The sequence below is a fragment of the Melospiza georgiana genome, chromosome Z, assembly GCF_028018845.1.
Source record: "Melospiza georgiana isolate bMelGeo1 chromosome Z, bMelGeo1.pri, whole genome shotgun sequence".
NCBI classification, from domain to species: domain Eukaryota; kingdom Metazoa; phylum Chordata; class Aves; order Passeriformes; family Passerellidae; genus Melospiza; species Melospiza georgiana.
Genome location: NC_080465.1, coordinates 68,540,310 through 68,612,398, shown reverse-complemented (window position 1 = coordinate 68,612,398; position 72,089 = coordinate 68,540,310). Strand labels below are relative to the sequence as shown.

Sequence of the window (72,089 nt, the reverse complement as noted above, 5' to 3'; positions counted from 1 at the left end):
AGGCCTCAGACTGAAGTTTTGTTAGCATTGCAGATACAGCAGAAAAGTTTCCCAAGCAGTAGAGCATACGTGACAAATAACAATAGGCCTCTGTAGAATTGGCTTTAGGATGGCAACAAGGTTATTTGATGTATATCTTTAGAAGGTTAGCATGAATAGAGCTCTGTTCTTTGTCTCTTATGAACCAGTCATTGTTTTAACTACCATTACGTGTGTTTTATACGATTGGATAGAATGCTTGTCAATATGTGTTGTTCTATGTATGATTGGCTGAAATCTAGACTGAGATGGTTTTATGTCATTCTGTATCACCCCACCTTCTCTGGCATTCCCTGTGGATCAGCGAGCTGTTAACATCCTGTCTCCATTGTAAAACCATGTTCTGAGACTGATGTGCAAATAATAAAAAAAGGCTCTTCACTGGTCTGTCCAGTGTTGTCCATATCTGGGTGTTTTGCCATGGCAAGTGGGTTCCTTTCTTAAGACGTGGGTTCCTGACACAATTGGACCTATATCTACCCTTTGTCCCCATAATTGGTGCTTGCCCGTGTGAGGATACCACGTTCGAGGACGCAGATTAGAAGAAAAAAGAAAAATCGTGGATTTACCTGGTGCTGGAGACTCAGGTGTTAATCAGGAGGACGGTATCATCTCTCCCGCCGAAGCCAAGGAATTTGTAAGTAACTTATCTTGGGAGAGCGCTTGAGTAACATTGGGAGCAAAGATAGAAAAAAAAAAATTATTAAAAGAAAACAAAAATGGGAACGAACTTATCAAAAGTTGAATGGGATGTTTTTCATCAATTAGAGACAATGTTACAAGAAAAAGGTCGTTCTGAAGTCTCAAAAACTGAGCTTAAAAACTTACTTATCTGGGTTAAAGTGAATACTCAAGATTTAAACTTAAAGTTTGCTTTTACTTTTCATTTTTGGGATCAGATAAACTGGAGAATATATAATTTAGTCTCTCTCAAAAAAGATGAAAGCTTAAGTGCACTTATGCTGACTTCTAGAGCTCTGATGGAGTGTTTTAAACAAACTTATAATAATAAGGTCAACTCAGACTCAGAAAACAAAATTTCTGTTTCTGTCTCTTTAAGTTCCAGTAAAACGGAGACTGTGTGTGTATCGGAGAATGTAACAAATGTTGTTTCAGATGCTGAAAGAAATGCTTTGAACTCTGTTGAAAAAAATCTTTCTTCTCTCCCTCTGGGAAAAAATGAAACTCTTTCGGACTTTTCGCGTTGTTCTGTAAATGTAAAAATATGTGAATCTTGTAAGGGGGAAGGGACGAAATGTGTAGAAAAGGGAAATGAAAAAAGGCTTTGTGATAAAGAGATTGTACTACCTAAAATTGTTTATGCAGGGACACTGAAAACTGAATTAGATTCTACTATGCCTGAGTTGGAAGCTGAAGAGGTCGCTTCCACTCGGGAAATTGTGGTTCGGGGTTCAATTCAAATGTGTCAAATGCAGGGGGATTCTGGGAATTCCTTTTCAGTAAAAACATGATTTTTCTGGTGTTTGTCAATCCATGGATTCAGAGAAAGAAAAATTTGCTTTAATCCAAAGGGTGGAGTCCTTTGAAAGGATGGATAACTCTCAAAAATTCCCTGAAAAAACGCAGGTTGAATTTTTAAAATGTCATGACTCTATTCCTTGTATTTTAAAACAAAACCATGTAAACTATGGCAGCTCTCCAGCTGAGTTTTTCTTGGCAGGGAGACAATGTGAAACTTGTGGTAATTTTTCTAAAGTAACAAATTCAAGGTTAAAAGGCCAACGTTGGCATTTTTCCTGGACCAGAGGAACACGCCTCTGTCCCAGCCCCTTTGGGCAGGGCTTCGGAGGAGGCGTGTTGTTTGTTGGAGCCCACCCCTGCCTTTCATGGCAGGGCTCCAAGGGGGCATGTGGTTTGGAGGTCTCTGTCAAAAAACTGGACATTGGAAAAGTTCCCGGACTTGGCCAAAGTCCCGGACCTGGCCAAAGTCCCAGGCCTGGCAGAATTCCCGGACAAGAGTACAATGTCCTTGCCAAGAATTCGGACACTGGCAGAACGCCTGGTAGCTAGTGGCAGCCTCTGACAAAAGGCCTCACTGTAAACCTGGTCATGTCACAAAAGGATTGTCATATGTAAAGATTCCAATCAAAGTGACTTTCTACCTGTCATAAGATGTGATTGTCATGATGTATATGATCTGCTAATGTCTTGTTGTATAAGTTTTGTCCTTAGTTCACAGAATTTTCCAGGATTCAAGATTCTACTACTGCATGGATGATTTGCTCATCACAGCTTCAACTCAGACAGAGATGGAGCAAACCTGTGCTGGTGTTGGGACTGAAATCCAAAAGGCTGGACTTGATATTTCTACAACTAAACTTCAAGGATGCAACAAAGATCCAAGGCTGAGACATCAACTCTTCAAAGAAGACAACCTCATCACTGGACTTTGACTGTCATTCGAGCTTTTCAGCTTTTCCCTCAACCTTTTAATTTAATCACAGATTCAGATTATTAACATGGGGAAAGGGTATGCTTCTGTCTCCACAGGTGCTGGAATTAAGTGGGTTCCTGCCAAAAACGTCAAACCATATCACACCTCAGATCCTGTTGACGAGCCCAGAATCGAGGAAGCAATTACGCAGACGTGAGCTGAATCGAAAGATCCTGGGTCTCTCCTGACGCCTCTTGTGCCTGACGTTCTTTGTGCATCGGTGGAACCCATGAACTCTGGTTTTGTGCCAATGTTATTTATGAGTATGCCAATTGAATGCTGAATGTTTGTTTAACAGAGCTAATTTTTGGCAAAAGCTTAGGTTATTGTTTTTGTGTAAAAAGAATTCTGCCAAAACTTAGTTCATGAAAGAGATGGGGCAAATTCAAATGGTATACTTGTTTTGCTTGATCTTAATTGTTTTTTGTCGTGCAGATTTGCCTGTGGAACAACCAAAAACAAATGTTTGGGTGACCTTAGCGAAGGCTGCCGGATCGGATACTATATGTCTGTCTAATTCGGAACCAGAAAAGCCTTTTTCAACCTGTCTGGTTGGTGTGCCAGTGAAAGAGTTGCCTTTGGTCAAAAAACAATCCAATGGTAGGCCAGGTGGAATTGACAATGGAAACAATCCCTCCTTCAATTGGAATGTTTGATCCAAAAAACTTCTCAGGGCAGCATCTGAACCTCAAGAATTGGAAATCCTTGGTTCTTTGACCATGGATCTTTGTTTTACTTTCATGACCCGTGCCTGGCGAAAAGGTGATCCCCCAAAGTACAGTGTTACCCCTCATTATTTTGCATATAAAAATTTGAGGTTTTGGTGTAATGTTTCAAACAATTGGGATGTGCTTCCTGAGACAGATCAATATCCACGGAAACTGCCGAAAGGGTATTGGTTCATTTGTAGAGAAAGAGCTTAGCAAGGCATTCCAGCACACCTTGAAGGTGGCCCTTGTAGCATTGGTATGCTCACCATAATTGCCCCCACTGCCAAAGCAGTGATGAAAAAGAAATAAAGGAGAACAAGAGCTGTCCCTCATTATGAGGAGAACTGTCAGAGTAATTTTATGCCTTGGAATGCTGCCAGAAGGGTTTCAGCAGGTATATTTTTACCCCAATTGGCTTCAGCAGTGGCATTGAGACAATTAGATCAAGTTGGATGCTGGCTGAGCAAACAAGCTATTGCCACATCCTCTGCAATCAGTGATATGTTGACCGATGTTGATAGTATTAGACATGCTACTCTTCAAAACAGAGCAGCCATTGATTTTCTTTTACTGGCACAAGGGCACGGTTGTGAGGAATTTGAAGGATTGTGTTGTCTGATCATTCTGAATCCATTCGCAAAAGCATTCAAAAATTGAAGGATCTGACAGCCCAGATTAAAGAAGATGGAGGTTCCTGGCTGGATGATTTGTTTCAAAAATGGAGCTTTGCACCTTGGCTAAGGCAACTTTGCAAGATAGGTCTTTACGTATTAGGTGTTTTAATACTGATACTGATAGTGGTACCTTGTATACTTTGTTGTGTATGACGAATGATGAACAAAACAGTCCGAGAAGTTTTTGTCATACAAGCAGGAGAGTTAGGAAGTAGAAGCACAGAGAGTGTTCAAAATCTCATGAAAGCAGTAGATGAAGGTATAGACATGAACAAAGGTTTTGAATTAAGACCTTGGAATTGACCAGAGGTTTTTGAACAATGACTTGTGACTATTACCAAATGTGATTCATATCTCTGTCGCAGACATTTTTTCACAGAAATCCTTTCTTTCAGATTTCTGCGTCTTCTGGAAGGCAGAGGCCTCAGAAGGAAATGTAAACAATTGTTATCAGCTGCTGTGGAATGTAATGGGATGCACCTTGATTGGCTCATGCTTCTTGTTTATAATTAAGGGCCAGTCACAAAGTGCAAGCTAGGGGACTGAGTCCTTGGACACAACTTTGTTAGAGATTCTTTCTTTCTATTCTTAGCTAGCTAGCAGCTCTGCAAACCTCTCTCTTTAATTCAATTTAGTATAGTCATAATGTACTATATATCAATAAATCCAGCCTTCTGATCTAGAAACAAGATTCGCCGTCTCTCTCTCACCAGCAGCAACCCACTCAGGATGCTGTAATATCTGGTGACCCCTCGTGTCAGAGCAGAAATTAATTTGATATGACCAGAGGAGCAAATTGCTGCACTGGGTAAAAATCCTGTATGTGTAGCATTTGATGGTTGCTTTGAAGTGACCACAGAAATGGATTCAAGCCAGGAGCTGAAGAACTGAAGATCCTGATTTGGACAGAGTTCACAGCCAAGGCTGACCACAAAGAGAACCTTCTTCTGGAAAACCTTCAGGAAACATGGTAGACAAGAGCAGCATACCTGCAGAGCTGGCCAGAGCAAGCTGGACATTTGAAAAAGGTACTGTTCACTTTTCTATCCCTGAGGGTTCAGCCGCGAGAAAATTATGGCTGTTTATATGGGGGATATACCCTTTGAAGTACGTGGTTCGTTTTACTCCTTCAGAGAAGAAGCTTATTGCCCTCTGGCAACACTGGTGTAGAGAAGACGGATTTTTTCTGGAAAAAACAGATCTCTATGAGTTCTTTCGATGGGCAAAACTTTTTGGGTTCTTTACTGATGTCCTGTTCGCTTTGGATGTTTTTGTCTGGGAGTGCATGGACTCGATTATCCAGTGCGTCTACAGTCAGGGATGTCTTTTGCCTTCTATCTACCCAGCATTTATAAAGCTCTTCCCAGTTTTGAGACGCAGAGTAGCCATCTTTCAATGGATTTCTAACTGCTATGGGCAGGCCCTGTTTCCACCACCCCTGGCAGAAGACCCGGTGGGTGATGACTTTGGGCTTCCCGGCCCCCCCTGCTTCGCGGTGGTGGGGGCTGAAACTGCGCTGCGTGAAGAAGTTTTTTTACTCTTTCTCCGGAGCATGCTCAGATGGAGTTTTCTCCTCCCCCCCCTTCTCTCTCTCCGGGGGGATGGGAGGAGGCGGTGCTGCCACAGCCGGCCTCGCAGACTCCGCCTTCAGACATGGGGGCGGCACTGGTCTCTGAGGTTTCTCCGCCTCTGCCACCTCTGTCTCTCCAGGAGATCCCGTCTCCGCCTCTCCAGGCGGTCCCGCCCACGGCTCCACCGGCCTCCCCGCCCCTGCCAGCGCCTGCGTCGGAGAAGACAGAAGAGGCACTTCCTGTGCTTGAGCTGTTGCTAGGCAACAAGGATGTGTCTCCAGCTTCCGGCTCAGCGGAGGAGGAGATCTCATCGGCCCCTTCGGCCCCTCCGCCGCTTCCATCGGCCTTCCCATCGCCTCAAGCCGAGACAGTCCCTGTTCAGGACGGTGTGGGAGACGGTCCCGAACCCGTGGGAACCTCGGGGCAGCCCATGGCTGCTCCTTTATCCAGCATGATTCCCTCCTCGGCTGGCTCCTCCGCGGCCAGAGCCACTGCCGCGCTCCAGGCCAGCCCTAGCGTCACCCACAGCCCCGCGGGCCCCCACCCCGGCCCGGCGCCCCCCATGGCCGGCCCGCCAGCCCTGGGCCCACCCCAGGAAGCGGCCCCGGAGGCAGGTCTCTCCTTCCATGGAGCAGGGGCTTCCCGCCAGCTAACTCTGGGGACAATCCGGCTGCCTGTTTTTAAGATCAACATTCTCGGCGGGCTGGGTGGTTTTTCGGGGATGGTCCCATCGTGGCTCCCATATCTGCCGCCTCTCTTGCGTCCTAGTGGCATGGGGGGGCAGATGCATCCCGAGAGCCCTGCCTCTGGTCCCCAGCCCGGAGGGGATGATGCCATGGGGCAGATGGGAGACACACCTGATGCATTTGCATTGCAGAGGCAGGTGGCACAGCGGGAAGCGACCATAGCTGGTTTGCTGTGGGGAACAAACATCTCCAGACCCCAGATGGCATTTCTGGAGAAGGCTTCTACTTCCCTGCTGCTGGCATGCCTCAGTGGTATTGGGGAAAGGAAGCATCTCACTACCTGGTTTGGCCTGGGCCATTGGGCTCAGGAAGTTCCTGGGCTGGGCCCACTGCGTGGCCTCCTTATGTATTTGGGGATTCTGGTTTGTCCTACTGGACCTGTGTTGTAGTGTGTTTTTAAGTTTCTCTTGTGTTCCCCCATTTTATGTATCATTCCCCTTTTGTCCTTGTAAAATGGTTCTTCCCTCCCCAGTTTTCCCGCCACAGCTCTCCTTACAGTTATGTTACTATGGTTACCCCTGCCCCCTTTAGTTGTCAATCGCTCAAGTTATGTAACTTCCCCTCCCTTATTTTACCATGTAAGTAAGCTTTTCCTCCTCCCTGGGCTCAGTCAATCACCCCCCACTCCTCCCAGCTTTCAAGAACCTTCTTCTCTTTGGGGGATGTAATTGGCTGGGGTCCCGGGGCTCCTCTCTAACCTTGTGTTTATTGGATATGTTTGCTTGTCAGTTATGTTGTGCATCTCCCTATATGTTTTCCTATTTGCTAGCAGGGTTTCCCTCCTTTCTCCACCCCTTTAAAACCTCACCTCTCCCCTTGCTCGAGGCCATTTTGCTGGTCGGTGCCCTCCCTCCGTTGGTACCTGCCATCCTTCAATAAACAGACGTTAACCCCCAGCAAGTGGTCTCTCCCTTTCCTTGTCTCGTCCAGCGCATATAATCCAGTCCGCGATTCGGCCCAGCCCGAGGCCACGACGCCAAGGGGGGCTGATCTCAGATGCAGCGGAGGTGTCGGCCGTTTCCCCTCTAGCTAGCCGGACTTTGAACTGCATATGCTTTCGCGCAGACCTGGTCTCCCTGTTGTGGGCCAGTTTTGGGGTTCCTGGTCCATCATGGGCCAGGGTCCCCAGGGCTTTTCCTTCTCTGGCACTGCTCTGTTGGTTTTTTGATAACTATTGATGGGATTCTTTTTGCAGCAAGTTTGTTTTCAGGACCAAAAAGGACTCTCAGATATTCCAAGGGAACAACTTCGGTTCTTGGACTGTTCCTGAAACTCAGCTGCATGGACTTGAATACTCTTTGCATTGGTTTTGCATTGTTTTTAGATTGTAGGATTGTTTAAGTGATTTGTTAGTATTGTATATTTTACAGGTGAAGAAATTTCCTGTTCATTCCACATCAGCATTTTTCTTTTAATTTATACAATTTAGAAAGGTGAGATGTCACAGACATTTTTTCACAGAAATCCTTTCTTTCAGATTTCTGCGTCTTCTGGAAGGCAGAGGCCTCAGAAGGAAATGTAAACAATTGTTATCAGCTGCTGTGGAATGTAATGGGATGCACCTTGATTGGCTCATGCTTCTTGTTTATAATTAAGGGCCAGTCACAAAGTGCAAGCTAGGGGACTGAGTCCTTGGACACAACTTTGTTAGAGATTCTTTCTTTCTATTCTTAGCTAGCTAGCAGCTCTGCAAACCTCTCTCTTTAATTCAATTTAATATAGTCATAATGTACTATATATTATATATCAATAAATCCAGCCTTCTGACCTAGAAACAAGATTCACCATCTCTCTCTCAACAGCAGCGACCCACTCAGGACGCTGTAATATGTCTCTTTCAAGAATTGGGCCTTCACAGCATTAAGTTGCTGTGCCGTAATTTAGCAATGCCTCAGTTTAGTGCAAATAGGTCTCCAACAGATAATAAGCAGAAATTTTGCAATAGAGCTATGAAACACAAGTAGTAAGCGACAAGAAAATGAAAGCTTCTGGGTCAAACAGAGAGGGGGAATTGTTGGAATCCATAAAGTTAGAGGGTTTTTAGGAAATGATTAAAAAAGTATAGGCCTCAGACTGAAGTTTTGTTAGCATTGCAGATACAGCAGAAAAGTTTCCCAAGCAGTAGAGCATACGTGACAAATAACAATAGGCCTCTGTAGAATTGGCTTTAGGATGGCAACAAGGTTATTTAATGTATATCTTTAGAAGGTTAGCATGAATAGAGCTCTGTTCTTTGTCTCTTATGAACCAGTCATTGTTTTAACTACCATTACGTGTGTTTTATACGATTGGATAGAATGCTTGTCAATATGTGTTGTTCTATGTATGATTGGCTGAAATCTAGACTGAGATGGTTTTATGTCATTCTGTATCACCCCACCTTCTCTGGCATTCCCTGTGGATCAGCGAGCTGTTAACATCCTGTCTCCATTGTAAAACCATGTTCTGAGACTGATGTGCAAATAATAAAAAAAGGCTCTTCACTGGTCTGGTTTGTCCAGTGTTGTCCGTATCTGGATGTTTTGCCATGGCAAGTGGGTTCCTTTCTTAAGACGTGGGTTCCTGACACAATTGGACCTATATCTACCCTTTGTCCCCATACTTTTTTAGTCCTTTTGTTGTATTTTTGTTAAGGTTTAATAAACTTTTTAGAATTTTTAAAGTAAGCAGATGTCTCCCACAAACTTTTTCCACAAGAGAGTATTCCTCACAAGCATCAAGAGAAAAAGTTGTGATCTGGACTGACGTGCAAAGGGCTCAGGATGATGTGGACAGGAGAAACCCTGCCAGTAAAACAGGGTAGAAGGGGGCCCAGCTCACAGGAACAAGGATGTGCAAAGAGCACTTTGTGCATTGTGGTGAAAGTTATCACACCTTTTACACAGGATCATCATAACTGGGTGCATCTCTACGTGCATGGAACATATAGTCATTATAGACTTCACCTGACAGTCATGGCTTTTCAAATACAAAGGATGAGAATGCTGAGATGCAGCTCACTAGGTCCTAGGATTTTTGCATATTCAAAATTAAAGCTCATCTGCAAAAACTGGAGTTTGTTAATTTGCAGGGATAACAGGCTTTTGAAAGGCTATTCTTGACATAATCCCAGAAATGGGTTTACCCGTGTGTAGAAGGTTATGTTGTGGATTTTTTCTGTCTATGTAAAAAATCAATATGAGAAGAAAAGTGAGAACACAAGGCTCTGTTAACTTCACACATGAAATTTTTCTTGTAGGATGCTTATTTGCTTGTTAAAATTACATTTATGGGTGCAGACTGCTGGATGCTAGAGATGAAACGGTAACTTCAACTCGGCTGCTCCTTGGTAGCATAAGACAATCAGTGTAAGGAAGTGACAAGCATTGTTTTGTCCCTTTGTAGAAAAATGCAGCTAACAGTGAGTGCTATGGGTTTGAAAAAAAGCTTTGGAAGTTACATGCAGGGGAAAGAGTCTGTCTGAGATTCTAGGATGCAGTGCTTTATCCAAAGGTGATACACAATAATCCCTATATTTGAAGTTATGTGTAAGGGTGAAAGAAATTAATAATGGAAGAATTGTATTCCCTCTTTAGGAATGCTGACTCTATGCATAAGCAACAGCGGTGAAAAGGCAAGATAGAGAAATTCCTAATTGTCTTAGTCTCTGAAACACCGAATACTCTGGCACAAAAGAAAACTGTATCTGGAATCCAAAAATCAAGGAGACTCTCTGTATACATAGTGGTCCACACACACATAAATTAAAGAACACCACTAAGGCAAAATTAGTGGTAAAAAATCATGCTTAAATTGTTACCTTGGGAAACTTCATCAATGACTGTCAGTGTAATGTAATGTAATGTAATACAATTCTATTGTGCACAATTACACTGCAGTTAATAGCCCTTAATTTAAAGCCTCCACCAGAGGCCAATATATTGCCATTTAACTACTGGCACTTTGCTCAGAGGATATTTTTACTGGCTAGTTAAAGTTGAAATTGGAAAGGTTTTTTTTGGTCATTAGACTAATGAACTGCTTTTAGATTGCAGGGTTCTGGTTGTTATTTTTTTATGCAGAGATATTACATAGAATATTGATTTTAAAGGTTTGCATTATAATTACAAGACAACTGACCTTTTCTTAATATTGAAAGAGCTGGTGAGATTTTCACTTTTGAAGAGAACCTCCTTATTTCTTCCTCCCTCTTACCCTGCTTTTGATGCACATCTCTGACTGAGTGAAATGGATCCTTCCTGGTAGAACTAAATGGAAAGAAATGTTTAGAAGATTATGTAATGCACTCCAGCTGCTGACACCTGTTTGCTTTGCTTGAGCTAGTGTAGAAGAAACTTGTAGCAAAATCACCTCAACTGTGCAGAACTAAAGATTTCCCCACACATTTTGCTCCCAGCAGACAATGTAGGAGCAGCATCTTAACACATTTATGAAAAGAGCTCTATTTGGCTTCATTTTTATTATTGTGAAATTTGGATTTTTATCTGAGTCTAAACACTGAAGTAGAAAGTGTTTCCACTTTTAAGGGCCTTCTATTTCTGTCCACAAAACAGCAACATCAAGATTGTCAGATTTTATGATCAGAGTAAAACAATGCAAAAAACCACTCTGAAATGGTAGCATTCCAAAGAATCCCAAACACTACTGTGCAAGGCACAATTTAATGATTAGGGCCTTTCTACAGGATTTATAATTGCTAAAGCAATTTCCCCCCCCCCCCCCAAAAAAAGCCTGTTCTGGTAACAGTTCTCGATTATGGCTGAGTATCAGTTTACTTATTTTTACAGAGAATTTGTTCATGGTGTTTTAGGCAAGTTGGTGAGTGATGACTGGCAGCACCTGAAGGAAGAACTAGATGAAGGCAGGTCATGCCAAACCACTGGCACTACAAAGGTCAGAAGTAAGGGATTAGAGATGGCATGACAGATGGTGATGTACATGATTTTTTAACTTGACCTGCCCACAAGGGTTTGCCACTGCTGAGATGTCTCTACAGACAGTGTTAGAGAAAGTTATTCCTGTGACATACCCCACCCATAGAAAGTGGGAGTAGTTTCAATCCAACATACTCTTTGAATGCAGGTCTCATACACTTCCAAGCAGAGCATTTTCCCTGAGAAAGGACAGCAACTTGCTCTTTTATCAGATAAAAATGGTAAGCCTAGTAGAATAACTATTGCAGTCACCCAAGCAGGCAAGAAACCTTTGTTTACACATCTCCTTCACACAGTTTGGAGTGGGGATTCAAACAAACACCTCTTAGTCAAATACATTAATAATATGGCTGCAGGGTATGTAAGGGTTTTGCCAGCCTCAGCTGTTGAAACTGTTTTGCTTTCTGTAAAACACTTGTATGGTAATGGCAGCAAGGACACATCCAAGAAGAGACTAAAAGATAAAATTCTCTAATTAGAAAATGCAGCCCTTGTTCCTCTGCAGATTTGTTATATACTGTACTGTTATATACAATTCACTAGAAAATGTAAACAGTTCGGGATTTAAACACCGCTAAGTTCTTACCCACATGGTCCCCTCTCCTCTTTACCCTCTGACTTCAGCTTTTTTGTTTCTCTTTTCCACCCTACCCCTGACCCACAGAGTGCTTTTGGAGAACGGGCTAGTACAACAAGCATGGTGTGGCCTTGTTACCTTCTTCAGTTCTACTTTCAAGATAATCAAACATTGAAAGTTTCAGACTACAGGCAAGACCTAGGTCTGATGTGAGACTTTTGCAGGGCAAGGTGTCTCCATCATCCAAGTCTGGAAGACAAGGAGCTGTGCAGGAAGTGCTGGATCAAGTGGCTTGTCTCTACTGAACTTAGGTTGTCCCTGGGTGTGAACCTAGGCTGGAATTTAAAATGTACCCATCAGGACTGGAATAGTTTCACCTGACTTCAGCTACTTAAAATAGCTGTTTCCTCCTCTCCTGGACAATAGCAATAGGCATTTCCAGAAGATAATTTGATTCATCTAAAATGTTGCCATTCACTCCACCAACCACAGAAATAGTTTACAAGTTTACAAGTTTACAAGTTTACAGTGTTACTTCAAGTGCTGAAGTATGCCTCCATCTCTTTTGAGGCACTTAGGACATCTGGACCTAAGTCTGGATAAAGCTATCCCCCTGTGATACCACAAAATTATGTTTATTCAATAATAGCTCCCAGCTATTACTCACAAGATGTGAAGGACCAAGGCAGAAGAGGAATTTCAACTTGCCTCTCCCAAACTCCAGCAGAATGCTCATCACCGCTATACTCTAAACAACTACACTATCACCTGTCAAACATGAGTGAGCAAGTCAAACCTGCCCAAAAGGTCCTGCAAGTAAACCAGGCAAATGACCAACATATGACTCTGGCTGGGGTGTAGGTACAACTCTGAAGGCTGCTTTCATTTTCTCTGCTCAGCAGCAAAACACAGATTCTTTAAGGGGGCTCACTGGACTGAGAAAAGAATTAGAGATCCCAGACGTTGTGTTGTGTCTGTGTAAGTTGGACTGTTCTGTTCCCCCCTATCATGTAATGGTTCTGCCCTGGTTCTCCCTTCCCTCCCTTGTGCTGCCAGTTATCCCAACTCCTCCCCAGTTGCCTTGGAGATTAATGTACCCTTTCTCAAATCCCTCCCACCCTTCTGTCTAGAACTCTCTAGAAACTTCTAGCTAGAGCGTTGAGTGATTGGTTCAGAGGCCAGGGCCCCACCCTCAAGTTATCCCCATTGGTGTTCTCCCCAAGTCAATCTTTTGTATCCCACTCCCCTCTGAAACCCTATTCGTCCAAGGACCGACTCCTCCCTTGTTTCCCTCCCTCCTTATAAGCTGTTGCAACTTCCCCCTCTTTCCCTTCGGCTGTCCGTTCCCCTGGGACCCAGTAAACCTGGATTCACCATAGCTGGAGCGCGCTCTCTTCTTTTTCTGCTGACTTGGCCATAAGCCAAGCCATGTCCTACCACAAGGTAGGGCTGCTGTCATAGCACAGAGCGGTTATCTTAGGTGCTGTCCCAAACCACGGAGATAAGGTGTTGGGATTCATAAAATTAGAGAGGTTTGAGAAAGTGGTAAAAAAACCAGGCCTCAGACAGCAGATTTGTGAACATTGCTAATACAGCGAAAAGTTTTCTAAGCAGTAGAGCAGATGTGAGAAATAGAACAATAAGCCCCTGTGATTTGCCCTTATAGGTTGCAACAAGTTTATGTAATATATATCTTTGGAAGGTTAGTATGAATGAGTCTCTGTGCTTTGTCTCTCATAAACAAGCCATTGTTTTAGAAAATAAGTCTCTATTGTGTTAACTACGATTACGTGTGTTTCATATGATTGGATAGAATTATTGTCAATATGTTTTGCTCTATGTGTGATTGGCTGAAACCTAGGCTGAGATGCCTTTATGCTACCCTGTAATACGATGTTTCCTTGGCATTCCATTTGAATCAGAGAGCTGTAAACATACTCTGTCTCCATTGTCCTAACAATGTACTGAGACTGAAGTGTGAAATAAACAGCTCATGCCACTGATTCCGATTGTCCTGTTCTGTTCATGTCTGTATATAGTTTGCCAACAGCAATCGGGATAGTGCCCCCCTACTGCTAGCGGTGCTGGATAGCTAGCCAGGGCGTCAGAGAAGGACAATTGTTCTCCAGCTGGACTGCTTCACCCAGAGAAACATCTGGGTTCAAAATGAAAAGGCTTTACTGTGTGCCTCAGTTTTGGATTTAGATACTTCACACGCTAACTAGATATACAGAACTTCTGTAGATCCAGCACTCAGCACATGCTAAATCAATGACATGTACATATTTTGTGTACATAAATAAATATTCTTCTATTGTTACAGTGTAGAGAGATGTGTACATTAAGCTCTAAAATAATTGTAAAATAATGTAATAATGTAACTGGGAAATAAGTTTAAAATAATTCCTATAAATAAGGTATTGGCACACCTCGTATGACATACTTTTTTTATATCTAGTTAGTGAGTTCTTATATATATCCCTCCACAAAGATTTTAATCAATCTTACTGTTCACAGTCAATTTAGTAATAGCAGCTTTTAATGTCAACAAAGTTCATTTACAAACATAAAGAATTCTGAATCAGATCAGATGCAGTTGTTTTACATCAGCATCACAAATTCACCTGCATACTTGTACTCAATCTGTAGCTATGTTGCTCTCCATAACAAGGTAATTAATGAGAACTATAAAATCTAATGCACAACACTGATCCCCATAATCCCTGTTTGTTTTGAATACAATTGAAGAGAAGTAACAGCACAGTACAGAGAATACTTACCTTGTAAAAAACACAGAATACCTGCTGAAAAAAGGGAATTGCTACTAGTCCCATTTGGATATTGTATAACTGGAACAGGGAAAGACACTAAATAATTTATATCAGTCAAGACACAGATGGGCATTAAATAACCAGAGCATGAAAATTTCAGACAATAGCTGTACCTTTATGACAAAATGAATGCAAGATTTTAAACTGTGCTCTGTGTCTCTTCTCAGAAGAGAAGAAAGCCATAAAGCTCCTAGGCTTTTTTTCAAAACATGTCCAGTAATGAAACTCTCATTAGGTAGTACAAAGCTTGCAGAATTGCTTGCTTCACTTTGGAGTATATACAAGTAAACAGACACTGGCACAGCCTCAGAACTCATACAACAAAGGCATAGTAGTCATAACGCTAAAGTAGGAGAATGTAAATAATTGGTATCCTATTTTCTGGTAGTACAGCAGTAGTCTGAAAGGAAATGCAATACTGAAGGTCTGTAACTTGACCCATAAGAAAAGGTTGTACTTTCCGGTTGTATTCCACTTAACAGATGCTCTATGCACATTCCAGACAAGTTTTCCAGGAAGAAAAAAATAATCTTTGGTTTGACACGCAATTGAGCCTACTATTTCTTTTTATAATACCCTTATTTAGGAGCCTTCTGTACACACAAAATAAAGGATTAGGCATAAAGTCTCTGCCAGTCCTGCAACATGCTCACTAAGGAAGACGTCAGACTCCAAAACTACAGAGAACTATAATCACCTGTTATTAGAAGCTCTGTCAGCATATGATTAGGACAGTTCTAGAAGATACTCAAAAACCCTTCTGAGTGACAATATCCAAGGTAGCTTAAGAGAACGCCCAGCAAACAGCATCAGTAATGGCTGACTGGTTGTTGCATTACAATACCAATGGATGATCACATTACATAGCCTTCTCCAGAGCTTGTGGTGTTAGTCTGACACCTGTGAGAAAGCTCCCACAGATATGACAGCTGCCTTCTGTGTACATATACATATTTAAAGCACCTTTTGCCTTCTATAGCAATTTCCACAACTCGTTTGACTCATTCATCTTCCAAATAAGATTATTTCTCTCACACTTCAACTTCCAGTTGAAATACAAGCTTAGTGAAGCAACATTCACAGTTGTGATTAGGTTTATTAGGTCTGTATTTCTTTGTATGTATCTGACCTAACTTCTTTTAAGTTTTGGCACTTTGCCTATACACTGTGTGATTAGCCTTGCAGCTGAAATACTCCATAAATATTTAACAGATCACCTTGTTACACTAAGTTCTGTAATCTTGTCGACTTTTCTGTATAATTTATTCAAATTTCCCCATCTCTTCTTCAGTTTTACAGAAAATAATTTTCTGTTCTGGGGTTCTTCTGGTCTGAGAGTTCTCCAATAACTTGGAAAGAGGATTTTTATAATGTCTCTCAGGAGGGATGCAGAAGTAACACATATCCCTGTGTTAAAATTCTTGTATCTCTGCAAACACCACAAAGGAACTGTACAACTGGGAGTTGTTGATCTTGAGGGAATGGTTCCTCATCTTACCTTCCTCATCTCTTTCAATAAACTCATCTTTTTCAATAAACTAGCCTGTTTTGCAGCTGCTGGTCATAAATTTACATATCCTATATAACAGAGGGAAACAAGCATCTGCAAGAAGCATAACAACTGTATTTGGCACATAGCTATCCAGTATCCTATCCATCCTGTTTGGCTAGGAGACAAACTGAGAGTTTGTTTATAGATTACCTGCCCAGTACATGGTCTATGTATCCAATTTCTGTGCACCCCACCAGGGGTCACTTACACCACCTTACTGACATTCCTCAGCAGGGGCAGGGATGGGACACGACAACTGTTCTTCTATTATAATAATTTAAAATATTTACACACTGCACAGCCACTCTATTACACACGCACAAATACTTACTGGTATGCTAATGAATCACACCTACAACTTTTTGCAAAGATTGATACATTGTGGGGTTTCCAAGCACGAAAAAAACATAAATCTGTAGCCTTCTAGAATACAGACAACTGGAGGGCCTGTGGAGAGAATAAAAAGAAAATAAAAAAAGGTGTTCCCTCTAAGTTTAAGCTCTCTCCAGAGACCATTCACTAACTTCAAAAGATAAATGTTTGGCATTAACTAAAGGTCTCTTGGGAAAACAGTTTAAAAAATGTGTTAAACCAAGTAGTACTTAGAGAAAAGAGAGCACTGTGTAACACATAGTTACTGAGGTACACATTTACATATTTAATGTGTGAAAAATAAAGTGCTTTTTATCAGGTCTCAATGCAGGGACACTATAAAACTTTTCAACAACTGTAAAACAAATAGATACATAGAATACTGAATCAAACATACATGAAAACAGTGAACATCCTATCTGATTGATGCCGCAAGACAAAACATTCCTTCATATACATGGTATATACATACATATTCCTCTTAACTCAATATATTATGACAATATATATTTCAAAATTTTGTTAAGAGTCTAAAAAATCATACAAATATGGAACAAGGATCAAGCATAGAAGTCCAAGACTGACAAAGAATTTGCTATCCCTGCCCACACCATCATTTCCACTCCTAGGAAAGATATGCCAGTGCTCTTTGCTGGGGTGCAGTGCCTCCACATCCTGCAAGGCGCTGTGAGCAGCAGCTGTGAAGTTGTCATCGCCAGTGGTGAGTAGATCAAATACACATGAGTAAAAATAGATGTCCTTCACAAGCATCTTCTCATGGCATTTGGTGGTGGCTGTTTCCAGTGTGTACCCTGATCGGGGATGAGATGCAGTACCCCAAGGAAGCAGCTTTCCCATCACAGGCAATGGCAAGTAGCCACTCTGATCAATACGTTCACTGGAAGGGCAGCCATTCAGACACAGCTGCAGATCCTGGCTCTCCTCAAAGGCCATGATCAACTCCTGGGGCATTCGAATGGCCAGGGTCAGGTAGTGCCCAAGCTGGCGGATATACACTGTGGTTCCGATGTACCTTGCATGCATCTCAATATATTTGCCACTGACTTTCTCCACAATGTGCAAGCCCCTGGTGTTCTCATCTCCTCCACTTGTTGTACCATCAACAAAAGCTGCAGGCAAATCATCAGTCATTGCTTGATATACTTTCTGATCTGTACAATCTTGGTATGATTTGAAGATAATAGTTATCTGCGGGGGAGGGGGAAAAGAGGGCAAAGTTAGTGGAAAGAAATCATCACCTCAATCCCTTTTCCATTTTTTAACTGAATATGTCTGGAACTGCCCACTACCTTAAAACCTGACAGCTGTTCACAACTCTCGCCTAAGGAAAGCAGCCTGTACACATGCTTAAAGCAGTATTTTACTGGATGGCATGTGTTGGATTTGTGTTTTTGTTGGTCTGGAAGTAAGACTATTAGCATGTGGCAACAGCCTCCCGGTCAGGAGAGGAAAACACTTTACATTTAATTAAGCATAACTGCCTCACACTTCCTTAACACTTTGGAATGCATCCTGCAATGATAGAGAAGCATAACGACCGAGTAATTCCCACAATGCTGGCAACTATGGCAAAACCAGAATGAGACCATGCAAATCAGGGAAAGGTATAATCAGGACGAGGAACAACAACTAGTCAAATAACAGCTTAGGGATCCTGGATACATTAGTCCTAGGAACTGGGAGATTTGACTTTAGAGTCCACTGTGCTAGAAAATGTGCCCACAGGAGAAACAATGCAAAACTGAAAGACACCCAGAGATGTGCCTTTGAAGAGTGAGTGATGCTCAACATCAAAATCATAAGCATAAAGCAATTAATTTTTTTTTTTAATATTAGAACTAGCCTTTTAAACCTTTCTATTTATTGGAGTAGGTCACAAAAAAAGAAAAAGCAGGTCCTCCATTCTTACTTGAAGGGAATAACTAGGCTATATGGCAGACCGAGTTCGGAGTGTCTAGCAGCTTTCCTAAAACAAAAATTAGAATTCACATCCAAGTATTACAAACAGATATGCTACTCCCTTTAGAGGAAGAATGACTAGAGGGGAATGACTTCTTGAAAAGCTCAAAAGACATTTTGCACCAAGAATAGATATTTTAATAATTATTTTCATCATTGATGGATTACATCAAATGATTTACAGTCTTTGATTTAAGTAGTCTGTCATGAGACTCACATTACTTCAAAACATATCAGAAGGGATTTTTAAACAAAGGTTAAACTTAAAATATGTTCCACAGCAACTTCACATTTTAATTTCAATTAACCATCACACTTCTGCACAACTTTTATTTCTGCCTCTCTGTTTTAAAGTAAAAGGAAGAGGTTAAATCAAGAGCCAGTTAAAAACAATTTGAATAAAACCTCTGCCCTCATTAGCGTCACCTCTCTACACCACTTGTATAAGACACAAGTCTTCCCACCTCTCTCCTTCCATTGCAACAATTTCTTCTTTGGAGTCTGCAGACGTATCCTAAGCAATATTACAATTATTTTCAATATTTGTTAATCTCAGGTGGTTGATGCTTTGTCAGTGTTTGTCTCACAGCATGGACATTACTTACCATTTTGACTTCATATATTCTCACTAGTGCTGACTGGATTTTTCCAATGGCTCTTCCTTGCATTAATTAGTTATACAGCATAAGATGTATCAGCTATATACCTTGAGACCATCTGTAGTCAAGTAATTTGGTAAAGTGATGACTGTGAACCACAGCTGAGCTGGAATGCTTACGCCCAAAATCCAGAAAACACACAAGCGCCCCTGTTGCTGTAAAGATGATCTCACTTTGTTCTTAGTAAAGTAAGCTCAGCAACCTATAGAAGAGAAACTTGAAGTCTCTCAAATGATTAATATTTCTGCATATAATCCAGGCCATAGTGCAGTAAAAGGCCTTTTATTTTGTGTAACACAGTTTGAATGAAACAGACTTCAATCTCAGCCTGCTCAGACAAAGAAGCATTGCTATTTCCTTGAGCACATTTGCACTGTTCTGCCAGGAAAGAATAATTTATACACCTACAGAAGTAAAGCTCTAAGTCTCCTTAGCCTGGAGCCAAAAAGAAGTCACATTGTTTTAATGAGACACTGAACTGGCTGCTTGATTAAATTTTTAAGCAAGAACCTGGCAAAATTTATCAGGAAGCAGCTATCATATTGCTCTCTCCAGAACTCCCTCATTTACAAGAATGAAATGCACACAATTTCAGAACACAGAGAAGGAACAAGAAGCCTTCATCCTAATTTAAGATTAGCAATAACAATCGATGCTGAATGACAGCTGAAATACTATTAAATGAATAAAGGCCTCCATGGTGCAAGGACTCTCTAAACAGAGACTCAACAGAGACCATTAAGATTTTCCAAGGACATAATTGTATTTAAACATTGCAGCTCAAGACACTGATTTTTAATATTCTATTGTATGTTGGGTGGCATCCATCGAATCCATAGGCCAGATTAGTAAAACCAGAGTGCTGCATGGGCTTTGCCTTATCACACATTCCTATCTCAGTATCATGCCCTGGTACTATAGATACTTTAGAACCTGTTGTGAAGGGAGATGAAGCACAAGGTCATTGCAGAGCTTTCTCTCTAAATTACCAAGGTATCAGAGAGAATTAAAAAGTGAGAATGGTTATTTCTAACAAACTCATGTTATATATATTTATGTACCTACAGTACTCTTCATATTCTGTCTGGTTCCCAAGAACACCTTCACAAAGCTGCTTATGCAGTACTGTTTACAGACTAGATTAGCTGCCCTTTCTAAACTTAGGATGGAAAAACCCAAATGCCAAAATCTTCACATGAATAAAGATCTTTGAAACTATCAGTGTATCAGCCTTGTTCTTTGGGCACATACAGAGGTCTTCTGCAGTGAGGCACCCTGAAAGATGAAAGTAAAGGTTTCCAGAGGTTTGTTTATTGTATCTGAGGATACTATAAACAAACATCAGCTATAGTAAGATTACTAAACCAAATAAATCCCACACATAAAATTTACATACTTCATTTTGGACTCCTAGTGATGGCAGTACTGATGAGTACACTGCTCAAAAAGCTTTCTTAAATTCCACTGCACATACAAAACCTTTCAAAGATGGTGTTACTGAGCTGTAAAACTACCATTTCTAGAGAAGACCCTAATGTGTTTGCAGAAAGTTTAAACAAAAATGCCTTAAACATGCCTTAAACAAAACCAACACTTTCAACTCTTGAGTTCTTGTACTTATCTTCCTGTGGGAATCAGACATGGAAGGGTTTGATCTGCAGCCTTAGAGGCTTAGATTGATGAAAAAATACAATACACAGATACTAAGCAGAAAAATCATAAATTTGTATTTCTACAGTTGTAGGTAAGAATATGCCTTAAGCAAGTGAGAATCTGTACTGGTAAAATGGTGAAGGGTTTATAATGTAGGGGTGTGGTTGTATGGAATAAGCTAAGAGTTTAGAAGTAACAATAGAAGCATATGTGTGCCTGTGAATTAGAAGACCATTAGATAAAAAGAATCCACAGTGTAGCAGAAGTAAGTAAAGGTGATAGGTTAGAAAAATAAAATAAATCCTGTGGCAACTGTCCATTGGTTTAGAAAGTTATCCTTGTAACGAAGAAACTTGTGACTACTTTGTGCTACAGCTGACTGCCTGCTCCTCTAAAATCTCACGGCCTCTGAGACTGATGAGCAGTAAATTTTTCTTATTGATGAGCAATAAATTGTTCTTAGCCTGATGGTAGTCACATCCCTACATTTCTAGTGACAACAGTGATATCCTCCCTAGTGCCACAATTCAATTACAATGACGAAGGTATCACTATGTTGTTATTTTACTATGCATTTCACAGAATTCTAGAATTGTTTGGGTAGAAAAAGACCTCTAACATCATTAACTTCAACCTTTATTGTAACACTGCCAAGCTTGGGGAGGAGTGAGTGAAAAAGTGCCTAGTGGAAAAGGACGTAGGGATGCTGGTTGTTCAGCTGGCTGAACGAGTCAGAGTGGGCCTAGGGGCCCAAGAAGACCAAGGACATCCTGCCTTGGGTGCCAAAGTGCAGCTATATGGACTAGGGCAGGACTGTACCTGCTACTCAGCACTGCTGAGGTGACACCTCAAAACCTGTGTTGAGTTTTGCACCTCTCATAACCAGAAAGACACTGAGGTGCTGGAGCAAGTCCACAGGAGGGAAAAGGAGCGGGGGGAAGGATCTGAAGCACAAGACTGATGAATAGAGGCTGAGGGCACTGGGGGCGTTCAGCCTGGAGAAAAGGAAGCTCAAGGGAGACCTCACTACTCTCTACAAGTCTCTGGAAAGAGGTTGTAGCCAGGAAAGAGTCAGTCGCTCCTTTCAAACAGCATGTGACAGGATGAGAAGAAATGGCCTTAAGCTGTTCTGTGAAGATTTAGATTGAATATTAGAGAAAATTTCTTCACTGAAAGAGTTGTCAAGCGCTGGAGCAGGCTTCTCAGCCTCTTGCATCATTATCCCCAAAAATGTTTTAAAGGCATGTAGACACGGCACTCACAGATTACATTAAGTGGTGGAATGGACAGTTTCCAACTGGACTCAATGATCTTAAAGGTCTTCTCCAACCTCAATGATTCTATTGCAGCCTCCAATGAAACCGTAGTATAAAGCTACTTCTACCTAATAAGACAAATTAATCTCTGCCTTAAGCAAAATGTCCATAAAGATGAAAAGAATAATAATGTGACAAGTTACCTGATCCTTCTATTTCTTAAAACATTTAGAACATTTATTTTCCAATTACCTTTTAATTATTTTTCTATGACACTGTACTCACTCTGCAATAATTTCCTGCAAAAATGAAACCATGCTACAAAAGAGATATTTAAGTTTTTTTGACTCTGGGTAAAATAACATTTATCCTCAAAATTCCTTTACCCTGTTGATAGCACCAATTCCCAAGTTCCAAGGTTTATACCCAATAAATCACTACAGTGAAAAGCTCTGTAGTTTTTTTCCTTCTCTGTGTCATTAAATTCACTCTCTCACCCTCAAGCTATCTATTATAAAACACCTGGACAGGAAAACCCCCATTTCCAATTAATGCAAACAAGAAGACACCTCCAAACAAGAAGGGAAGCTTTCCACTGGCAAGCCTAAGCATCCCTGCCTCAGTTTCTATTCAGGGACAATAACTTTAGTGATATCCAGAATACCTGTCACAGGTGCAAAAGGCTATAAAGACTTTGTACTACTCCAAAAAAGGACACAATAAATAAAAATTAAAAATCTCAATGTACTATTTCATGCACTATACAATACCCTTCCTACCTGCTCCCTGTAATAGACATTTATTCTCAGGGAATTCAAAACTCCCTCCAAGATAGGGGGAAGCTCTTTATCTACAGCTGCAGAAATCAAACATGAATAATGCCAGTGACCTACTCAAAACACGTGCAGGAAGTCTGTCAGAAAAAAAAAAAAAAAAAAAAAAAGAAAGAAGAGCTTAAATTTAAACTCAGTTTCCCAGTTATCTGCTGATGATCTTTCTTTTCCATCTGAAAGGCCCTAGGATCCTATGCCAAGGGGCAAAAGTACATCAGGTAAGCTCAAAAAACTGGAGTTTCAAAGTTTCAGCTAGACCACAGAACATGGAATAGCTCTGCTCATGGTGAAAGATAACATGTTACTATAAGTAACACAAATGTGCAAAAGATCTACAAACAAATTGTGAAGAGCATTTTTGTAAGTACACAACTCTCACAAGATGTGCTCTTCCAATTAAGGGATTCAAGGGAAATTTTTCCTGCTTTTCACACTTTCATGCCAGATGCAATTTCAGGGGTAGGGGAGAGACAACATCCGTTTATTCCTCACATTCTTATTTGAAGCGTCGTCCTGGCATTCTCTTGTCCTTTATGAACTTATTGGATAGTCCTCAGGCTGCTGGGGTTCCCATAGTCTCTTAGGTTTTGGAGAGAGAAGAAAACTTCACTTATAAAGTTGCCTTCATTATCAACTCCCTCAAAGATTGGTACAGCAGAAAGCTACCATAAAAGTGAAAAGTACTAACTCCCTACAAGGGCAAGGGAAAGTTTGCACCTTTCAAAAGGAGAATAGGCTGAAGATTAACCATTCTGTTTCTACGGCTTCTAAAACCACTTCCCTGAAAAATGCATTCAGGAAAAATTAAATCTTCTACACTTGTTGTACTTCTTTTCATTAAATCTCTTTAGACAGGACTAATTAGGTTAGTATTTGCTTGGGCTTCTGTACAATTTAAGCTCAGCATGTACCTTTGTTTTTATTTCCCATTAAACATCTATTTCAAATACGTGTAGTGAAAAAACAGCCAAACTAACAAAAAGGAATAGTCTGAAAACTTTTCATATGGTGAAGGTAGATGACCTATTGGATGCTCTCAGGTAGAGATTACTCTATGTAGATAAATGTCACTGAAGTGTAGCTCTTTAGAAGTCCTTTAAGCTATCCGGTGGCCAAAATAATTTAAGCACATCCAACAGCAGACAGCCAACCACAGTTAAAATGGAATACTTGCAGAGGAAAATGTTACTGGAGTGAATGAAGCAGTGGTAGTGTAGCTTAACAGGCCTCTTCTATTTCATTATAGTAGTATTTTTGCTCCTACTAGAAATAACAGAGTCAAGAGCATGTATCAGAAATATTAAAGCTTATCTTCTAAGTCACTTGTACATTCAAACAACCTTCCTTGCCTACAACAGGTGTGGTACATTCTGTTATCTGTCAAAAAAAAGGAAAAAAGTTCAAGGACTAGGCAACTGTGGTGGTGTGGTTTTCAGCTTTATTGTTTTTAGTTCTGTGCTTCAACATGTTTGCGATGTTCTGTTCCATGTACCCCTACATTATTCCTAGTTGGTTTCACCCTACATTGTACCAACCCTCTCTATCAATCACCCTCGTTCCTGCCTCTTTTTCCAGACACTTTGATGTCAATCCCTGTAATTCTGCCCCTACAGCCAGTCAATCTTGCTAATCCTCACACCTTTGTCTAGATTCTTCCATGTCAGTTATGTAATTTTCCTCCTCTTATTAGTCGGTTACATCTGCTCTCCTCCCCTCTCCTATTCCATTGGTTATATGATAGTTTAGTCCCCCCTTATGCCCCTCCCCAGTTGTTAACCATTGGTTGTTAGGCTGACTCCTCCCCACAGTCAGCCCCCCTTTATAATTTAATGTATCTGCATACTCCTTGCTCCTCTGTGCCGCCTGCCTGGTGTTGGTTTGCTTCTTTGTTATCATCTGTGGTCTCCTCTCCAGGAAGGAATAAAAGCAACTTGGAAACTGCAGCCGGAGTGTCCCTCTCTTTCTCCTCAACCACTCCCGCTGGACGAGGACTCCGGTTGTCTGCTCGGCCAGGTCATGAGAAGGGGTTCCTACCAGTGGCCAAACTGCTACCCTCGGCCCTAGCCTGTGGCTCAAGGTGGGGAGCAGCCACTTAAAGGCACGTGCGGAGGAAGGGGGTTGGAGCTAGCTGGCAGCCAGCGTCACCTCCTCTCCCGAGATCGGGGCGCAGCATTATGCAACATGCAAGATATATCAGCATTAGAAATGTTTCTAGTATTGTAAATAATAGGTCTTGTTTCATTTGATTGCTTCTGCACACTTAGCTGCACTTGGGCAAATGACAGGGACTAGTGGAAGAGAAGAAAAAAATACCCAAATCAAAGAAAAAGGAAAAAACCCCTCTTATCAAGAATATATAAAGACAGAAGGCGCACTTTTTAAAATCATACTTTCCCTCAGTATGTGCGTACATTTACTCCTGGTGTTCTCCTCTTTATCTCTTTGAAAAGACAAATACCAGCATAATGTGCTACCATAATCAATAATTTTCAGAATGGGGATAAACTTATGATCACCTATCTACTACAACCACACCCTAGCCATCCATACACTTTGTACACAAGAATCTCAACTTTTTCCTCTACTACTATCAGGAACAAGAAAATGAAGAAAATTCAGCGAGAGTTTAGTAAAACTGAGCATAAAAGCTTACTGCAGATTATGAAATGCAGCTTTTTCTTCCACTTTAGAAAAAGCCACTGGAGGAGACTGCAGGAGATAAAAGTCTCTTTTGCAAAGCACACTCATATTACTCTCATTCCTTATTTTATACACCTTCAGAACTCATTCACAATGAAGACTGGTTTTGAAACTAGTATAAGTTAAGAACACGTAATTCTGAACTTTGGTCCAATCTCTGTTCATTCATCCAAGCGTTGCCATTACTTCAATACTTCAGAATCCAGCACAAACTTAATAGTAAAACTGATTTTTCTATATTAATACTACTGCCCAGCCAACTCTACAGAAGATGCTCTACCCTACTGTGACAGACAACTCCTGCTTCTGAGTCCAGCAATTAAGAAAACCTACTTCCAGGTTTAACAACACAGTGAAAATTCTCTAGTGTAAATGTCTTGAGGCTGTGTACACATAGCCTGATGTAGCTTGACAATACAAGAGCTACGCTACCACAATTTTTAAAAAAGCTCTTTCCCTCCAAAAGAGATATGTGACAATATCATCTTCAAATGCACGATTAAGTAATTGATGGACACACTTGCTACCCACATCCAGCAGGAAGAAACAAGGACTCTTCTTAAGTTAAAGAAATAGCATCAGTTATTAAATACTAGCGGACATATTTCTACTCAACACTCCTCAAAGTATCTGAGAGGCATACAATCCTAAGTCTTGCCTGTCTCAACAAGGGTTTAATATTCTTGGCACAATTTTAAGGCCACTGCTTGTTTGGTAAAGCTGAGGTACTAAGTCCTTGTCACAAACATTTAGCTTGCTACCTCCTCTCAGTCCTCTTGTTTTGGCTCTGAGTCATCAGTGTTTTGGTAACCAGTTTTGTTTTAGCTGTGAAGTTTAGAAAATTAATAAAAAGAAGATACATATATTCTTTCCATCTTTAAATTCCCTTCCAATCCAAAGCATTGTATGGTTTTTTAAAACTTCTAGTTAGTGCAGAGGCAGTCACAGATGTTCAATAATCAAAAACTGTTTAAAGCGTTACATCAGTATAATTACAGGCTTGTGTGGTGATATGCACAGGTTTTCTTGTCTTAAGCAGGAGCAGAGGGAAGAAACGAACCTGTTTTGTTTGCTCAATAAAGAAGATGCTAAGAGTTTTACTTTTTTATACTACTGCAGAGAAGATTCTGAAGCTAATACACTTCTTCACTGTTAAGAGCTAAATGACTTACTTAACTGTCTTGGCCTTTTACTTCTGCATGCATGCACAGTGCAGAAAAATAATCTGTACCTTGTTTGTAGCAGTAGCGCTGGATCCTGGGACCACAGGCACATTGGTCACTTGCACTGATAAGTATTTATTGTCTATGAGGGGCCAAGCACCTTCCACTTTGCATGTCTGGAAGTGATCCTTAAAAGTCCTCAGATGAGGATCCCCAAACAAACCACAAAACAGGTAAGTAGGAGGAGGTATCTCCTCTCCCCCCTGATGTTCTCTTGCTTCTGTGTGGCCACTGTAGTTGCAAAGATCATGGGTCATTTCAGAGTTGGTGGAGGATATGGGTCCATTTTTGGTACAGTTTCTCTGGGTCATGAGATCACCAATCCCAAGCACTGCAGAATGGTAGACTAGGTTTCCACGGCATACTTTGGCATTGCGATAGGTACACACAGAGTATGCCCGCAGGGCCTTGCAGAATTCCAAATCAAAGTCCTCAAGAGCTGCGTTTAGATGTGAGGTAAAGGATACAAAATCAGTGGTGCACTTCTGGATTCCACAAGATGTGTGCAGCTCGCAGTCACCTAAGCACAAAATAGACAGCAGAAAGACATAAAGCAAACCTCCTCGGTGGCAATCCCCCTTTCCACTCCCACAAATACCATAGAAAACTACTTAAAAGAAACTTAAAAGTGCTCACCCATTAGGGAATCATTGCATTTTAGAAAAAAGAAAGGTTGAAAGACAGAAAGATAACAATGGAGACTATCTCAGATGACAGGACTCGTGATGTCTTAATCCATTACTTCATATTGTCCAGATGAAAATTAAGAGCACTAAGTCCTATCAAGTACAAGCCAAATATTTTTCTAGATACCAAGATGATGATGCAGTTCTCTGTTTAAATTAATCATTTAGACAATAAGAAAGTCTTCATTTAGTCTTGAAGTGCTTTACACAATTCACTTAATCTTTATATAGAATTCTGTCCCTCCGAAGAATGTGGTTAAGGCAACAAAGCAATGTTCTTTAGACATTGCTTAGATGTTAGATGCCAAATGTCTAAAAATGTTTAGACAAAAACTAGACTGAATAAAGCAAAAACCAAGTTCTCTTTTAGAAACCAGAGTGGGGGAGAATGGGTAGGTAAGCAGACAAGCAGTTTGCTTTATTTCCCTGGTACTGCCATAGCTAAAGCTTCACTGTTCATTTTTTGGGGACTAAAGCATGAAAAAACTCAGTTGTCTGAAGTGCAAGTTTTCAGCTAACACACCTATACATTGCAGAACTTACTAGGGGCAAAAATTAAATGAACAATACACACTAAGAGCAACAGAACCCCACTTTTCACACAGGTTAAAACCAGGAGGACCCCAATCTAGGAGAGATCACATTTCCTGCCATCCAAAGAGAAAATGGACCTTCATAAAGAATAGGTGCACAACTTCATGCAACAGCTGTTCAAGCGTGCAAAACTATCTACTAAAATTCATCTGTGGGAACATTTAACTGAAATTTTCCACTGTCATAAAGCAGGTTTTGAATGCCACAAAGACACGTAGAAAAGTTAAAAAAAAAAAGGGAAAACAAAATGTATGAGAAACTTCTGAGCCATGAGAAGTAGAAAATAGCCTGAATAACAACATTTTTCACTTTTAAACAGCTGTTTTCAGCAATGCACCCAGTGATAAGAGAATATCATCAATTTCTTTGCCTGCTCCTTAGCTGACCTTCCTGAGTCAGTATTGCGGTGACTTACTCTGCATACCCAAACCATGAATTTATAAGAGCACTGTTTTGCCAGTGACGCATACCTAACACAAATCTGTCAAAATCCCAAGACAACACAAAGTTGAATGAGCAATCCCCCACCTACAGCTAAGTATGACCACGACTCGTGTAGGTAAGGTAAAAATTTCTTTGTGCAAGCCATACATGCCTCTGCACAATACGGGAAAAAAAACCCTAACAAGAATCAACTTCTGTTTCCAGATACACAAAAAAGACCCACGCCAAGCAAAATGACAGAGGGAATACTGGGTTTAGAGCCAGACTTTCAAAGCATCAAAACTTTTATTTCCCTTTAGTTGTATTCATAATATTATTTTAATCACAAGTAAATCAGGCTAGCTGAGCAAGTCTGTTAAGTTATCAAACAGTCCAATAAAACACAGAATGACAGAATTTTTAGGGCTGGAAAGGACCTCTAGGGATCATCTAGTCCAACTCCTCCGCCAAGGCAGAATCGCTCAGACCAGGTGACACAGGAACGTGTCCAGGTAGGGTTTGAATGTCTCGAGAGAGGGAAACTCCATGACCTCCCCGCCAGCCTGTTCCAGTGTTCTGCTACCCTTAATGCAAGGAAGTTCTTCCTAATGTTGAGGTGAAGCTTTTTGTTTTTCAGTTTATAGCCTTGTTCCTCTTCTTGCCGCTCGGTACCAATGAAGAAATCTGGCATCATCCTCTCGGATGGAGATATTTATATGCACTAGCGAGATTCCCTCTCAGTCTTCTCTCCTCTGGACTACATAGCCCCAGCTCGCTAATCCCTCCTTCATGAAAGGCTCTACCGGAAGGGAAAGGACCCGCCAGCTCCTCGAGTCTGCGCGCACACGGCTGCGCTCCTGTCCCTCCCAGCCCCCCACTCCCGGTACCTGCGCCTAGCAGCAGCAGCAGCCCCAGTGCGGCGAGCAGCCGCCGCAGAATGGCGAGCGGCGCCTCAGCCCTGGGGGCGCGGGAGGGCACAGCGCTCCCCATGCCCGACCATGCAGGTTCCCGGGCTGGCGGAAGGACGGCGCCACGGCATGAGGCAGCGGAGGCGCGGGCGAGCGGACGACGTTTTCCACGGTGCTTCCCCCCTCTGCCTCCTCCTCCAGGGGCGCAACCACAGCCACGGCAGCGGGGCGTGACGCGACGCGCACACATAGATCCCCGATGGGGGGGAGGGGGGGGCGGAAGCGGCGCCAGCGCCTGCGCCCGCTCATCGTCCGCCGCGCCCCTCCCGCTGCGCCGCCTCCTATTGGCCACCTGAGCTGTCCGTCACGGCTGGCCCCGGCGCCCGACGCCCCCTGGCGGCAACGACTCGCCCGCTGCGGGCCCCGCCACCGCCGCGTCAATAACGGTCGAGTGCGCCCGCACAACGAGCCGCACCCCTGAGGCTGTACAGGTCGCGAGAGGCCGCCGGGACAGGGCAGGGAACAGCGCCGGGATAGGAAAGGAAACACTCCCGGGATTGGATGGGGTACACCACCAGGAAGAAGAGAGGGCGCCCCGCCGGAATAGGAACACCTGTGGGATAAGAAAGGGGGCACCGGCAGGATAGGGCAGGGACACCTCAGGGATTGGACGGGGAAAACTTCCGGCGCAGACAGGGGACATGGCCGAAGAGGGCAAATGCTGGGTGCACTGCTGGGAACAGGGCAGAGGGTACCAGGGGAACAGAGCAGATGGCAGCACAGGGACAAGGGTGGGTGACAGAACACCGAGACAGAGCAGGGGACATCGCCGAGGTGAGAATTAGGAAAAGAATCTGGAGGAGAAGATAAATGCCATCATGTCAGGATATTTTTTGAGCATCCAAGGGTAAATTTCGCTTTGAGTATGTCATTAAGAAACTAACAGGAGGAACTACAGCACATCTCAGGTGTAAGTAAAAACACTGCTTTCAGGCTGTTTGTTTTTTCAATCTGTTTCTCCTTGCTAGCAAAGATATTTCATAGTGCTAAGACTAGACTGGCTGAGGCCAATTGGTCGAGGTTCAGTGAGGCCAGGTGCTGGGTCCTGCCATTGGGTTACAATGCCTGGAGTGCTACTGGCTGAGGCAGTGGCTGGAAGGCTGCATGGGGAAAAAGGCCTGGGCACTCTGGCTGGCAGAGCTGAACATCAGCCAGGAGGCCAAGAAGGCCAATGGCATCTTGGCTTGGGTCAGCGGTAGTGTGGCCAGCAGGACTGTCCCCCTGTACTCAGGACTGGTGAGGTCACTCTTCAAATCCTTTGTTTAGTTTTGCACTGCTCATATCCAGAAAGACATTGAGGTGCTGGAGGGAATCCAGAGGAGAGAAACAGACTGTGGGGAAGGGTCTGAATCACAGTCCTCTGAGAAGTGGCTGAGGGAGCTGGGGGTGTTCAGCCTAGAGGAAAGGAGGATGACTTTTTTGCTCTTTACAACTCACTGAGAGGAGGTTGTAGTCAGGTGGGGATGGGTCTCCTGCTATATCTCAAATGAAAGTACAACCGAAAATGGTGTTTAGTTGCACCAAGGAGCCAGCACTGGTGATTCTGTGATATGGTTCTTCAGGAAAAGCATGGACAATAAGAAAACCACAAATACAAATCAGACAAACTGATTCCCTTGAATTTCTCTTTATTAGAAAATTTCTGGAAAATAAATATCCAAGACATAAACTGTTCTTTTTATCAACCACGTCTGAAAAAAAAAAACAAACCAACCTACCAACCAACCAACCAACCAAAATACCCCAACCCCAAAAATCTGGACTTCAGTAACCATTAAAACTAAGGTAAATTGCAACAACCTAGAAAGAAGCCTTTTGGCTTCTTCTGTAGGTCACGTAGTATTCATTAATCTAGCTGGGGCTTTGAGAACTATCATCTATGGTTTCTTTTTTCTTCAATGCTCTTAGAGAAATATTCCTGCTGTTCACCTCTACTAAGAGACAACACTCTTCTTTTTAATTTCATATTGCTCATATAAAAACTTAATTTTTATAATGTAGTTACAGCTACTTGCATTCCTGGGTTCTGGCTGAACTGTGGCCAGATCTGAGCAGAGGCAGAATCTTCTTGTGCTGAACTACATTGTATAGAAAATTCTACAGCCTTAGTTGTTCATGATCCTGTTCTTACCACTTATATCTATAAATAGCTTACCTAAGAAGATACTTCATTACAGGTCATATGGCATATTTCTTTTCTCTTAGGATTGAATATTGTTACACTGCTATGGACTTTTTTTACTGGAGCAAAAAGTACAAAGAAAACAAGATAATTGACAGCAGGATATATATCATTATGTTCCCTTAACTAATGCCAATTCATTCTACAAGCATAGCTATTGATTTCTGTAACCACATTATGTTTTCCTATATCATGCTGGTTTATGTAAATCAGAACTAAAACTGAGTGATTTTACCTATATCAAGAAATTTTTCTCATTATATATAATAGTCCTAAAGATTTTTAAAGTGTTCAAACACCCAGCTAATGCAGTAAAAATTCCCTAGGAGTAGGAGGATAGACAGCTTGTAAAGGGTTTTAAGGCTGAGGCAAACCTATCTTCCTTGTCTGAAACTGTTTGAAAGGTGTGAAGGGCCATATTTTAAAAATAATTTCTCAGAGAGTACACAAATCTACAAATGCATTGTGGATCTCATTGTGGATCTCTCACACAAGGGATGTCTTGGACTCCAAAGTAGTAACAGGTGTAAATATACCTGAAGAATCGTTACACTGTATGTGGGGTTGATTTATGTTCGTCTGCTTGTTGTGTGAGAAAGTAGTGGTGGCCTGAAAGAAATAAATTGTCCTCTTGGATTAGGGGTTTCTTTCCCTTTCTCAAAGTTACACTTGGAATTGTAGCTTTCCTTAGCAGGCCCTTGCAGTGAGTTTTCCCTGAATGTGTGGCTCCACTGCCTATCCAAACCCTACCGTTTATTTCCCTGCCTTTTTGGACCTGGGGGATCTCTGAGGCATGCCTGCGTATTTTCCTCCAGTCCCTATCATGACCCATTGCCAAAATCCTCCTGCATCCTAAGGTCAGCATCTGCTAATAGCTTCAAATACCACAATTCAATACCCTATTCAGTTTAAAAGTTTCATTGATTATACAGTGCTTGCAACCGTGGTGCTTATATACAATTAACAGTTTCATTTAAGAGCTTACTACAAATTGGTATAAATGTACTGACCATATATAAAGATACAAATATCACTTTCAGTTCACACAATCAAATGTATTGCAGGTTATAAAGTAATACCTACATACATATGTATACACAGAGACAAACATCAATTGAACTATCTAAATATCCACAAAGCAATAATCAAACTATCAGAATGAATCATGTGAGACTCTGTAGTGGTTTGAATTTATTTTATTGATTCCTTGTTAAATAGTTAATTCTGTTGTACCCCCACATTCTCCCTGATTTGGTTTATCCTTGGGTTTTACCCTCCCTCAAAGCTGTCCCTTATGCCATTCCTGCCTCTTCTTCCAGCTCTTTCCCTGGCTGTCAAGGCAACCCAGCCCTTGACTCCCAAACCTTCTCTGCAACTTAAACCTCGGGCCAATCCCTGTATGCAACACCCCTTTGAAATCCCCCTACTCCTCGAAGCCCCATTGGCCCATGTGACCCATCCACTCCACCCCCCCCCCACCCCAATTGGCCCCAGACGCTCATTCCTCCCCTGAGGATTCCCTATTGGTTAGCTGTTTGTATCCACCCCCTGACTTGTATCTGTACAAACCCCCTTCGGAATACAATTTGGGGCTTTTTCTCCTTCTCTTTTCACCTGGATTAAATGGTCCTTGTGGTACCCCAAGACAAGGAGCCTCTTCCTTTCTCCTCTGCCTGGTCTCTGTCATGGCTTGTGTCTGGCACTTTAGAGCAAGTGGCTCTAAAGGTTCTGCCTCTGGTATATCCTCATACTGAGGCAGTTCCCATTCCTGGCGCTGGAGTTCTAAGAGTTAGCCTGGGTTCCAGCAGCCACCTCATTACTCCATGTTTTTTTAAATGCAGGAAAAAAGCCCATTCTTCATTAACACAACACATTTTAATGCAGTTTTTACAGACCTTGTGTACAACTTTAATTGATAATAGCTTTCTTGACTATTACTCTACGGGTTTGTAAAAGGTATTTTACTTGTCCATCAAGTCTCTCTATTTTTAAATTGTTTATATATTTTCTTCACTAACTCTCTGGGATAAATTTAATATTAATGCAGGTGCTAGTTGTTTTTTCACCCAGGAATAGATCATTATTGAACTATTCAACCAGGAATAGATTGTTAATGAACTATTCATACCAAGATTATTTTCGCATGGGAACTTCCAAAGTACTGGGTGCGCTTAGAAGAAATGACAGGCCAGCCATCGATCTAGCAGAGCAGGCCTGATTTTATGAGGCTTTTCTTCATAATTTTTCTACCTGACTTCAACATTAAACTGCACAACTCGACACAGCTTTACATAGAACTCCATCTGTATATAAGCATAACAATTTATGTAAATATATTGACATCTGTGTAAATATAACAGTTTACATGGTGAGCTTGTACATAAATATGCAAATACTAAAGTACCTATCTAAATCTCTGTGTACTGTAACTAAGTGTATATAATGGTGCATAATTTGAAATACAACTCTTGACATAGAGAAACATAGGTATATATAGACAGAAACATAGATGAATATAGATATGGAGAGAACAAGATATAGACAGAACCCAGCTGGCACATTTCCCCATTATTCCCCTCAGTTGCTTCCTCCTGTCCAGAACAGTCCTTCTGGAAACAGAGCAGACAGAGATTTAGGAAACAAAGGAAATAAATACTGAGTCATCTCCACCATGCCCTTAGCCTTGCCAGAGTCTCAGCACACATGCAGTTCCCCCAGTCCCTTCAGACCCTCCAAGCCTATCCGCCCCCACAGTGCTGCCATCCCCCTCAGTGTCCCCAGTGCCCAGAGCCCCACCACCTCTCTCAGCCCAGGCCATTTCTTTCTCCTCAGTCACTGCCATCACCATCAGCTCTCCCAGACCCCTCAGTTTCACTGCTTCCTCTCAGCCTCCACAGCCATACCATACTCTCAGTGCCACCATCACCACCCACAGCAGCACCATGCCTTCAGTCATGGTGTCCCCTGTGACAACCTTGTTATCCGTAGCTGTACTGGTCCTTTATTAGCTCCCTGCTGGCTTGAGCCCAGATACTCCCCAGGGAGTCGGTGCCTAGTGCCTCTGGTGGTTCCTTCCACTCCTGTCACGTATAGGTAGTAGGGACCTGGGGCTGAAACTGCTGCTCAGCCCGGCCTGCCTGCCAGCCCAGACCCCACCATGACAAGAGGGGACAGAGGCAGCAGAGTGGGGAAAGAGGTAAAAAACCAGCATATAACTCCACAAATATCAATACCTAAATATCTGTAGACATAGAATTCTAGAAATACAGGCCTCTAGAATTGTAACCTCACCTTTCATAGTGCTTATGTGACGCGTACATCAGATGGGGTTGTACTCTGCCACAGATTGCTACATAGCATGTAGCTCACACACTGTCAGCTTTCTGGAAGGTGGCTTCTGTTGTGGGTCTTTGCTGGTGCAGGATAGCCAGCAGCTCCTGCGGGAGACACAGGATGCAGGGACTTGTCTGAGGAGCTGCATTCGAACAGCAATGACCCACAGGTGTCTCTGAGTCCTCTGAGAATTCCCTTCCACAATGTGCAGAATCATCCAGGTGCTCATGCCTCCAGTTGGAGGGGGGAGGAAGTGCATGGTTTTAGTGGTAGTACAAAACTGGGGACTATCACTGCTAAACCATGAAAGTCAGAAGAGAAATGGATTAATAGATGCACTGAAAAGCCTCTGATGTTCTTTTACTGCAGAAAGAAAAGATATTCATAGCCCAAGTACACAACTAGTAAGGAGAAGAATTTCAGAGTTGTGTTACACAAATCTGTTGTGCTGTTTGGCAGTCCTACACTGTCTCAAAGACTCGCCTACCTTGAAAATTCCCTGGCTTCCAGACACACAAACAGGACTACCTCTATCCAGGGTCTGAAATCATATGATTTACCTGCTGCCTCCTCCTCTCACCTGTGGCACTGGCATCAGTTTGTTCTTTTCAGTAGCACTTTATTTTGACATCTAGAATTTAATAACAGAGAAAAATTCCATACAAAACTGTACTTTCTACCAACAGTGCATCCCTCTTTTACTCCTTACAAATGTCCACTGTAAAAATGGAAGTTGTGATCTCAGTTTACGCACCTTCTTTGGGCTGGATTTTAGAGTCCAGCAAATAATTTTAAATGTGTTGCCATCCAGCACATATCCATCATGAATGGGACAGAGATTTAAAAGCAGTCTGCTGAGTGATCTGATGCTGCAGATTCCCACAAGGGAATTTGCAAAGGGCACCAGGAGTCCAAAGCTGGACAGGGTTGGGGAAGATGAAACAGAAAAGCCTTACAAATATGATTGCCTGGCAAAAGATTTTGAGAATATGGAAACTATAAATGAGATTGAAATGAAAGCAAGCTTTGAGATACCAAGCCTTAGTTATTGAACAACTGGAAAACAATGGTATAGCCGGCTGAAGGTAATCCCCTTTTGATTAAACAATACCCTCTGCTTGCAGACAGGTCCAAGGGTCAGAGCAGACCCTACTAGCTTGGCAGAAGGAGTCCAAAGAGTAGTTTTTACAGTTTAAAATGTAACACAGTATGGTAATGTAATGATTCTTATAGGCTGTATGTAGATGCTATAGGATTTGTATCTTGTACTACATTGGTTTGTGAAAATTAGAATATTCAGTGCAGAAGAAGATTTATTGTATTGTAATGGGAACTTCACTCTTTTGCTCTCTTTTGTCTGCTCTTATTCCTTTCTTTCATCCTCTCTTTTCCTCTTGCTGTCTCTTACACTCTCTCTCTCTCTCTTTTGGGCTTCTCTTTGGAGCTACTCTTTTGGGCCTGCTGCAAGCTGCACCTGGCAGCTCCAATCAGGGCCCCTTCACCCACACCTTTTGCAATAAACCACAAGTCCCAAGACCTGGCTTCAGACATCTCTTGTCTCCATCTGTCCTGACCGTCCTACCCACCCTCTCTCCTACAGACAGGGAACTTTTTTTGAGAAGGTCTGGCTTTTGAGACTGTAGGAAAAATGGTCAGAGTGGGGAGAATGGGCAGATACACCTACAGGTGAATCCACGTTCTGATGGCTGCTTCAAGGACACCCCCTGCCATGCACAGGACACAGGAGCTTAGAGGATGTGTCCCTGAGGTGTTGACAACACAAAAGCTATTCAAGTGTCAATCTATGCAAACACATATGAGATTAATGTCTCCCTAGCCTCTACACTTGTCATGGGGACACTCAAGCTTCAGGCATTCAAAATTCATGATTCATAAAAAAAAAAAAGGGAAAAGACAAGCAAGAAACCTGCTGCACATACCAAACAAGAAACCTGCTCTTGCTGTGGTATGATATCTCTAGTAAATACCTGTAGCCTGTGAAAATATCTGAGAGTTTTCCTGGGCAAATCCGTGAGCCGCAGAGATCTACCTGTAATGAACAGAAGGAAGGAAGAAAGTTTGGAAGCATCTTTCACTCTCCCATCACTTTTAAGCCAGTTTGTCTCTCCCTCATAAAAGGACAATACCAAGGATCAATGTACCTCAGGAACTGAGAAGCTATTCCTCTGGTGGTGTGCTACAGACAGATTCAGCAGCATCACTTCACATGGATATCCACAAAGTGACCAAAAGTCACTGTATTTGTGCCCCTAAAATATCAGAGGATCCAGATAGAGGAGACTTGCATGGTACCTGTTTGCTCTATTGACCCACTTCTGTCCAGCACAGCTTTTCATGACAAAGGATAATAACAAGGGGCAGCTCCCTGTCACCCACACAACCGAGGGATCCCTCTGACCTCAAGACTCAGGGCACTATAGGCACCCACTTTGTAAACAACTAGTTCTGCTCTCATGGCAGCCAACCACCAAAATCTGTGCTGACTTCAGTGGGAGAAGTAGCAGTTCCCATACCTTATGCATATGACTGAGTCCGAGCTGGACAAATGAGACAGACAGAAGTAAAAAGAGCTGTCTTTCAAAACAACCACCTGCCACTGTTGCCTCCTATTTGCAGTAGTGTCTTATCAGCCCAAGGCACCTGGCCACCCTTAGTGCCAGCTTAGGTTTCAGGTGACAGGCCCTGGGCTCCTGGAGGTTATGCACCAAGCAGAGGTGGGGGCTCCCTCTCTAGACTGAGCAGGACAGCTCCAGGCAGCAGTTCTGCTCATCCCCATCCTTACTTCTCGGAGAATCAAAAATGACCATTTTATGACTCCTGAGCCCAAGACAGCATCCAACCATCCTGTCATTCACCAGTCCTGTGCTCACAAACAGCAGGCCCAGCATCACCATCCTTCACTCACTCGGTTACCAGGTGTCAGAAGTTCTCTGTCACACACTCCAGGAACCTCCTGGATTGTTTGCTCTTCTCTGCACTATATTGCCAGCAGACATCCCCACATTGTTCTCTTCTGCTTGCAGAGCCTTGTACCTATTCATCCATGGGTACCTGGAAGGGGGGCAGTCACAAAAGAGTCTCTGTGTTGGGCAGGAACTGAAACACTCTATTGTCACAGCTGAAAGCCTGTATCTGTACAGGATACTTTGGCTACCCCACTCTTCCTTGGATTTTGCTGGAAATGCAATTGCCCTTTCTTCCTCATCTAGAATATGGCTTGGCAAAAGCTGGGCACTGGGCCCTCCTCCAAAGCCAGCACAGAGCAGATGAAAGAAGGAGACCCCCAATTCCAAACCATCCCTAAACCCCAAGAAACAGGACATGCCATCTCTAAGAAACAATGGACAATTCAGAAGACCATGTATAGCTTATACACAAGTTGACAAGGAATACAATCTGCCAACAGTATTGATGTCTTACAGAGTTTTACTGCAAGTCCCACTCAGGACAGTTGACACTTGCAAAAGTCATTCTGAAATAGTCCTTGCCATTGTGTTGCAGTGGTCAGAGATACCAGGCTGGACAGAGGAACAGCTGATTTTAAAAACAGATGCTGCTCAAAAAAACCCAGAAATGAACCATTCCTTTCCAAACTCATTGCTTCAGAGGCTCAAGCAGGATTTCTCTGGTGCCCAGAAACACCCTGAAATAGGAGGAGGGGGCCATTTGCATTCCATCTTCATGACCTGGTTATGACAGGCAAATATGGTCTGTAACCCCACTACTCCATTCATCCTGGAGTCTTCAGTTTGCTGGAATTTTTACCCTGACTGCACTGTGGGAATGCTGCATGCTGTCCCAGGGATTAGTTCCTTTCAGGAAAACTCCAAAACTCACTCTTTCTACAGACAAGACTGATTTGAGTTGCCAAAAATGAGGAAAAAAGCCATTGCTCAGGAACCTCCAAGGCTCTAAGAAATGTTGATGCCAGTAGGATTTAGGCCTAGGTGCTGTTCTGAAGCCCACCAAGATACCACTGGTGGTTTTCAGCACCAGGGCAAGAGCAGGAAGGCAAGTAGTGGAGTGCCAATGGACTTGGCTGTGGCTTGCAGTGACTACCTTTCTTTGCCCTGCCTTTCCTCTGCTGGATGGCACCTTCCTTCCTGAGAGAGCTGAGTGGCATATTCTGCAGCTCCCTCTGTCACACAGCCTGGCAGTAATTCTGAAACAGTTCTCCTTGACTTGACCATGGCAGGCAGCAAATGGGTGTGGGACAAGTGACAGAATCACAGAATTAACTAGGTTGGAAAAGACCTTTAACATCATGTAGTCCTACATTGTTGTATTGCACTAAATAGGTAATTTAGTAGTTCTTTTTGCAGTAGGTGTTTGGTAACTTGCAATGGTCTTGTCCTATTTCCTCCCAGAAGCCCTGGTGGTAATGGTTTGTCCCAGGTTTACTTTTCCCCTTGCCCCTTTGTACCCCATTGGCTGTAGTCCTCTTCCTCCGCCCCCCATTCCCCTGGATTTAAAAGTCTCCCACTATCAGGCATTCACCCTCTTTTTCCCCTGGGACACTGTTTTCTTCCCCATCGCGGACCCCCTGGAGTAATTCCACAATAAAGCTGTGGAATTTTTTAGCCCAGAGGAGAAGAGCACCTCATGTCTTTTACTTTTGTCTTTGTAAAGGCTGCAAGGGGCCAAGGCTGGATCTGACCCAAACTGCCCCAGGAGAGATCAGTAATTTACACTACCTAACATCTCCTCATCAACTAAAACATGGCACTGAGTGCCATGTAAAATCTTTTTTTAAACACATCCAGGGACAGTGACTCCACCACCTCCCTGGGCAGATGATTCTAGTGCACAATCACTCTTTCAGTGAAAAATTTTTTTCTAATGTCTAATCTAAACTTCCCTTGGCACAGCTTAAGACTGTGCCCTCTCATTCTGTCAGTTGTTTCCTGGGAGAAGATCCCCACCTGACTATAACCACCTCCCAGGTAGTTGTAGAGAGTGATAAGGTCACCCCTGAGTCTCCTTTTTTCCAGGCTAAACAACCCTACCATCCTCAGCCATTCTTCAGAGGGCTTGTATTCCAAGACCTTCACCAGCCTTGTTGCCCTCCTCTGGACCTGTTTGAGTATCTCAACATCCTTCCTGAAGCGAGGGGCCCAGAACTGGACACAGTACTCAAGGTACTGCCTCGCCAGTGCTGAGTACAGAGGAAGAATTACTTCCGTGGTCTTGATACAGACCAGGATGCCATTGGCCTTTTTGGCCACCTGGCACACTGCTAGCTTATATTCACTTGGCTGTTGACCAGTACTCCCAGGTCCCTTTCTACCTGGGCACTGTCCAGCCTCTCTGTCCCCAGCCTGTAGCATTGCAGGGCGTTGCAAGTGGTAGGACTTGGCAGCTGAACTTGTTAAACTTCATATTATTGGACTCAGCCTATCCATCCAGCCTGTCCAGGTTGCTTTGCAGAGCCCTCCTACCCTCCAACAGATTGACACATGCTCCCAGCTTGGTGTCACCAGCAAATTTATTGATGGAATCAATAAATTCAGTCCCCTCATGCTGTTGGCACACTATATACAGTCACGAACAGGGACAGGACACCCAAAATCAGCGCCGTGAGCTGTTTATTTCAAACATCAGTCTCGGTACATTGTTAGGACAATGGAGACAACAGATGCGAACAGCTTGCTGACTCAAATGGAATGCCAAAGAAATGTAACATTACAGCATAGCATAAAGCTATCTCAGTCCAAGTTTCAGCCAATCACACATAGAGCAAAACATATTGACAATAATTCTGTCCAATCATATGAGACACACGTAATCATAGTTAACACAATAGAGACTTATTTTCTAACACAATGGCTCGTTTATGAGAGACAAAGCACAGAGACTCATTCATACTAACCTTCTAAAGGTATACATTAAATAAACTTGTTGCAACCTAAAAGGGCAAATCACAGGGGCTTATTGTTCTATTTCTCATGTGTGCTCTACAGCTTAGAAAACTTTTTCTGCTGCATTAGCACTGTTCACAAATCTGCTGTCTGAAGCCTATCCCTTTTACCACTTTCTCAAAACCCTCTAATTTTATGGATGCCCACACCCTCCTCCAGATCAGTGAAGATATTAAACAGGACGGGCTCCAGCACTTACCCCTGGGGGAACCCCAACTGTGACTGGCCACAAACTAGATGCAGCTCTGTTCACCCCCACTCTCTGAACTGAGCCATCCAGCCAGTTCTTAACCCAGCAAAGAGTGCACCTGCCCAAGCTGTGGGCTGCCATCTTTTCCAGAAGTATGCCGTGGGACGCAGTGTCCAAAGCTCTGCTGAAGTCCAGATAGACAACATCCACAGCCTTTCCTGCATCCACCAGGTGGATCACCTGGTCATAAAAGGAGATCAGGTTGGCCAAGCACGACCTACTCCTCCTAAACCCATGCTGGCTGGGCTGGATACCCTTGCCATCTTGTAGGTGCCATATGATGTCACTCAAGATGACGTGTTCCATAACCTTGCCAGGTACTGAGGTCAGGTTCACTGGCCTGTAGTTTTCTTAATCCTCCTTCTGGCTCTTCTTGTGGATGGGCAGCACATTGGCCATCTTCCAGTCATGTGGGACCTCCCCAGTGAGCTGGGGGTGATGGTAAATGATGGAGAGTGGCTTTGCAAGCTCATCTGCCAGCTCCCTCATCATCCTAGGATGGATCCCATCTCATGGTCCCATAGATTTATGAGGGTCTAAGTGGTTCAGCAGGTCTCTGATTGCTTTCTGCTCAGTAATAGGCAGGCTGTTGTGCTCCCTGACACCATCTACCACCCCAGGAGGACAGTTGTCCTGAGGACAACCTGTCTTTCTGTTGAAAACTGAGGCAAAGAAGGTACCTCTGCTTTTTCCTCATCTTTAGTTACTAAATTCCCTCCCACATCTAATAGAGGACAGAGGTTGTCTTTACCCTTCCTTTTTCCATTATTGTATAGATATAATTATTTTTATTGTCCACAGAAGTTGCCAGTTTGAGTTCTAACTGTGCTTTTGCCTCTCCAATTTTTTTTCCTACATGCCCTAGCAACCCTCTAAATATTTCCTGAGATACCTGATTCTCCTTCCAAAGGTGATACACCCTCTTTTCTTTCCTTAGCTCCTTCAAGAGCTCCTTGCCCATCCAGGCTGGTCGTTTTCAACTCATCTTTTGACACATAGGGACAGTCTGTTACTGTGCCTTCAAGATTTCCGCTTTGAAGCACACCCATCCTTCTGGGACTCCTTTGTTCTTAAGGGCTGCTTCCCAAGAAACTCTCCAAATAAGTCTCTTGAGTAGGCCTATGTCTGCCTTCCAGAAGTCGAGTGTGTCAGTTTTATTGGTGTCCCTCCTTGTTTCACCAAATATTGAAAACTCTATAATTTCATGATCACTGTGCCCTAGATGGGAAGTTTTTTTTACTCTTGCTCCGGAGCATGCTCAGATGGAGTGTTCTCCTTCCCCCCCCTTCTCTCTCTCCGGGGGGATGGGAGTGGCCGCTCAAGCCAGCGCCGGCCTCTCAGACTCCGCCTTCAGACATGGGGGCGGCACTGGTCTCTGAGGCTTCCTCCACGCCCCTGCTAGAGCCGTCACTCCAGGGGATCCCGTCTCCGCCTCTCCAGGAGGTCCCGCCCGCGGTTTCACCGGCCTGCCCGCCCCCGCAAGAGCCTGTGTCGCAGAAGGCAGAAGAGACAGCACTGTCGGCGATTGACCTGTTGCTAAGCAACAGCGACGCTCCGCCGTCTCTCCCAGCTCCGCTGCTGCCAGTCTGCGATCCGACGGCGACTGCTACTCCACCTCCGCAGCAGACCCCAGAGTCAGCGGCAGAAAACGGAGTTGAACCTGCGGGACCCTCGGAGCAGCCCGCGGCGGATCCCACGACCAGCGTGGTTCCTTCTCCAGTTCCGGCTCCCTCCCCGCTGCTTCCACCCGCCGTCCCAGCAGTCGCCCCGGCGGGGGGTCTCTCCTTCCGTGGAGCGGGGGCTGCCCGCCAGCTCATTGTTGCGGCAGTCCAGCTGCCTGTTTTTAAGATCAGCATTCTCGGCGGTTTGGGGGGTGGTTTTTCGGGGATTGTCCCATGGAGGTCTCTCTTGTGCCCTAGAGGCATGGGGGGGCAGGTGCATCCAGAGAGTTCTGCCTCTGGTCCCCAGCCCGGAGGGGATGGGGATGATGCCACGGGGCGGATGAGAGACAAACCCGATGCATTGCAGAGGGAGAGGGCACAGCTGGAGGAGACCATAGCTAGTTTGCTGTGGGAAACGAACATCTCCAGACCCCAGATGGGATTGCTGGGGAAGGCTTCTATTTCCCTGCTGCTGGCATGCCTCAGTGGTTTAGGGGAAAGGAAGCGTCTCACTACCCGTGCTGCCATTGTGCTGGCAGCAGGGTTCAGGCCTGCGGGAATGCACAGCCTTCCTCATGGGTTTGGCCTGGGCCGGTTGGCTCAGGAGGTTCCTGGGCCAGGGCCATCACTTGGCCTCCTTATGTTTTTGGGGATTCTGGTTTGTCCTACCGGTCCGGGGCCCCCTGTTGTGGGCCAGTTTTGGGGTTCCTGGTCCAGCATGGGCCAGGGCCTTTCCTTCTCTGGCACTGCTCTGCCTGGCTGCTGCTCTTTTGCTTTTCGATTCAAAAAAAAAAAAAAAAAAAAAAAAAAAAAAAAAAAAAATTAAATAAAAAAGATTGAAAATACTGGGCAGCAGCTCTGAAGCGCTGAAGCATTGAAGGGCCAGAAAGGACATTCCAAAATTGTTCAAGTTGTTTCAAATAGTTTCAAATTGTATTAAGACTGTCAATGGTTTTTGATAACTATTGATGGAACTCTTTTGCAGAAGTCTGTTTCAGGACCAAAAGGACTCTCAGATATTCCAAGGGAAACACCTTCGGCTCTTGGACTGTTCCTGAAATTCATCTGCATGGACTCAAATTCTCTTTACATTGTATTTTGCATTTTTCTTATATTATAGCATTGTTTTAGTGATTTGTTAGTTATTGTATATTCTATAGGTGAAGAAATTTCCTGTTCATTCCACATCAGCATTTTTCTTTTATTTTATACAATTTAGAAAGGTGAGATGTCGCAGACATTTCTCCACAGAAATCCTTTCTTTCGGATTTCTGCGTCTTCGGGAGGCCAGAGGCCCCCGAAGAGAAGGTAAACAATTATTATCAGCTGCTGTGGAATGCAACAGGGACACCTTGATTGGCTCATTTCCTATGTTTATAATTAAGGGCCAATCACCAGGGCAAGTGAGGGGACTGAGTCCCTGGACACAACTTTGTTTGGGATTCTTTTCTATCTATTCTTAGCTTAGCTAGCAACTCTGCAAACCTCTCTCTATATTCTATTAGTATAGTCATAATGTATTATATATATTATCTTAATAAATCAAGCCTTCTGATCAAGAAACAAGATTCACCGTCTCTCTATCACCAGCCGCGCCCACTCAGGCCCGGTAATACTTAGTCTTTCTACTTCCTCCTCAAGCTCAGCCACCAGACAGAGATCATTCACCTGTTCACACCACAGGCACGTGTCTTTTGCACCATCCCCTGGTACTGCTCATAGGCTCAAACATACCATAGAGGATGGGGTCTGGACAGATGCGTCCTTCTTGGAGTGTTCTGTTTGTCCTCTTTTACTAGCTATAGCTTTTGATAATTTGGACACCATTGCTGAAGAAAAAAACAACAAAAACCAAACAAACCAAACGACCAAACTAAAAACATCAACCAAAATCAAGCTAAATAAAATAAAAATGCCACTAGCAGGAGGATGCCTGCATTTCTGCTTGCTTGCCCTGCCTGTGTGAACTGCCAAGCACATTGTTGTGCCATGCCCTTAGAACCGTGCCACGCCCCTGTTGGCCCGCTTCTGTTAGCTGTGCTCTCTAGAGCCTTTTTTTAATTGCACTTCTGATGGCTGGAGGAAGCCTCATCCTGCACCTGAATGGCTAGAGAGAATATCCCACTCAGCTTTAGTGTCATCCCACCTGCTTTAGTGTCAGAAAATTCTACAATCAGGGCTTGGTGGCAGAAACCTGTAAGAGAGAGGCAGGAGAGATAAGCTGCATCCCTTCGTAAGTTCACAGTGAGTGCCCCACAACCCCCTCCTTCCCATGGCCAATTGTCTGACTGCTTGGCTGGGACTGGTTTCAGTGGCCTCCTTCTAGTGTTGTGGAATAAGGACTTCACAATTAATATTGTAAAGCAAGTATGTTTTATTCCAGCTGGGATGCATGAGGGATATTTCTACTACACATGAATACCTAGTCAAGACAGGTTTCAGGTTCAAGTATACATTGATCCCCCAAGCCCACAGCTCCCTGCCCCACCCATTCCCAGCCCATTCTCTGCCTCCTTGCGCTTCACTTTATAATCAGTCTTCTGTGGCCCCATGCCCCCTGAGGGTTATCGCAGGGGTTCTTCTGATGAAATAAGTCTTCCTCAGGTATTTCCTACTTGACCTTGTCTCTGGGCAAGCACAGCAGATGTTTGCCTAACTCCCAGGTCAGTTTGTTCTGGCCAAAACCAGGAGCCTGGTTCTTGCTGGTTTGGATTCTGCTTTATGGATTTTAACAATACTAAGTCTTGCTTTACTGAGCTTAGACAATATATTTTTATCACTTTTACCTAGCAACTAAATTCCTGCATGTTCTCTTACAAATTGTTTCTACCTAACAAATTACATTCCTGTTACAAGCTGTATTCTGTACTTCTGCAAACTTGGTAAATAAGCTATATATTTCTGCTTCTCTCCACCCAGTACATTATGCTTCTAAAATTCTGAATAATCATAGACATACATGTTTCCCATATCACTTAATGTATAGTTTAGGAGAAGTTTAGGAGAAGAACTCTCTGGAATTAATGTTTCCTCTAACAAAAAATGAGGCCCCAACAATCCCTCTCTGCCAATGAGAAAATGAATACTAGTGGATGAAAGTGAAAAAACCCCAGCCATTTATTGACAGAGTGTCAAAATGGTACAGGGAAAAAAATGAACAAATGGTGGATGCTGAATTATCAGAACCTCACCCCCCACCCCCCGTCCCGACCTCCTTTCCCCAAATACACACACACCAACACTGAAACAAAAAAAACCAAAAAACCCCAAAAAACAAAACAAAACAAAACAAAACAAAAAAAAACACAAAAAACCCCCAAAAAAAAACCAAAAACAAAAACAAAAAAACCCAAAAACCCAACAAACCCAAACCCACCAAAACAAAACAAAAAAAACCCCACCCCAAAATACCACGGAAAGAAAAAAAAAGACAACAGCCAAGCACACCTCAAGGAGGAGGGGGAAATAAATGGTGACAGGTTTTGTCTCAGGAAGGAAAAAATAACCAAAAGTTTCACACACGAGTTGAGGAAAAAAATCAGATGGGAAACCTGGTAGATCTCTGTTGTTAGTCTCCTCTTCACAGCCACTAGATGAAGCTTGTGGTTTTAGGGTCTTTTCTTTCAATGGGTCAGCTTTTCCGAGGTCTGGGGCTAGGATGGAGTGGCTGCTTGGGTCCCCACCAGTCCCCTGTTTATCCCATCATTAATCTTCTTGACCTCACACCAAACTGAACAGTTCAGGAAAAAACAAAGGCTGTCAAAGGATTGTTGTCACAGTCTGCAAGGCCATGGAAAGGGAAAAAAATATTTTGCCTAAGCTAACAAAAAACTAAGCTAGCTAAGCAACAAAGAGAGCCCAGTCCACCCATACCATGGACACCTTTTGAAAAGGCTTTGAAAAGGCCTCCACAAGAGCCCCAAGGTTCCCCCTTGCCCTGGGCCCATTTTAAAGCTACCGCAACCATTTCTGAGCATAGAGCAGATGATCATAGGGATAAAAAACCACCCCAAGACGCTCCACCACCATTTCAGTCCTCCTGCCCAACATCATTCTACTTCAGTATTTTTACAACCAGGTAAAATGAAATGGATTCTCAAAGCATATAAATGGATTCTCAAAGCATAAGACAGGAATGCAGGACAGATATGAGAATGGAGCAGCTCTCATCTGAAGAAAGGCCAAGAGAGCTTGTTCAGCCTGCAAAGGAGCAGGCCCTGGGGACAGTTTATTTCCACCCTTAAAGACAACATTGGACTGTGAGGGAACCTAGATAAAATAAAGGGGACACTTGTTCAATCATCTCAGGTCTAGGGAGAAGCAAACAAGGCAGAGGGAAAGGAATGCATCCACAAGAAAGCCAAGCACAGCAGAAAACCCTCCCTTGACGTAGACCACAGCCAACAGAGCTGTGGTTTACACAGTCATCCCCCTGAAACGCGGAGGGGGCGGAGGTTTCAAGTGTGTGGTGTAACCTCTGGTCAGAGGCACGGAACACCCATCCTCCCTTAGAGAAACTGGCCCATCTGTGAAGCCCAAACCCTGGAAGGCCACATCAGTGGGACGTTCACATGGGAGGCAGCTGATGGTGTGTAATAATCTAATAATCCATCAAAGCCTCCCCCCGGCTCCCCTGCAAGTACTCCTCAGACTCATTCCTGAGGCCTTGCACCACAGCACTGCTCATGACTCAGGAGGCAAAGTAATGTTACCAACCCAGAGTCTGCTGCAGGGCCGTGTCAAACTGCATACCCCCACACCCCACCCCCTCCAGGGGAGGTACCTGGGCATTCTCATCTGGCCTGAGCATATATTAATCCATTAAATCCTGTGCTTTTCGGGGGACCCTCACCACCAAGAAGACCACCTGGAGAGGATCATCGGGATGCCAGTGAGATCCATGGAGTGGTGATATTTCCTTTAATCTGTCTCTGTCACTCTCTTTCTGTTCCCCCAGCCTCTCTTCTATTTTTCTCTCTCTCTTCCTTTTACTCTCCTTTTCTTGTTCTCTCTCATATTCATTACTAAATAAAACTTATACTATTGATGTTATCATATGGTTGCATTTGCACATTAATTCAGGCAGAGGCATTTCTAATAACTTTAAAAACTAGACCATGGCACTCTTGTGATGGATGTGAGTTCCAATAGCTTCAGTTTGACCAGGTTGAACAGTGTATAGAACTGCAATTTGCATGAGTTGTTAGTATGAATGAAGATTTCTCTAAAGGTTATGGGCATTCCTGTATGAATTTGAACTTGGATAGTCAGAAAAGTAAGAGAGGCTAAGAACAGAACTCATTACCATAAAGAAATCATGATGAAATCTGAAAAAGTGAGAAGGTGATAAGTAAGCCATTTCACCATGTTATCCTCTATAGCATGGTTAAAGAGTTTTTACTCAGATGAAAACTGGCTACATCCACTATGACAGCAAATGGTGATTTTTGGTTTCAAGACTTTCAAAACTTGGTGCATTTGTCTATTACAGCCTCTTTCAAGCATGTAAAAGCACATTCTGTATGCACCACTATAGTTTTTCTGAACTAGAATAGGTGGGAGATGTATTATTAAAGTGGTGGTAGTTTCTTTGTCCTTTCAGAGATGCTGGTATCTGATGCTCTAGGGAATCCTCTAGGGACCTCAGTAGACAAAAATTAACACATTTACTAGGGAAGACTTTTTCCCATAATGTTCCTATACTTACAATGCTCTCTATGAAGTAACTTATTTTGCAGATTATGACAGGTGCAGATTATGCCCCAGTTCAGACTGACCAGTCTGTGCTATTCAGACACAGTCAGATACATATTTTTAGAATAAGATGCTGACACAGCCTGTTTCTGTTAAATGACTCATACAATTTTTATCATATTAGAGATTGTCTCTAATTTTAATATACAATTACCTCTTCACAGATTAATATCAGAGAAACTGAAGGAGTGAGCCATTTTTCATTGTAATTTTGTCACTTAGCAGAAGAATATAAGCTTTTCATTCATCTCTATTTAAATAGTTTGTAAGATAAGAATAATAAAACAAAATACTCTGTAATAGAGTATTCATAATTATAAATGAAATATCAGTAAATGATTTTTTTTCTACCTGGAAAACTATTTTTAAAAAATGGTTTGCAGATGGAGATTTTGTCAAAACTTGAGAAGTGGCTGGGCATCAGTTACTTAGTGGTGTGCAATTTTTTTTTGTGCATCACTGCTTCATCTTGTGTTTGGTGTTGTCTTGGGTTTTTTCCCCCTATTATTACTTAACTTAAGCCACAGGTTTTTGTACTTTTTGTCCTTCTGATTCTCTTGTCCATCCTTTTGGGTACAGTGATCAAGCTGCTCTGATGTTTATCAACAAAATGCTTTATCAGGAGAGCTGTGACTGTCCAAAAGTATTGTATTTAGAAGGTAAATGATCTTCCAAACCAAGAAAACGGCAGGGTTGGGCATAGTGAAAAGACATTTTCAGTTGACTGTTGTTATGATTAAAGGTAAAAAATATTAGGGATTGCTTTTAACATAGGCAATATAGGAATCACTACTCTCTGGAACTGTTGTTCCAGTTGAACATACTGTTGTCTTGTTGCAAACTTAGTAATCACAAAAGTTTGCATACCTAATAGAATACAGTATTTTTTAAAATGTAATTTTTTGTTTCTGTATATAATTGCTTATGTAGATTTAATGCAGTATCTTCTTCATATATTGGAAAATTTCATTTCCTTCTCAGTGAATTTGTCAGCTTATACCAAAAATACTGCAAAGGTGAAAATTTTGAGGTTTATATGTATAATGAGGTCCTATTTTGAAAACAAAATATAACTCTAATGAAAATCTAACTTTCTGGCCAGAAAAAAACCCAAATAAATTTTTCATGTTTAATTTAATTTTACTGTAAACTAAATAGTACACAACTGGTACCTTTATACAAAACCTATTCATCAGTTAATGTCTTTCCTTGTTAAGAGACAAGAGCATGATTTAAAAAAAAAAAAAAAAAAAGTGGAAAAATGGGCCCTTTTTGTTAGCCAAAACATGGTGTCAAAGGAAATACAACTGTGAGGGGAGTTCCAATTACTGTACTACTGTACCACCTACCACACATTTTAATTTTGAAACAGAATTTTTAATACCTTATCCATACCTCTGGCAATTCACAGACTTTTGATGAAGCAGAATAGGCAGGAAAGCTGACAAATGGAAATATGATTACAGTTTCCACCACATTAGAGTGAGTGAGAGATAGCCAAGTAAGACTAGGGATGCCATAGAGACTTCATCCTCAACAATATTTGAAATTGAACAAAGCACTGAGCAGCCTCATTAACTTTGAGGCCTGTGCTGGTATTAGTGAGAGCAAGGCTTGATTAACACTGGAGGTGTTCTCCCACCTCTTCTTGACTCTCACTAAAGCTGCTTGCAATCACATTGAACACAGAAGAGCAATCTGTAATGAGTTTGTTGGTAAAAATACAAAATTCGAAAGAATGAAAATGGGTTTTAAAACCAAGCTTAAAACATTGATCAGAAAGCAAAATAGTCACAAAGGCTTGCTTTTTCTTTTATTCAGGAAGGCTACAAGTCCAAATGTTTTATTCAGTCAATTATTTAGACAAAATCATTAGTTCTCTTTAGCTGTGAAATAGGAATAACAGTAATTTCCCCTCTCTTTGGTGAAACTGATCCATAAGGCAAATCCCAGGTAGAAAACATGGGATTTCTGTTTGTGCACTTAGTATGTGAGGTATCCAGTCAGTTGTGGATGGTTGCTTTTGGCTGGCAGGTCTGATTCTGTGCTCTACTCTGACTACATCTCATTTTCTATAAAATGATCTTTGGTGCTATGGCTTTTTCAGAAGAAATCTGGGTAGATCTCTTACTATTAGCCAGCTTTAGTCCCAAGAGAAGAACACATGTCTGAGGCAGCACACATGAGACAGGAGTTGAGCAGCGAGAGCTAAAGGGGCAACCAGGACAGTCACACTAAACTCTGTTTCTTACAAGTAATTATCTGCATGAGAAATCATTGCTTCACTTCAGTAGAAATTCTAGTAATCAATTACTTAGTTCAGTAATTCTTATTTCATTTATCCAGTGTACCACAGAAGACTGAATCTTCCAGTTAAACACTGCCTTTTGATTTAATTTTGATTACAGGAGTTGAAAATGCTTTCTTAAATGTAAGAAGTCAAAATGTCCCAGAGTTGAAGAAAAACATTGCTTATTGGAAATAACATTTCCTTGTGACAAATGGTATAAATTGAAGCAATGCTTGCAACAGCATAACACTCATTTGGAAGAAATAGGCATGTTCAAAGGAAGATATGCTCTGTGCCAGGAACTTTACCTCACCACTCTGCCTCAGGTAGGATTGTATGGTGCCATGTACTAGGAGGAAAAAAAAAAAAGAGAGAGAGAGTGCTGAATACTAAGAAATGAAGTTTGGAATATATTCTTATGCCTTGCTGTGTGTTACATTGATTATTTTATCTGCAAATTATATCATTAAAAATTCTTAGACGTGTCTATTACATTTAATCCTTTTTTTATTTAAAAGGAATTAAATAGTTTGAACTTCTACTGTTTTTAAATCCTATTCTAACAAACCAGTTGTTTTAGAAGTCAAACTACAAGAGGAGCCATTCTCTAAATACAGAGGAGTCATTCTTAAAGAAGTATAATAAAACAACCCTGGGAAAGCACTCACTTGCCTGAAGGAGAGTCCTGGTGTGTTCTGGCAAGAAGATGCTGGCTGCATCACTGTGTCATGCTCCACAGACTTTTAACACCTTGTCAGACACTGTTAACACTGTCCTCTCTTACCTTCCTCCCAGAACACCTGTCCAACCTGTCTTTTGTCTCTTATTGTTCATTTCACAGTTTTAAGATATCAACACTAATAATTAGGTTCAGGGTGCTGCATTTTTTAACAGAATGAAAAAATATGAGGAAGAACACATTCTGATTAGACATAACCAATGTTTATAATGGGCAATAACAATTATTAATAATATTAGACAAAATAATGATTTATAATATGCAATTATTTATCTGGGGTGATCTATGGGCAAGAACAAGACCTTGCTTTATTTTGGATCTTCTACTGTATTGCACTTTCTTTTTAAAGTTAGCTCATTCTTTCTTTAATATATAATGTGCAGTTTTCAGCATAGCTGCAGGATTCTGTAGCCCTCACCTGCACTGCTCCACATAATATCATGGGATTGGGTGTTGCCCCTAGTCCCACTAAATACTGAAATTTGGCCTTCTAGTGGTCAAGAAAAATGTACAGTTGAATAAATAGTTTCACATATAAAACAAGGTTTATTTGTGAGCTTAATTGGACAATAGTTCTGCAGTTAAGAGCTGTACCTGATACATCACTACAACTGTGCATGCCAAAAACTCCTCCTAATTCTTAGGAATGAGACAAATGTGCCAGTGCAGGAGGACTGGGGTGAAACCCAAAGAGCTTTTCCTGAATGATTACTTAATGTATTTGTTTGCCCATCATGTTTTTATATATATCCCATGTTGGATTGCATCTGAAAACAACCTGAAATAATATTGCATACTATGAATTGTAGAAATGGTACAATGTACCCTTTCTTTACAATCTTATCCTCATGGCTCTCCTCCTTCACTTACCTTCCCTGACAGGCTGCTCCAAGATAGACCAATGCATGCAGTACCTCCCCATATCAAGTACTGTTAGGATGTACTGCCAGGAGACTGTAAAGTTATTGCAAGCACAAAGATTTCAATTATTTTATTATCTTACAATAATTCCTTCTGAAAAATGCTCCTTGCCATGAGAAAACCTTTTCCTAGTGTTTGGAAATTCCTCATTTAGAATCAAAGAACCATAGAATCGTTAAGGTTGGAAAAGACCACCAAGATCATAAAGTCCAGTCTTTGACCAAACAACACAATCTCAGTTAAATCATAGCACTAAGTGCCACATCCAATCATTTCATAAACACCTCCAGGTATGGTGATTGATATGTTCATAGAAAAAAATTGATCTCTACCATATGTAACTGAGAAGGAAGATATTGCATGTCCATATATTTTTCTTTTCCTTGTTTTTTTTTTGTTCTCTTAAGTATCCAAAATGATATTCAGCTGTTAACACTGGGGAGGAAAGAATGTAAACTGGGTAAGCCACCAATTCCAGTTTTTTCCTTTAAAAATGGAAATTTAACTGGAACTTTAAATTTCCAGTTATTTCCTTATACCAGATGGTCACTGAGATGGTAGGCCCTGTTGAGCCCAGGCAGATGCTGAGTGAAGCCGGAGCCAGCTGATTCCTTGTCCCATAGCAGCACTGGGTGGCTGTGCATTCTCAGTGTGGCTGCAAACACCAGCATCGAGCTTGGGATGCAGGACGGCTCCTGGCTTTTCCATACCAACCAGTTTGGAAAAACGGTGCGAACGCTCTTTGATTTATGAAATATATTAGATTGGTGCCTGACTTCTTGCACATCCTAGCAGGGTGGAGGATTGTCTCTAGCGAGGCTTCTTGCAAATGGCCTCTTCAGTGGCATCAGGTCCCAGGGTAAGCACTGCTGGAAGCACTGGCTTCTGCATTCTCGAGGCTCAGGAAGGTGCTTGAGTCACCTTGCTGCAACCCAAGTGTCACCTCCACAAGAAGGGTTCTATGTTAAGTGGCTGTGAACCAGAGCTTGTGGGATCACCTGGAGGGCACCCTGTTAGATGGCAGGGTCTCAATAGATTCAAAATGTGCCAAGCCCTTACCATGACAAGGTAAGGGCTGATACAGAAGGTGCCTGGGAGACTGGGATCCTGTTCTTTCCTAAGCTCCAGCTCAGAGCAGTGGAGGAAGGACAGTGTGTCCTCCAGCAGCTGCTCCCTCGTGCAGGGACACAGCAGGTTTGTGGAGAGAAGGAATGCTATTATGCAGGTAGGCTTTCCTTGAGTGTTCAGCTGCAGTTGGAAGGAGTGCCCACAGCAGGGATTTAGGGGCACCAAGCAGGTGGTAGGCAGAGACAGCACAATCCATACAAGGACAATGTCTTTCCTGTTGTGAGGAGCCCAAAAGAAGCCAGGATTTGAGCTGCAGCCTCACCAAGTGCCCCCTACAGGGGGCAATCACTTCCTTGGTGTTGATGTTCACACTATTCTGATACAGGCCTGGAGACCATTGGCCTTTCTGGCCACCTGGGCACATGCTGGCTCATTTTCTGCTGGCTGTTGACCAGCACCGCCAGGTCCTTTTCCACTGGGCAGCCTTCCTGACATATTTTCCACAACTGGAGCATTGCCTAGGGCTGCTATGAGTTGTGGCTGAGCATCTGATAGGGCAGGCAGGGGAACCACACTTGTTCAGGTCTTTATGTTACTGGTGGTGGGAATGCTGACAGGATATTAAATGGATTCTGGTCTTCAGCATGCTTAGAACATAATAGGTGTCTCAGTAGCTGACAGGGCAGGTACAGGAACCTCAGTTGTGAGGGTACTTGTGATGTTACATGTGGCACAGTTCCTCATAGTGCATACAAGGGAGCTTGTGCTGGTGTTTAGGTCACTGGTGGATGAAACATTGATCAGGTACTAAACAGAACTTAGTCATGCTGGTGCTTGATATCACACTTGGCAGAGGAACTGATGGAGAAAGTGAGGGAACAGCTGCACTTCACTTCTTGCCATACTTCACTTTGGGCTCATTAAAGAGCAACAAACATCATGTCCTTATGGTGTACCTGTGAACTGGAAAACACCATCTCACATTCAAGAGAGTGAAGGTGCCTTGAAAAATAATTTGAAAAGTGATTTTGAAACAAAAAAAGTGATTTTGATTATCTTGAAATACAAGATAACCAAAGTAAAGGACAAGACAATAGTACTAAAATGAAATCGGCCTTGCCTGTACTAGTGATTAGCAGCCAACTACTTAATTCTAAAAATATCACCATCAGGACAAGCCCAGTCTGAGTTGTCCCCAAACCACATCTGGACTGCATGCCCACTCCACTCTCCCCTTGATTTGGAATGCCTCTTAAGTTTAGAAACACTTTACCTGAGATGGAGAGATTGTTCCTTATCCAAGGCGGAAAGATTCTTTACCCTTGACAAATCCTCAATAAGTGACTGATAGCATGTTGGATGCATGTTGGATAACTACTATGAAAAATTACTAATCCGTTTAGCTACTCAAAACTATAATAAACTTTGTATGGATAATTTCATCAGGCATAGATCATTGTCCAAATCTGAGACTGATTGCACCTAACTGCACCAAGGTTCCTTAAGGAGTTTAAAAAGCAAGAGGATCCACCATGAGCAAGAAGATCCCTTGTGACTCAATGGGAATTTACTCCTTACTCTTTTTGTCTGTGGTCTCTGTGTGAATCATTCTAGCTCAATTCTAGTGGCTGATTTTGAAGTTCCATACATCCTCATTTATTTAGCTAAACAACTTAAAAATCAGGTGCTTTGTCAACCCTTACTGAATTTCCCTACTTTACTCCAATTCATTATTTTTCATTCTGCTCACTCCAGGAATTTTAAAGCTTCATCTCTACATTGTCTCAAGGTGTTCCTCTCTGCTTCTGTACTATGATCCCATTTTAGGATGGCCATCTTTGTCTATGCTCCTGGATTGCATAGCCCATCTGCAGTTAACCTTTGATTATGTTCCTGGATTCATATACATATCCAGAGCAAGCACTGATTCAAGCAATTGTTGGAAATCTGCCCAAGTTGGATCATATGGTCTGAGAATACCCCAGAATGTCTACCCCAGAATGGACTACCTTTTTGCAGTCATCTCTGAGCCAAGGATTTGTTGTTGCCATAAAAATAAATAATTATGGCTAAAAGGTACAGGAACAGTTCTGAAAGTCAGATGTGGGAGCAAATAAGGCCTTGACACTGTGTGCTCATTGTTCAGCTATAGCTCAAACAGTGTTGTGCTAGTGACACTGGTTTGGTCACAAATCCAAAACTTGGGTTGTGACCCAAAGGGAGGTCCTGCACTTCATCTTAATTGAACCTCATATGATTGACCTCGGCCCATCAATCCAGATCCCTCTAGAGACCTTTCAAACCCTCCAGCAGATCAACACTCCCACCCTTGATGGCATCTGCTAATTTACTGAGGGTGCATGCAATCTTCTCATCCAGGTTGCTGATAAAGATATTAAAAACAGGACTGGCCCACCTACTGAGTGCTGGGGAACACCACTAGCGACTGGCCACCAACTAGATGTCGCCTCCACTCACCACTAGTCTCTGGGATCAACCATCCAGAGGCAGTGTTTTAATCAGGGAAGAGTGCAGTTACCTGCCATGAGCAGCCAGTCTGTCCAGGAGAATTCTGTGGGAAACTGTCAAAATCTTGATTAAACTCCAGGTAGAAACATTCACATTTACATTTCCCTTATCCAATAGGCAGGTTACCTTGTCATAGAAAATCACGACCTGCCTTTTCTAAACCCTTGCTGCCTGGAACTGGTAGTCCTGTAGGTGCCTTGTGATCACACTCTGTGATAGATAGGTATGATTCGTGCTGATAAAAATTGAATCAGTAATTAATATTGATACAGTAATTAATATTTGAGAATAATAAAATAGTTAATAGTTAAAAGTTGTAATGCCAAGGAGGAGAGGGGGAGGAGGGGCTCCACTCCCACCTTCTCAGCAGATGTTCTTCAAGGACCACAGGAAAGAAGCTGAAGATATAGTTGCTAAAAATGACCAAGAACCTGGTTCGGTCCCAGAAAATGCTAATTATAAGGGATTTATTGCCTTGATATGTAGATGCAGTGATATTTTAGTCTTGGCTTACATTGTACTGGCTTGTTGCACATGTGTAACCCAAAGGTGAATTAAAGGACAACAAAGAAGACTACAGGGCCTACATCAGTGACGACCCCCAAAGACTTTGGCGACCACCAAACCGAGTGGTGGCGCGTGCGTGGTAAAGGTGGTGAGGAGGGGGGAGACAGAAAAATGATGAACCGAAAATGGGAGGAGATAGTATTGACATATGGCATATAAGGGGTGATTTTCACTTGGCAAGCTTGTACGTGAAGTGGCAAGGGTCATTGAACTCTGCCCTCCGCACCCCGCGGTATCTTTTGCTTATGCGCTATTACTTGAATCAAATTATCCCTTATTTATACATTTTCTAAACTATTACATTAAAATTGTTACTACTTTAATATTGTTTGGTTTTTTTATGATGGGATAATTGGGAAAACATAACAGCTCCATAACCTTACACTGCACTGAGGTCAGGCTGACAGGCCTGTAGTTCCCCACATTCTGCTTCCAGCCCTCTTGTAGATAGGCATCACATTTACCAACCTTCGGTCAACTGGGACTTCCATGGGTAGCTCCAGATAGTAAATGATGAAAAGGTCCTCATAGAGGACTTCTGCCATCTCCTTCACTACCTGATTCCACCAGGTCCTATAGACTTGTGTGTTTCTAACATGGTAGAACTGACCATTAGCATTCATTGTATTGGTTTCATCATCCCTTTTTATTATGGTGATTGATTTTCTTACAGGGTTGTTGCCCTTTTTCTCAGAGTTGTGTTATACAAGACCTTTGTTGTAATGTGTGTTCCCTCTTGGGTGTTTTTCTGTTCTTTCCTTATTACTTGTGGAATTTCTTCTCATTGAGTTGCTGAGAAGCACTGATGGCTGGGTGCTTGAGAGAGGCAGTCAGGGGGACCTCCTTTGGTTTTTGGGAGTTTCTGTTGGGGGTGGGGGGACAAGTGGGAGTGGGGCAAAGATACTGTGAAAACAGGAGCGGATAAAAAGATATGGGGCTGGGGACAGCTGCTCTCTTGCTGCTTGCTGGGCTTTGTAGGAAGATGGTTGGACTTGCGGCTTGGGGAAAGTGAAATGGAGGTTTAGGGACATGGGGCGTTTGCTTAAGTTAGCAATATGAATTATGCATTTAAATTTCAGCTTGCAGAATTGTGTGTTGAATTTTAACCTTTTACTAAAGAAACCTCTGCCGTGGCACAAAGTGCATAGGAAAATGCAACTTTCTGAAACTTGCATTAAAAAACAATATCAGGAGACAAAGGAATGCAAGAAACCCGGATAAAGGGGCTTCTCTGGTCTCCAAGCTGATCAAAATCGACAGACTTACTCAGATAAGCACTAAGGGACCATAGTGCATGCACAAAGAAGAAAAGTTCAAAAGTTCAACCATGAGGAAGCCCGGGGAAGGGGGGGGGGGGGGTGAAAAGGGCCTGGGCAGGGGTTGAATATGCATGAAAAGGTTGTGCATTTGGAACACCTTTGTGAACAAAGATGTGGCTCAGACCAGGGCTTGGAGCCCAAGTTTTCATGAGAGCTATCTCACTTGTGCCCGGCGCTGACAATACATACCCACCTCATAACTACATCAGGTTGTGGAGTCTATTTATTCCATGTATTGCTTCAAAAGGAGTGAGCGGCCACCACCATAACCCAGTGGGGACCTTTTCGTCTGCTGCTGAGCCCAACATCCCCCTGCCCTACCAGGATACCCTGCAGATTCCAGCTATTGCTGTGGAGTTTTACTATATTCTCCTCCCCGGAATTTCTGCTCATCCCTGCCGTTCCAGGCTCCTTCTTCTGAGAGAATCGCTAGGGGCACTGGGATTAGCTGTCTCAAGATTTTCTGAAGCAAAGCCTCTCTTCCATCCCTCCCCGGCATGGCTGAACCGCCAACCGCCATCACCACTTCCTCCCTGAGCCCGTGCTAGAGCGCCCCCTGCAGCCACGTGGGGATCACCGCACCTGCCCTGCCCTGCCCACCAGGAGTCTGCCAGCACCCCTGCTGGCTGTGGCTGTAATTGCACCCAAGGGGAAAGTGATGCCGCTGAAAAGGCTGGGACTGGCTTCCTGGTTCTGTTTGTTGTTAATGCTGTGGGAAACAACTGCTCACTTTGCAAATTTAAAAAGGTTTATTAAACCTTGACAAAAATAGAACAAAAGGACTACATAAGGAAAAGGTTGCAGCATTGAGAACTGCCCTCGTGAATACCATGTGACCAGTTCACCTTCAGGGTGAATGTTCTGTCTTTTATACCCCTGGGCGGGGGGGGGGGGGGGGGGGGGGGGTGTGCATCAGCTAACTCTGGCCCCTCCCAAAGTCTGTCAGTCAGCTTTCTTTGCTATTTATTGGTGGAGACTGCTTTATTGTAACTTGATTGGAGGTCAGGTGTTGCCATGCTGCACCCCCTAAGCAACCAGCTTTTACATTTTTACATTCGCAGCTGCCCCAGGTAAGGGACGCAAGTTGCATGCCTTATTTTTTACCTGTCTTGGACAACCCAGGCTGTCTAATGGCAACAATACAGAGCAGGAAATGGGAACTATGGGAAGAACAGAGGACATCTAAACTATAATAACATAACTATACACCACTAATGCCTTTCTTAATATTCACACAGTAGTCATCCCTTAATTGCAAGAGCTAATAATCTCATTAACCAACTATACTTTAACACCTGACCAAAAAGACATAAATTAGGAATGAATGTTCCTGCTAACCTAACACAAAAGGTACCTAAACATGAGGTATAGTATTTATTTATGAGATGCTTAAATTCTTGTTTATGAAACATCGGGCTATTAGGGGAAATTATAGGGATTAAACAGTGTGAGAGAATTGTTTCCAGAAGGCTTTTTCTTTCTGCTGCTGTAGCTGCTTGTGCTGGCATTTACACTTTTCCAGTTCAGTTGTTTTCTAGTACCCCCCAGTACAGTTAAGAACAGAAATATTTTAAAGGGTTGCAATGCAGACTAAGATTGAGAATTAGTCACTCAAGCTAAAGGGGAATTTGGTAGGATATATCGGGTGTTTCAATCTCAGAAAGAAATAGGTTGTAAAACTAACATGAAACTAAAATAGGACTTTAAGAGTGAGAGAATTTTACAAACTGAGCCAGAACCAGCCAGGACACAGAGGAAAGCAATTCTTCAATACAGCATACAATACTTCCCTAATGATGAGGTTAATTAAATTATCTTAAAGTCTTTTTTTATTTGTAACATTTGGCTCTGCTTTTCTTCTTCCTCAGTGGACTTCTTTGCAGACTCAGATGCATCAATGAGTTTTGAATATACTTTCTGACATGAAATCCTTTCATAATGATAAATTTACATTTCCAAGTAGAAGAATAAGGTATGTGTAGCACTTATTAACTATTGCAACATTGCCTACACCAGAAACATCAGAAACCATTAAAGAAAATTAAAAAATGAAAAGTAACTGAAAGGCCAGACCCAGCTAGAACAAGAGCTGGCATTCAGATGGATGAGATATGGCAGATCTCAGCTTGTTCCTGCTGCTGTTCTATGTTTAGAAACTGGGGGTGGCTAGTTTCTAAAAGGAAAACTACAGACATAAATTAATTTCCTGGAATCTCCTACTCTTACTAGGTACTTTCACTGTAAATATAAAGCCACTAGCTGCCACACATTTAATGTTGATGTCAGATGTGGAATAAAGGGATTTGTTTTACCTTATTTCTAAGCAGAGGTCTGTTGAATCTGTTGGCTCTTCATCTTCATTTTCTTCCCACATGACGTTTTTCTGTGCTTTTTTCCTATCTTTTAGTCTCTGCTAGAAGGCTATAAAGAAGTCTTCTAGGAGGATGTAAAGAAGTCATCAACTTATCCCTGTTAAAGTTTTTTTTTTATCAGGATGTTGAGAAAATAATGCTTTGCCCGATCATCTAGAAAAATCTTAATTCGCTTTTGCATGTCTTACCCATGCCTGACACTTCCAAAATGTACACACCACTTTCTTGCAGTGTTTTCTTGCACACTAGTAAAGCTATTTGAGAAAAGTAACCCAAAGAAAATATCTTAGATTTTTTTGTTGGGAACACAAAGCAGAAGTCTTCAGAACAAGTGGACTCAGATCTTTAAGGCTGGACAAAAGATATTTTAGCTGAGCTGAAAAGAGTCACATGAGATGAAAACACAAATGGGAATGATAGATCATATATGTTAGACACACTATATAATTAGTCACGAATTGTAAGACTGTTTACAGACATTAAGTCTGTAATTTACAAACTAATTTACTAATTTGCTATTAGTACACCTACTGTATCTCAGGACAGGTCTGTTAACTGGAGAATCAGGGTAGAAATGTTTTTCAAACTAGTCTTCAGAGCTTAAACTGGAATTTATATCACTTCCCTTCTCAGCAGAAAAAAGAAATCTTGCCATTCAGGCTTTATTTTCACATTTCAGACATTAACCTTAGATATTCATCTGTGTAAAAGACTAAGTTCTCAATTTAAATGGATTCCATCCCTATTTTTTCGCTGTTGTACATAGCTGCATTTCTCAGCAGTTTGCCAACTTTTTTAGCTTAACCCTTTCTCTTAGCACATAAACTTTTCCTTATAATGGCACTTTGGATTTTTTTCTGGAAGAAGTAAATACCTCATTTTTATTGTTTATTTCTAATATTCTAGTAATCAACATTGAGCAGAGTGTTCCAGACAAGAAGGTGGCTCAAAAAGTGATCTTCTATGGCACTCTCTTTGCTTTATTTTGTGGCTTAAATGACCATAATATTTTATTGGATGTTCTTAATGACACAATTGTTTTGCCAAACCTATAGCTTGCATCTATGTGAATATATTAAAAATTACTTGGGCCTCTTCCTTCTGCAGTAAATTATGCCTGCATTGCAGCAATGCTGAATCCCATTTTTTAAAGCCTTCTATTTAATGTGTGTGACATGAAAAGTGATTTTGGTTATAAGTACTAGGAAATATGATTGGAAATAAATAATTCAGTCTTGGAAAATATTTTCTCACATAGTGCCTGTTAGCTGAAGTCATGTTTTGCAGCTTCACTTCCTCTTTGGTTCCTCACACTCATGTTTCAAATTCATCCTAAAATAAAGCAGGTATAATTTTTTTAGTTGAATCAACCAGCAAATAAATTGAGGTTTATGTTCCTTTGAGGTCCTTTTGTAGTATTCCTCTTTTTAAAAATCTTCCTGGCTTAGTAAAAAATAAGCACATTTCCTTAATGTGTTGTTTGTTCCCCTTTCTGGAAACCTAATGAAGTGATTGAATAAGACCATACCTTTTACTAATGACTAATCTCCACAGCTTGCCTGTCTGCAGAAATTAGTGTGTTGTGAACAAAGGTGTGAATTAACTTAATGATAATTGTTTTATATCCTTCTCTAGACAGATGTTGTGGATGCAAAGCAATGATGTATTTTGCTGATTTCTAGATCAGGGTTTGGCTGCTATTCTGAACACATCCTTCCTTACTTTCTCCACAGTTTGTAGCTAAAGACAATGCCTGCAGACTGTTTTTTTACAGGATATTTTTAGAATAAACAATTGAGAATTGTTGGATTGCTCCAACTTGTTGCCTACACCTCTAGCATGCATAGGAAATAATGGAGACAAAATGGGATGATCATCTCAGAAATGGAGTTACCAATCTGCCTAATATTCTCTGGTGGTTATGGGTCAGGTTGAACTGCTGTAGGGAACCAATAGCATATTGCTTTAAATTATGTTCAAAGAGAGAGAAATTGACTTTAAATATGTATAAAGAGAATGAAGAAACAACTTTTAAATTTTAGATTGAAATCTTTACAGTTTGTCTGAACATATTTTGTATGTAAAATAGTGGAAAAGTTAACATAAAAGCTGGATAGCTTGCATCCAGTCACAGCAGGTTCCTGAAAAACACTTGGTGTGCTACCTTGACTACTCACTTTACAGTCTAGGTAATGGTGGCATTGTAAATTCTGTGTATTAGACTGTGTGAGCAGACTTTGCTAAGAAACAAAAAATATTCTGCTATTAGAGTGGAACTCCAAATGTTTGCAAGAAGAAGGGTTCCAGTGTCAATTCCAGTGGTGGAAGACCTGGCTATTTGCTATCTTTAGGTCAGACCTAACCACAGTCAATGTTTGCATCACTGGAGACTCTGTCCCATAGTAGAATTTTCCATTATCTAACACTGGTCTCTGTGATGCCATGATGGTATCTTCCAAATAAATGAAACTGGCAGAATCAGAATCAGACCTGATTCTGATTCAGACACTGAAGTAAGTATCAGCCCGTGGGAGGATATTTTAAAACTTTCCCCAACTGCTATTAAGAGAATCCTTAAGTAATTTGATTGCTTATTAAAACATGTTTCTTTTGGGGCAATCCCAGCATAGAGACATTGTTCACAGTAAATGTGGGACTGTGGAGTAGGGCTTCAACAAAAGATCCATCTCATCATACAGGTGGCACTTCTCACCTATTTGAGTGAGACCCATTGATCTCAGTGTCCTTCAGTCTCAGAACTGCTCATTCGTTTTATGACTAGTATTGAATCTTTCTGTGGCCTGAGGTTTGGAACAATTTTGAACAATAGAAATGTGCACTGTGAACAAAGATGTTTGGTAAATTTATTCCAAATATGTGAATATTTTCCATCAGCCTGAACCAACACACTGTAGAGAGCATTGAAAGACCAGTAATGGAAAAAAAAAATACAGCTTTATTGACAAGCCACAGCTCTTCTGAGCTGAAAAGACAAGTAAGTATACCTTGCTGGTACATGACAGTATAATTTTTCCAATTTATTAGGCTGACAGTAGGTTACTTTTGTCAAATAAATAAAAAAAATCAGTAGTGAAAGCCCTTGGAGACTATACGCTAGGAAAGGTCATGACATAATACAATGCACACTTCCACAGTGCAGAAACACAGAACCTTTCCCCTAGAAATAAACTTCAACAGGAAACACGGAGGACTTTTACTGCATTTTGTGTAGCAGTATCAGACCAGTAGCTTGAAGAATATCAAATAATTGCCTATATTACTGCCTGGTGAATGAAAATACTATCAAACCTAATGCATAATTTTTGATTCTGGTAAGACTGCTAACTTAAAAGAATTTTTTCCAGTTGAAAAGAAGGTAAAGTATTAGCAGAGCAGAATATTAACAGTAGCTATTGAAGCAAACACAACAAGCTTATATAAAAGTATTCTCAAACCCAAATAGAAAGTCTTCCATGGGTGTGGTTAACCAGTTGCTTTGGCTGCCATGCAGGAACCCATTTAAGCAGAGAAGATGAAAACAAGAGCTGTATGCATCTAGAGGTTACTCTTGCTGGGGATTTATTGACTGTGCACTGGAGAATGACATGCGGATGTTTGTTATGTATATGTAAAATACCCATAATTTTATATAATTGTGGATTGTTTATTTTTCTGCAGTAAAATTTTGATTTATTTTATTATTATTTTATTATGTTCAATTAGGACTTGTAGAAATTTCAGCATAAAGATAATACTTAAATAGATCACCCACATAGAAATAAAACCCATCAATCTTTGTGTAATTTGCAAGAGACATTGTTCCAGTCATTACTTCGCCAAAAAGCCCTTTGTATTTTCATCACATCCAAACAAAACACCAGAACTTAGAATACTAAGCATAAATGTCTTCAGTATCTTTACTGTTCCTTTTATATCAATGAATTTCCTCTTCATGCTAGAAACATAATTGAGGACCACAAATGGCATTCCTTTTCAGACAAAAACCATAGCAATAATGTTTATTTTGAAGGCAGACTATGATGGTTGTAGAGTTTTCAGTCCAGACACACAAACAAAATGAAAATTATCTGGTTACCCTAAAAAGGGTACACTCAAGTCCTATGAAAGGACCATTAAAAATGGGTGGAATAAATGCTCCTTGGGGAACTAAAACCTGGCCTTTGGGAGCTGTAGAAATCTGTGTGCTAATGTAAAGTCTGAACACCTGTGAAATGACAAATCAAAACCCAAACAGGGAGTTAAATTCTAGTAAAAAAAGGGCAGTCTGCTACCATTATTTCTATAGAGAATATTTAAAGGAAAGGGAATTCAAATATCAGTACATGTGAAACAGAGTGCTTTTGCTTCTGAGTGGTTTAGATAGAGCCTGAGACCATTAGTCAGTGTAATTATCAGCATACTCTTTGAGAAGACATCTTCAAAGTCTTGAAAACAATTTCTCATTCAGGAATTTTAAGACTACCTTTTTTTCTGAAATAAGTATATTACTTGAAGGAGGGATATAAAATTTTGATTGGTAATGTGTGTAACCCTTCAATTTAATAACAGCAATGACATAAAATTGCTGTCCATTCAAACTTACGAGCTATTTCTCATTTAAATGGTATAATTCATAATTCTGTGACATTCTATTGCCTTCATGGATGCTCATTTGAATATTTAAATACTTGTTCTTTGGGGAGAAAAAATAAAGAAATTGTTATTCCAGGCACATTTCCAACAACTACAGTCTATAAATAAACAATTAAAGGTATATCAAGGTTCCACCCCAAGCATCCTAACAAACGATATTCTTTTTACAAAATGGTTAGCTGTGAACTAAAACCACAAAACTGCAATAATTTTGGAACCAGGGCAGTTGTGCTAACTCGTTATGCAAGTCCCAGACACCTGCCTTCTCAAATAAAAGATTACAAATTGTAATTGTCATCTGCTGTCCTTCTCATTGAATAGCATGTGTGTAGCAGGTACATTGCAGTTAGTGATAGAATGCACCAAGCCAGGCGTATCAGATTTGTATTCTTCTAAATATGACCAGTGTGAACACAGAAATTCCCAAGGCAACTTCCACCAATATGTTCTGAGACAAAACCAACAGAGCCAAAAATATTGCATAACCACACAAGAGATTATGTGTTATTTAATATAATTAAACAGAACACAACACTGACTTTTTCTATCAAGGATATACAAGAGTCTTCTCTGTAATTATTTCCACCTTTAATAAGATCACAGATAATAAGGAAAGTCACTGGGAATAAAGAAGATGGCGATAGGCTGGCTTTAACACTGCTCCACTCAGCATGTTAATGAGGATTACAGAACAGATCCATCTGGAGGGAACCTCAAGAGATCACTTCATCTAACCTTTCATGGAAAAGGATGAGATTGTCTAGCACCCTGTCTACATCTGAAAAGCCTCTAGTGATGGAGACTCTTCAGTCTTACCTCCTTCTCCAACCCTTTGACACATCATGGCTTAGCTCACGTGCACCAAGCAGCACAGCAAAGGCAAGGTGTCTGAAGGCAAGACAGTCCCATTAGTGACACTGATATCATCCTTTGATTACAAGCCTGGGCATTTAGGGGGTTGATAGAACACCACAGATGTTCTATCAACTGAGATTAATATGAAAATTAAATATATGTAAACTGTTACCTTTTATGGCTCTAGAGTTGTTACCCCATGGCTCTAGGGATTCTGTTCAGTGTATGGACATTCAGAGGCTGCAAATACTCAGCACAAATTTTTTGAGCAGTAACTTTTAACAGTGAAAGCTCATCCTACCTATCAACTGGTTGAGGTTTCAGAACAGGACAAGGGAAAACACAGGAATGCATTTCAGAAATGTGTGCAGAAGATAAAATACTCCTGTCCTGATTTTTTTGAAATTTGTTGGATTATGCCCTTTTTTGACTTAGAAATGGGATAACTGAGAGGTGTTTTAAAAACTTATATTTTCAATCTCCTATGATGAGTGAGACAATACAAGTGTTATAATTCATGCTATTACAATTAGAAGCTAACTATTTTCTTATTACAATACATTATAAGTGTTTCTTAACTTATCAGCTTTTACTACATTATACTGTGAATGTCTTAAAGCTAGTAAGTTAAAATTATCCCTCATAAGTCTTACTACAATGTATCTTTCATAGTTTTATTTTTCTAAAGTATTTAGTCTTATTTATAAAACCATTCTTTAAAACTTGTTTCTAGTTCCATTTCTCTTTCAATAATATCTTATTCCATAACATTTCTAGATTAACATTTATCTCAAAGTTTATATACAAATACATACTATATAAGCCTTCTATCAAACTTTAAAAATTCTCCATAAATCCATTTCCCACAAAACTATGCAGATATTCATATATTCTTTGCTGTTTACTTTGGTAACTCAGCTCTTATCATGTGGGTGGATTTAATACTTACACTAGCATTGCTGTGTTCACATAACTCTCAAAGCAAGTCCTGCTGCACAGTTCAACTGGAATATCCAACATATCATCAGAAACCACATTATTTCCCCTTCTTACATAAATACCTAAACAGAAAGAACTCCTCTTATTTTTTTAAAACTTTTTTCGTGTCTTGTGAGGGAATTCAAATGTTTCCAAAAGGACTCAAGAGTTGTCTATACTGAATCCAGACTTTTAATTCCTTCTCGCTCTTAAAAGCAGCTTTGTAAATTGGGAAAATGAGATTTTCCTCTCCGCATATGAAACACAATAAACCAAGAAATATTTCTCAATTATTGCAACTTGTAGCATCAGGAACTGAGGTTGTGAATATATACGTGTACATGTGAATGTATCTAACTTGAAAATTTCACTTCATTTGCAATTTACTAATAAAGCAAACTGCTGTGTACAGCAAACTGCTGTATTGGGATAACAAACATACATATAAAATCTTTCATAGATGATAGATTTATCAGCTCTCAGGTAAATAAAAAGCAGTTATAACTTTTCTTTACTTAAAGACCACAATGACTTCCTTCTCAGGGTCAGTAATGAATGGAACAATAAAAAATGATAGAAAAATATTTTCATTTTTTTTTTTCCTGAGGTTCCGACTGGATTCCAGATAGAATTAAAAAAAGATGAAAAATACTACAAATTTTAAACATCTAGGTCCTTCAAACAAGGAAAACTCTAGGTTGAGCATTGCAAATTTACTGGTTGAATGAATAGTAATTAAAAGCATCTGCTGTTTGAATAGAAATATTCTGTGATAATTTATTCAGCTTATTTCCACAGTATTTCCTTTTCGTGACTTGAAAATAAATTCAACATCAACATTTGTATTCATTTGGATTTTTCCCATTTTAGACAACAGATAATTTTGTAATTTTTTATGACAGTGCTAGTTTATAAAATGTACACTTTACATTGGGGTTTTGAAGTGGCTTTCAAGTCTTAGAATTAGATTTTTCCTAATTTTCCATTGCCTTCGACTCTGTTCTTCAAATTTCTGACATTCAGCACTGAAAGACACTTACCTTTCATTGAGAAGCCATAATATTGCTAGTTGGAAAAACTTAAAGTATAAAAAAGACTTAAGCATATATAAAGTCTCATAAAGCTGAATCAGATGAATTTTCATGAAAGTTTAAAATTTTAAGTTATCAATTGTCCCTAGGTTAGCAATCAGGATGTTTTTGTAATATCCTTCAACTCTGATATCAGCACCTGTGGACCTTGCACAAAATTTAAATTGGATTACAATATAAAGCTATGATTTAACTTTACACCGAATAAATTACACCTTATCCTAAACATTTTCCCTCTGTGCTATTTATATACTTCTTGGTATGCATTTTTATTTAGAGTTTTGAGGGATTTTGTGTGTGTTTTTTCTTTAAAATAATACATTGCTTTTATCTCACCTTGGAGTAACTAATAAAGATAACTAATTTGACAAGCATCCTCTTGCAAAAGTAATGAACTTGCTTTGCAATTTATTCCTCCTCACTATTAAGAAAAATTACTTTTTTTCAGAAGAAATAAAGATTTTCTGAAATCTTCCACAAAAAGATACTACTTTCAGCTACCCCACACTACTTTCAGAAGAAATAAAGATTTTCTGAAATCTTCCACAAAAAGATACTACTTTCAGCTACCCCACACAAAGTGGATGGAATATTTTTCATTATTTAAATATTTTTCATTATTTAAAAACAATTAAATGGCACATCACTAAAAAAGAAATTGTAGGGCTCTACATAAAGTTTCCTCTTCTCTCCTATAGTAAGTGATTTTTCATTATTACTGATTGGACTGGATCTGGCTGGGATGGAGATCATTATCTCCACAGCAACCCATAAAGTCATGTGCTTTGGATTTCAGGCTAAAGAAGCTTTGACAGCAGATCAGTGTCAACAGTGCTCACAGTGCACTCATGTTTTCTCTGTTTACCCCTCTGCACCACAACAAACAAGCTGGGATGGGACACTGCCAGCACAGCTGACCCAATGTGACCAAAGTGATACCTCCCTACCATATGACATCATGACAGCATTAAAAATGCTTTAGGTCAGGCAAGAGAGAATGCTTTCTGAGATGGTTCCATGTCTGAAAACATGACTGATCCTAATCACTTAACCCTACTGATCCCCTTCAAATAAACATTTTGTAGAAAAGCAGAGGGTAGACATTTTGGTCTACCAATTATTTCACTAATTTGTTTTGCTAAATATGATTCAGACTACACTAAATAAATAAAGGGAGGAAGATAAAGACAGGCAGAGCTTTAATATTAAAAAATGTTAAGATGTGGAAAGTAATGCCCTTTAGAAGAATAAGATCAAGTTAACCACAAGAATTCACTTTTAGTTGATGACTTTGATAGCTTCAGGAATACCTTGAGAGGGATCAATAGAGGAGAAATGTTGAATCAGAAAAATCACTACAAGAGGCAGATTTTTTTGAGGTTGATAAATAAATAGTGGAAGCCAAAGCCTGAGAAGAAATGATTACTGAAATATTAGGAAAGCAAGGGGTGCCTGAAGAAAGAAAACTTAATAACTGCTAAATAACACTTCAGAGTGAAGAAAATGCCCGAAAGGTCAAGCACCATCCAATGAGCTTGTAGAATTTTTCTCTACTTGATTACAGAAGATGATTCCAGAGATACTTGCATTTGAAATGGGAGTGGGGAAAAAAAGGTTGAATGAATCTGTTACTTGTTTTGTCAGAGCTGCATGCAGGCAGGGTATTTAAATGCCAAGGTGTTGCTTCCTGCCAGTCTTGTAAAATAAACAGTATTGTAAATCAATATCAATGTGAATATACAGTCACATGAATGTCTGCTACATTCCAACTTAAGGCTTCATATCTTGTTTTGAAAGCAGAACCCAAAACTCAGAATTGTAAGGAGCAATGACAGCCGAAACATCTCGCAACCAGTCCCAGAAGCACTGCTATAGTAAGCCCAATGGGGTTTACTTGCTGTCCTAAAAATAAAAACAATCCAAAACCACAACTATCCCAAAGTCCTTATCCAAATAAATCTCTTATATAACTCAGAATTTGGTTGAGTGGTAAAGTATTGATAAACCAAATTTACAATAATAATAGCATCACAGAGAAGAAAGAAGTCTTTTGGTTGTTCGTTCAGTTTTTTTTTACTGTGTTATACTAGAGCTAGTCTAGAAATATTGATTCTTCTACAGAAAAAAAAATCCACAAGGGCTACAGGACTAGCAGATCGTTATGGCTCTGAAGAGTCACCCAGGCTGAAGAAGCAAAGGGGTAAATGAGTTATGCATATATGATGCAAATGTGCAAGGAAAAAAGGTCAGATTTCATAGAATAGGTTGGGTTGAAGGGACCTTAAAGATGATTTTTTTCCAAACCATATGTCATGGTAAGGGAAACCTTCCACTAGGTGTTTACTTATTTCCAGTAAGTATGAAATAAATAAAATTTAATTCATACCATAATTCTACATTGTGAAAGACACTGAGTATGAGAGGCTGAATCTAACAGCATTACCAAAAGGTATGCAAGGCTGCATGTCAGGCTTGGAGCAAAGAAAAACACTTTCATTTTAGAAGAAGATGGAACAGATCTTAAGAAACCAGGCTGCATACCTAAGGGATGTTAGTGTCTGCTTCTTGGCTTTGGTTCTTTTTAAAATATAAGTATTTCTATGTCTTTACAAAACAAGCAAAGGAAGGATTACTTGCTTTACATTTATTACTGTACTGTACACAGACAGTTCCTCAGTGACTAACAGACATGATTTTATTTAGCTTCACCCAGAGGAACATTTCCTCTTTTGCTGGAATATGACATTCTTCTGTTCAACCAGTCTCACAAAGCCTAAAACATAAAGTCTCAGAGACAGATGATCTGATGAGAAGAAGCATTCACAAATCTTGTGTATGAGTGCTAGTACTTGACAGTGTCAATACATCTATGCATATGGTGAACTCCCTTGATAAAATCTGAAGACAAGATTCAAAGCCTGCTGAAGTCAATGTACATATTTCCTTTTTCTGCATTTTGTTGGGGTTATAAAATCCTAATTAATACTTTTTTTTTAAAAAGTTGCTTTTTCTCTTTTCCTATCATCAACACATCTTGGCAATAAGTAGTTTAGTGCTTCTGAATGAAAACAAATGAAGTTCATATTAGAGCAATCTAGAAGTTGACTTAGTTTACATTACAGTGGTGCCCTGTATTGTCACTAAATAATCTCCAAAGGATGATTCACCCCCTCTTTAAGATCTATCTCATGACACACTGGAGGTCCTTATGAACCTCTATTGATTTTATAAAGAATTTCCCCAACTGCAATGGACAGGATAACAGTCTTATCTTTTCTGTCATTTAATTACAATATCATCTGTATACTTATGTTTTAAATACATGTGTGATTACAATCTATGATCTTTCCGTCAGAGAACGTAAGGGTGCAACAGTCATATATATGTGAAAGTTGCATATTCTGGTGTAGCACATGGGATGAACAAAACCTGGACATTGCTCACAACTAGTTTATGGGAATCTTACTCTGGCCACTCTGATGCAAGTAGTTCTGCAGGTTATCTTGCAAGTTTTAAATTAATGATATACTTTTAAGTCTTCTAACATACACTGTGCATTTGAATATTCATGATTTAAAATATGTAAATATTTTAAAATATTTTAAAATAGAAACAGCTGAATGAAAGCCACCAGAGAAACATCAACCACGAGAACTCTGTTGCATAAAAATTAGGTATATGAAGGGCATAGCTTTTTTTACTATAAATGAAATCAGTTGCTTTGAACAAATACAAATAGGCAAGAGTAATTACAAAGTAATTAATTAAATAGTGGCTTAAAAGTGAAAGTCACATAGCACTACTGTATCTGACACCTTTCCACAAGCTGGAGACTAAAAGAGCATTATTTCAGTTTTTAAAGAAATCATGAATGGTCTAGAGCAGTTGGTTCATTCTCATAATAAAGAGAGGTGACATCATGCACATAGTGCTTCAATCTTCAGGTATTTTTTAACCAAAAGAATCGATTAATATATTATTTCATTGCTCTAATACCACCTGATTTTCTTCTTATTTCTTCTTCTTCTTCTTAATTCATAAGTGATAGATGTGTGGATCACAACAAGCTCTGTTGTTCACAGGCAATCTCTCTGAGTGCTAATGCCCTTATGAATAGGAAAAAGCAATAAAAAGAAATTAATGCATCTTTTT

At 41.2% G+C, this 72,089-nt stretch overlaps 1 protein-coding gene across 1 annotated transcript; it reads right to left on the bottom strand.

Annotated features, from left to right (window-relative positions):
- Positions 1 to 16,547: 16,547 nt before the first annotated feature.
- On the bottom strand, positions 16,548 to 29,629 carry RGMB (repulsive guidance molecule BMP co-receptor b). The gene is made up of 3 exons (XM_058044424.1): positions 29,356 to 29,629; positions 26,774 to 27,285; positions 16,548 to 17,670 (listed from the first exon to the last, which is right to left on the bottom strand). Exons 1-3 carry the CDS (start codon positions 29,624 to 29,626, stop codon positions 16,984 to 16,986), a joined length of 1,470 nt encoding a protein of 489 aa, XP_057900407.1. The 5' UTR covers positions 29,627 to 29,629; the 3' UTR covers positions 16,548 to 16,983.
- Positions 29,630 to 72,089: the final 42,460 nt, after the last annotated feature.

What these genes read in the sequence shown, in the direction of transcription:
- RGMB (XM_058044424.1), bottom strand. Translation starts at nt 29,626, where the DNA reads ATGTGTGCGCGTCGCGTCACGCCCCGCTGCCGTGGCTGTGGTTGCGCC. An exon ending in GCTGCTGCTGCTAGGCGCAG is followed by an intron (nt 27,286 to 29,355) that starts GTACCGGGAGTG and finishes TTTTGTGCTTAG; the next exon opens with GTGACTGCGAGCTGCACACA. An exon ending in GCGCTACTGCTACAAACAAG is followed by an intron (nt 17,671 to 26,773) that starts GTACAGATTATT and finishes CCTCCCCCGCAG; the next exon opens with ATAACTATTATCTTCAAATC.